The sequence below is a fragment of the Amblyomma americanum genome, chromosome 1 (assembly GCF_052857255.1).
Source record: "Amblyomma americanum isolate KBUSLIRL-KWMA chromosome 1, ASM5285725v1, whole genome shotgun sequence".
NCBI classification, from domain to species: Eukaryota; Metazoa; Arthropoda; class Arachnida; order Ixodida; family Ixodidae; genus Amblyomma; species Amblyomma americanum.
Window position 1 is genome coordinate 26,418,358 of NC_135497.1, and position 70,969 is coordinate 26,489,326.

General features: G+C 47.2%; 4 protein-coding genes and 1 long non-coding RNA gene across 5 annotated transcripts in view; 1 reads left to right on the forward strand and 4 right to left on the reverse strand.

Annotated features, from left to right (window-relative positions):
- Positions 1-6,277: 6,277 nt before the first annotated feature.
- Positions 6,278-31,930, reverse strand: LOC144123072 (uncharacterized; the record flags this gene model as incomplete). The annotated part of the gene is given in 20 exon segments (XM_077656005.1): positions 6,278-6,658; positions 9,163-9,239; positions 9,850-9,957; positions 11,068-11,136; positions 15,133-15,278; positions 22,575-22,642; positions 24,019-24,070; positions 24,146-24,204; positions 24,302-24,408; positions 24,491-24,568; positions 24,808-24,906; positions 24,981-25,209; positions 25,803-25,930; positions 26,005-26,088; positions 26,154-26,318; positions 26,663-26,865; positions 27,294-27,374; positions 27,437-27,610; positions 28,071-31,848; positions 31,850-31,930. Coding segments are annotated over 20 exon segments (5,886 nt in total), but the record flags the coding sequence as incomplete, so codon positions are not given.
- Positions 31,931-32,025: 95 nt separating this feature from the next.
- Positions 32,026-41,233, reverse strand: LOC144111915 (uncharacterized). The gene is made up of 4 exons (XR_013310156.1): positions 41,078-41,233; positions 38,745-38,837; positions 34,143-34,277; positions 32,026-32,066 (listed from the first exon to the last, which is right to left on the reverse strand). It is a non-coding gene; the product is annotated as an uncharacterized LOC144111915 (long non-coding RNA).
- A 13,102-nt stretch (positions 41,234-54,335) lies between these two features.
- On the forward strand, positions 54,336-59,289 carry LOC144123169 (uncharacterized). The gene is made up of 3 exons (XM_077656075.1): positions 54,336-54,356; positions 55,879-56,088; positions 56,387-59,289. Exons 1-3 carry the CDS (start codon positions 54,336-54,338, stop codon positions 56,654-56,656), a joined length of 501 nt encoding a protein of 166 aa, XP_077512201.1. The 3' UTR covers positions 56,657-59,289.
- LOC144111916 (uncharacterized) lies at positions 56,507-61,732 on the reverse strand. The gene is made up of 2 exons (XM_077644990.1): positions 61,071-61,732; positions 56,507-60,534 (listed from the first exon to the last, which is right to left on the reverse strand). The coding sequence occupies exons 1-2, from the start codon at positions 61,730-61,732 to the stop codon at positions 59,952-59,954; spliced, it is 1,245 nt and encodes a 414-aa protein (XP_077501116.1). The 3' UTR covers positions 56,507-59,951.
- Positions 61,733-62,306: 574 nt separating this feature from the next.
- The window catches only part of Rcd5 (microspherule protein Rcd5), a 101,330-nt gene continuing 92,667 nt past the window's right edge, over positions 62,307-70,969 (reverse strand). Inside the window, exon 6 of the mRNA XM_077645005.1 lies at positions 62,307-62,444. Coding sequence (XP_077501131.1) covers positions 62,364-62,444 — 81 coding nt within the window. The 3' untranslated portion in view covers positions 62,307-62,363. The remainder of the gene's footprint in view (positions 62,445-70,969) is intronic.

Sequence of the window (70,969 nt, forward strand, 5' to 3'; positions counted from 1 at the left end):
GGGAACATTGTTTTCGCATGTGCAACCATGGCGAAGAACAAACATCTGGCGGCGCAGTTATACTCTTCCAAGCACACGGGGCGGCGGCTTCCATCGGAGACATCGCTTCCGAGGATTTTCCACATATTTGCTTCTACAGGCTCAGCGGCGTCAACAATTAAGGAGGCCTAAAGCGTATGTTCTAGACGAAGAGCTTGAAATAGGCATGCTTGTGTTGGTAAGAGCGAAGCCAGAAGCCAGCATTCGACAGATACCTCAGTGTGCCGGTGCAAGGATGAAGTTTAGTGTGGCCAGTCCTTGCTAAGCATTGCATGTATTCTTTTCATGCGAGTCTGTGCCAGAATCTGAGTGCGACAAACTTTGAACGACGGCAGGATTTCAGTAACTGAGCTTTGACTTAGTTACACAGAGATACCGGCTTATTACACAAGGTGATCTGGACGGATGAAGCATACTTCTGTCGCAATTCGTCTGTGAACCTGCATAGCGCCGATCACTGGGCTGATGTGAACCCTCACCGGCTTCGAGTGCACAAACACTAACAAAGGTGGTCAGTCAAAGTATGGCGCGGCATTTGAAACGACCGAATAGTCGGCCCCTACTTTTATGAAGAGTCACTGACTGGGAGAAAGTACTGCGAAGGAATTCTGGCAGTAGAAGTGGAAGATTTCAGTGGAGACCTGTCTCTCAAAGTGCACAGGGAATCGCGGCACCAGCACGATGGAGAGTCAGGGCTTTCTTCTGGACGTCCTGTGAAGCATCTAGATGCAAGGTTTCCACTGCAATGAATAGGATGTAACTGCCCCGTCCCATGGCCCCCAAGGTCACCATATTTGACCCCCTAGCTTAGAGTTCTCCCTGTGGGGGTACATAAAAAAATTAGGTTTTCAGTGATGAGCCTGCCAGTGTAGATGACGTTAAGATGAAGATCACCGCAGTATGTGCTACAGTTGAGCCTGCAATGCTGAGGTGGGTACTAGACTCTGTGCGCGAGCTATACATGTATGTTGCTGCGGAGGAACAGCATTTCGAGCATTTTTTTATAAGTTCTGTGTGTTTCTAGTACCTCTTCCCAGTTTTCATGCGAGTCCACAAATTGTAATTTTGCCACTAAACCAACACTCTATAAAGTGTTTCTGTCCAATCTAGACACGTTGCTTAACTGCTGGGATGCAGACAGTAAGTGTGTGTGTGTGTGTGTGTGTGTGTGTGTGTGTGTGTGTGTGTGTGTGTGTGTGTGTGTGTGTGTGTGTGTGTGTGTGTGTGTGTGTGTGTGTGTGTGTGTGTGTGTGTGTGTGTGTGTGTGTGTGTGTGTGTGTGTGTGTGTGTGTGTGTGTGTGTGTGTGTGTGTGTGTGTGTGTGTGTGTGTGTGTGTGTGTGTGTGTGTGTGTGTGTGTGTGTGTGTGTGTGTGTGTGTGTGTGTGTGTGTGTGTGTGTGTGTGTGTGTGTGTGTGTGTGTGTGTGTGTGTGTGTGTGTGTGTGTGTGTGTGTGTGTGTGTGTGTGTGTGTGTGTGTGTGTGTGTGTGTGTGTGTGTGTGTGTGTGTGTGTGTGTGTGTGTGTGTGTGTGTGTGTGTGTGTGTGTGTGTGTGTGTGTGTGTGTGTGTGTGTGTGTGTGTGTGTGTGTGTGTGTGTGTGTGTGTGTGTGTGTGTGTGTGTGTGTGTGTGTGTGTGTGTGTGTGTGTGTGTGTGTGTGTGTGTGTGTGTGTGTGTGTGTGTGTGTGTGTGTGTGTGTGTGTGTGTGTGTGTGTGTGTGTGTGTGTGTGTGTGTGTGTGTGTGTGTGTGTGTGTGTGTGTGTGTGTGTGTGTGTGTGTGTGTGTGTGTGTGTGTGTGTGTGTGTGTGTGTGTGTGTGTGTGTGTGTGTGTGTGTGTGTGTGTGTGTGTGTGTGTGTGTGTGTGTGTGTGTGTGTGTGTGTGTGTGTGTGTGTGTGTGTGTGTGTGTGTGTGTGTGTGTGTGTGTGTGTGTGTGTGTGTGTGTGTGTGTGTGTGTGTGTGTGTGTGTGTGTGTGTGTGTGTGTGTGTGTGTGTGTGTGTGTGTGTGTGTGTGTGTGTGTGTGTGTGTGTGTGTGTGTGTGTGTGTGTGTGTGTGTGTGTGTGTGTGTGTGTGTGTGTGTGTGTGTGTGTGTGTGTGTGTGTGTGTGTGTGTGTGTGCGCGTGTGCGCGTGTGCGCGTGTGCAGAGCCCTATGTTTTACTTTCTTCTTGAAGATATCCAGTGCGCGAATTCTGCTGCCAATCAACCATGATAGGGACTTTCGCTTCATAAAACTTACGCAAAGTAGGTTTTTCAAGGAGGCAAGTTTACTAGCAACCGAATAAAAAAATTACTTCAGTACTGAATATATCAGGCATTGAACGTTACATGCGCTGTCAACAAGTTCGTCGTGAGCACCTAAAGGGTCATTTTGAGCTCCATCTGGTCCGTTAACATCGGGCGGCAGCTCAATTATCGAGGGATGTATTTATTTTGGCTCGAGCGGAATAAGTGCCTAGAACAGAAAATAAAACCCTGCGCATGTGTCTGTCTTCTCTTCCGCTCCGTCTGTCAGCGCTGTTTCGTCGCACCGTGATTCTTTCTTTTTGCAGTTCCAGCAGACGACAGAGCATCCTGCCTCCTACCTGGTGCTCGCCGTTGCCTTCAATATAACCCCACGGCTAAAATAAATCTAATGTAAATTACTTTTTAAATTTGGGGCCTTCTAAAAAAGCACCCGGTATACGAGCGGTAAGGTCTGCCCCTACATGCCGAGACCACGCGGCATTATGGATACGTGCTGTCTTAGACTATTACTGGGGCCAGTCGGATACTACTACGCGTGGCTACTGGCTGGTGCGAATCTCCACTAGGACAGAGCGCAAGCGAAGCAGGCGTCTGGTGCGGTCTACGTACCGGCTAGCACGTCTCTGATATGCTAAGAGTATTCTATATTGCACACGGTCTCATGTTAACGCCTGGACAGAGTTATGCGAACAAATTAGATAGTCCAGTATTTTCTCAATGTGGTTCTGCTGGTTATATTGACGGCTTCAAAATCCAATTACCGGAGTGGCTCGTGATTCAAGTCCAGAACTTGAACTTCACAACTGGCTGTCGATGAACACGATGAATTGAAATCTTACCCAAGTCATATTATAAACCCCGCCGTTAAATGCAGTCTCTTAAGGCAAACTGATCCTGGCCTACCAAAAACGACTCATAATTATAAAAAAAAAATAGACAGGCTGCAGGTGACGCCTCAGCGCGCAGCTACAAATGTAACTAAGGTTACCGCTAGCCAGCGTTGTGAAACCAATATAAACTGGCCGTTTCAACTGTTCTGACCTCTCTAAATGCCGCCGCTGCAATGCCAGTCTTCTGCCTAGCTAACACAACTTCAGAGCTACGCTTACTCTCTGGCGCGTAGCGTACATGATTGGTTCGGTCTACTGTGTTAAAAACACACTGCAAATTCGTTGGCACACCAGTTGTTCTTTTAATCTTTGCAATTTTTTTTCAAGCCTTTATTGAAAGCCATAATATGGTTTGTGCAGGTGCAATGTGCGGCATTATCGCAATAATGTATGTGGTATAAGGTAGTTAAGACAAAGTTAACTGTTAGAAACTAATTAAATTAATATTTGGTATTATAGCATAATAGCGTATGCTGGAACTGGTTCGAGATATCCCGAACATGAAATTGTGCATGCGAAGCGGGTCGACACCGCAACCAACGCGCGAAATGCGCCAGAAATATATAGCCGCATTTCAAGGGACACGTTTGAAGGCCAAACAACGAAGCAGCGTTCTTTGGGCGCCTGCTTCACCGGTGACAAATCATTACCGTAAGAAAGGACGCGACGGTCCCGGCGCGACGCCATAGAGATGCCATAGAAATTACGAGACTAACGCACGGTGCGGCCGCCTAGGCGAAGCAACAATCGAGACTGGTAGCAGTTGCCGCCTTCTCCGCTTTAATATCACCAGGTACGCAGCGCAAGCCCCATCTAGGGTGCACCTGAATGACTATATACGCCGTGTGAAGTGGCCAAGTCGAGAGCGCCTAACGACACGTTTCGGGTAACAGTATCTAGTTTAAAGAACGTGTGGGCGTGCTTTCTTCGTGACCGAGAGTTCCCCGGCTTAAAGTGAGCCTATACCACTTCCGGTGCACGTCGCGCGTGGTGGTATCTCCAAACGTAATGCCGATTTAGAAATTTGAAAAATTTGGTTCGCCAACGATATTGAAGGCCTGCAATTCTGCAATATCACATTGTACTCAAATGAGCAAAATAAGAAAGTGAATTAGTTATTAATGAAGTCCAAAAATTAGAAAGGAAATTAGTTAATAATAGCTATCCTCAAGCCTTTAACCACCTACTACAACGGACACAATGTCCGCCATGCCGTACAATCCGCATGCACGGACCGCATTTATTTTATTTTTCATGGCTTCTTTAAAAAAATTGGTACAGCTTTAAAAAAAACGGTATTTGCAATGTCTGCGTGCTTTTCATACCCAACAATTCTGGACAAAAGCATTTTTGTACGGGAAAGAGTTTATGAACGCAATCATTTTCATATAATGTAAGATTTCACTATAACAATTGATATATCCGCAGATCACCATCTTGTATCTTTTTTTTCTATACAAGTTTTTGCTATCTTCAAAAGTATTCCCCATTGATTTTCTATGACAGTCTTAACTGTTCGATGCGATCGCTGGAAACACTTTAAAAGAAAGATTTCGCTACATATCAGAACGAACAATGGACCACTACCTTCAATATTTCCATAACAGTGTCTTACAATTTTCCAATTTCCAAAATTTTTGCCCGGGAAAGCTGAACATGGCTGACCAGAAATACGGGAATTGGCACTCGTTCCAATGGTTTTAAATAGGTCGTGCGTCCTAGCAAAGCGTGTTTGCAGAAAAACGCAAAAAATAGGCTTTTGTTGCTATCTGGCGCAAACAAAATGATTGCTCTTCCCCATAAGAACAGTTCGTTTCTGAAAAAGCCCTGAAGTAAAGTTTGACGATAAGCTCACCGTCAAAAGAGAATCTCCCTTCGCAACCAGCTTTTTTTTTAGCAAACGCGCATGGTGGAAAGTTCCCGCATCGTGGATTTGCTGCTATCGACGACTGGGACAGCTACTTCGGGAAGGAATGACATACGGGGGGCTTTGTAGGAGATTTGAAGTCAGCTGGCCGTACCGTGCTTTCAACAGTGGGTCGATAAAAACAGCTCACTTAGTTTTTTCAGTCGCACTTTAATCCAGTCTTTCCCGCCATTCTAAAGCAAATGACAGCGGATTAGTAACACAGCTCGCGAAATGGCGCGAATTACGTGATTTATAAGTAGTCTCATCAGTCATCAAAATATATTAAGGATAACGTCTCACGACTCATTAAATAGTTGAAAATTAAATAAGCTTTCTACAGCAGTACAAATCACCTCTGATGGCCGATCAAGGAGACACCAATCACAGAGACGTTGCCTACAAGCTGTGTGTTGCGGAAAAATAAATTTTTCGCACTCTTTTCAAATCAACTTCTTGCCTAGCCTTAAATACAGGCCGCTGTTAACGCACAAGCACATGCACCCACAGTCGAGCTGCCATCGCCGCTGCAAAACTTGCAGGTTTACACGATTCAGCCTTGCATGAAAGCACAAAACACATCGCAAATTCCGTCCCGACGATTGGCTTGAGTGATGGCCTGATTGCCGTCATTTAGGCCGACGACTTCACCTGCTGGCGGCGCGCGGAATTAAAGGGGCTCTGAAACGCCTTCCGAGGAGAGCACATTAACTCACTTAATCACTGCATTGTGTTGCCATGAAAACCGGAGCCAAATAATACTCTTCTACACGCAGCAGAGGACCCACAATCGAGCGTAAAATTTGGCGAGCCCTTCCCGGCGACTTTTTCATGCTCACACCCTCCTTCGCCCCCCGCATTTGCGTAGACAAGGTGAGAGGTTGCCATTGGTTAGATTCTTTCAGACGTCAGGCAGATACCGTGGCCGCGGCCAATAAGCCGCTTATATCCGGCGGGTCGCGAAGCTCCGCTCCCAGATGCGGGTCGGCGAAGGAGCGCCTACCTTCCAGCGTGCAAAAAGTGACGAGAGGAGAGGGAAAGGTGCGAAGACGCTGAAATTCAAATTTTAACTACAGATAACTCAGATCCTACAAAGCGCATTTAAAAAATCCTTGCTGTACACTATTCGTAAAGCGGCGTGCTTCAATATCCCAGGCATGCCGCAACTTTATTAGAGCCCCCATCACAGCCGCTTTAAGTGAGGAGTTAAAAATCCATGGCCGTGTCTCTGTGTTGCGTAGCGTGTCCTGGCAAAGTGAAGTAAACAAAGCATTTCACTTCCTCCTCCTTTTATCTGCATGGTGATTGCGACATATTTGACTAGAGCAAAAAAAAAGAAAAACTGAGAAGTTCATGGAAGGAGAAAAAAACATGCTGAAAAAACGGAGCCGTGCTTTGACATGCAAGCTGCAATGGTGGCGTCCGTCGCTGACAGTTCAGGGTCTTGTGAAGAAAGGAGGGCGCGTCACGAAGTACCAGGGCATTCACCACACTTTGCACTTGTTCTTTGGGTTCATATCCGTGCCATTGCCACACATGAAGGCACGAGAAAAGGCCCCGTTGTTCTGCAGAGCATTGTTGAGCCTGCGAAAAAGAGACAAGCCAGCGCCAGCCAGGCGCATCTCGAAAACCTACGAATAAGAGACCTTCAAATGCTCGCGGCCAGCATGGAAATGTTAACTGCACTCTCTTTAAATGACAACTCGAGCTTTTACAAGAGCAGCAATGTTTACATGAAACTGCAAACTGATGGACACGCTAAGAATTCACTATAGTCATATTCGTGTGTCGACTGCTCGACTACCTTTTGGTAGGTGGAGCTCATTAAGAAACCAACCTCCGCGAACACTCTGAGTACTGGGCGGCTTTGCTCGTTACAAGCAAAGTAATCTTAGCTTCCACATCATCATACGTAGAGAAGCATGCAGAATAAATCGTCCGCACAAGGTGGGCTGCGTACTTAACGCGTTGCTAAGACATATTACCGACCAAAACTCTCAACTGCAGCACAGAATGCATCTGAAAACAGAGCCACAGGGTGGCACTTCAAATCGGAGCTGTCTGCTTGTATTTAAGATGGCACTGTATTATAGAAACCACACATAGAGCTTCGCAAAGAGGAGGGCTGCGCGCTGTACAAATTTCGCTTTGCCTTTACAAATGGAAATACAAATGCCTCATTTTGTCGCTCTCGTCTAGACGGGCACCTCGCTAAACTGGCGTCTTAATGAATCGTGGTCATCGCGGACATAAAGGGAGCCGCAGTCGATGTTTTGTACCGTTAATGACGTCGTCACCTGACTGCGTCTCAAAAGTCCAACGTCGTGGCGCACAGTTCAAATGCACGTGTTCTTATGCTCTGTCACTGCGTGTTTTTGTTTTGCTTCTATCGTTGCCTGCTGGTGTGGTTATTAACCGGTTTTTTCCTATGAATAAACTTAGTTGGAAGTTGGCGCCTGTCCTGTCTTGAGTGTGCTTGTCTTCGTCTTTTAGCGCCTGTACGCTTTTTTGAGTAAACCATGTAAGAAAAAACGATTTCGGCAGCGATGCATATATTTTCTAGAGTCCTGCCTCAGTTACGTCATGAGGCAGGACACTCAACTAAAACACCGAAAAGGATATTACGACCACAAGGGTTGCCTCGTATCTATGCATTTCTACGTAGAAACGCCATATTACTGCGTGAAATGTGTGCGGAAAGATACGATGACAGAGTTCAGTCATCAGCATTTCAAGGAGGTCAAATGGCGTCCTATGAACTCGGGTCTCAAGGCGCCGAATGCAAATAGTCTCCTTCGAGCATAAATGCCTTCAGCCATATAGCGTATTATGAAACACGAGACGTATTTCGTTTCCCGCTTCTCTTCGCAGGACGGAGGTTCGTCGTTTGTTCAAGCGTGGCGCGAGTTCGTTACACAAGACGATCGAGCGTATTATATTGAAGGGGCGCCTTTGCGGGGTAAACTATTTAAAGCGATTCACGGCCGCTGTACATTTATGTAGAATTCTTCGCGGGACATACTGTGGCGCTAGAGATGACGGTGAGCGTGTTTATTTGCGGTACTTGGACGGCGCGCTTCGAGCCCTTCCCAACAGGGCGGTGCGCGTGAACAGCAAGAATAGGAAATGCAGTATAACGGTGCGAGGTACAGAAGTTCCTCCTACGTTATGGCACTAGGTTATTCGGTTAGACACGATAGCGGCTTCTGAGCGCGCACTGAAGGGCGACGGCTCGGCCTAAAGGCAGTGGGCAAAGTAACGGGCTTGAGAAGTGCCTCCTTAAGAAAGAAAAAAAAACGGATCGTTTGGGTTCTTTTTGGTATGTCTAATGTGATCTCACTCGAGAAGGTACGGCGAAAGCGATAAGCTGGCTTCACGTCCGCAACGAATTGGGCACGCGTTGTCGTTCCTCTGGGATCCAACTTATGCCCACTCACTCTGCCTGTCCATCCGAGCGTTATGCTTAAGTGGCGCAGGCTGGAAGGCTTTATATTTAGTTCTCTATAAAAGTCCCACCGTACTCTTTGTCTATCCATCTGGTAACAAACACGAGCAGCTTTAAGACGGACGGTAGCAGTTCTTTTTCGTAGCACCATCGTCCTATTCTTAGGGGGCGTGGCCATTTTTTCTCGGCGGCAGGGAGCAGATATGTGCAGGGCTCTTCGATGAAGAGTTTTAGTGATGAAGAAACTATGCTTTTTACGCAGGGGCGATCGCATATAGGGACGGAGGGAAAGATTCAACGCTACCACCATGTCCCCGCCTAAATTCTGAACGCTCGTCCTTCTGGTTGGGCTTCCCCAAGAGTGTGCCAAGCTGGATAGTTCTAAGCGCAGAAGCAATGCGATGAAACGAACCCAGCTCTACAGCATCACGCATCTGCATAAGCCTGCAGCTATATGGCTCACCCCTGACAGGCTCACTGACGTTGCAGAGTAATTTCTAAACAACGCAGCCCACTGTTGCGGCTAAACCACGTGGCGTTGCGACAGTAGCGTTAATACCGAAAGTTCCGCCGCTGAGAAACGGTAGCAGGTACAGATATGCATCTCAGGTTACATTCACCTTTCTTCGCTACCAACACTTACCGATAACGTCGAGGGTGAGCCGCATTAATGACTTCGTCGGAGAGCGCAGCTTCCTGGGAGGAAAGCTCGCACTGACTCTGAAATGAGAGAAGGCCACTGACGTCGGAAGAATGCCCCCGGGACAAAACTTTCGCGAAAAAAGCGAAGCTCTTATTGTCCCCGGGTAGCAACAGTGAAATAGGAGTAGACGTAGAAACCATGACTTTACTTCAACATGGCAGCGCTCAGCTTCATAACACAGAACAATTCTCCGGAGGCCCGACACTGCAGTAATACAGCGGTTGGAACTGCGATAGCACACAGCGGAAAGACCGGTAGCTAGCCTGAGCGAAAAATAGCAACCCTGCAATCTTGTGAAAACGTTAGGCGTGAATGAAGGTGAAGCTACGGCACAAAAATGGGACCCAGCGCTTAAAGTGTCAAACTGTAAGTAGGCGCCATGAATCGCTAAAACGCATGGTTTGCTGCAACACGGTAGGAAAAAGATGGTAGGCTGCAACACGGTAGGCATCGCGCCATTAGACAACTGTTCTTTTTCCGTCTTATTTAAAGCGTCAGAAGGCGGTAGCGCATACAAATCGAAAACGCAAGGGCCACTCTCACCAGCGCTTGAGAATACTCACTGATTCTGTGTCAGACTTTTTTATCCAAAAATAATACGCGAGGACCGGTCTCGCAACAGCTTACCGTCCCATAGAGAAGGAAAAACAGTTGATCCATCGAAGTTTCCGCAAAACCAGGGAGCACGAACACTCCCGGCTTGTAACCGAAGTCCAGCATGGTTTCTTTGAAGGCCTGTGGAAATTTTAACCCCCCATGAGAGTGGTGCAGTTTTTTACTGCACGGAAGTGCTAACTCACTAGCCTGGCAAGGGGATATGTGGTAAACATATGGCTCATCAAGAGCAATACTGACGCCTGTCGGACGTGTAACACCATAGTCAGCGGCTCACCACGGGTCGTATTACGTAACAGTTTGGCCTAAAAGCCTCTGAGGGACGCCATAGTAGAGGGCTCTCGATAATTTCGGCCACCTGAGGTTCCTTAACGTGCGCTGACATCGCACAGTACACGGGACTCTAACATCTCACATCCATCTAAATGCGATCGCAGCGATCGAGATCGAACCCACGTCTTTCGGGTCAGCGGCCGAGCACCATAATCATTGAGCCACCGCAGCGGCTGTAAGTTAACAGGGGGCGCTGCTAATAATTTAAAAAACGCGATGATTGAGGTTCTCAATTTCTCTAAGTTACACTTGTTATTTTTAATTTCTTATTGCATTCTTCTGCCACTGTCGCCAAACCCCCACTCTGCTACTACGGATGGTATCAGGGCTGATGAGTAACATCACTCGCTCACGCTGCATTCTAGCGAATACACTGTTAAAGTGGAATCTCCCAAGCTTCCTAGCTGCTGACTAACGGTCGTGGCAGACGCTGTTAGCTCAAAAGAGAAAAAATTCGCAGGGACACCAGATTACAGTATGTGTTGCTAATGCGATAGCATCCCAAGGTGTTGTTGCCTTTTGATTCGTGGGGTTTTTAGGCTCCGGTAGCTCTACCCGCTCAATGCTCCACCCATGCTCTTCCCGTACACAAGCTTTCACCTAAGAATTATGCGACGCCGCTTCCCCCCCTCCCGTCCCCCCGGTGAGGCTTCGAATGGCATCGCATTAAAAAGGCTGGCTCAAGAATGTTCAACTAAACATGCAGTATGATACCGAGAGCCTGCATTTGGCGTGTGCCCTGACCGTTCGATAGCACTCGCGCCTGAAATTATGGCAAAGCCGAGACACCGTGCACCACGCTCAGTTGCACCCCAGCTCTGCAGCGAGGTGTGAAGCCCGGCCTTCCCAAATAGGCGCGGCGTCTAGTGTGTGCGATGTGATGCAGCCTGAACGCACCTCAAAAACAATGTTGACAATGGCGCTATCTCTGACGTCTTGACGCAGTGGCCGAGAGGGGTGCACCGCCTGCAAGAATAACGGGGTTACTTAGACTTGCGAAAGCTAGGGTTTGCACAGAAATAAGCTCTAGTAATTTTGTGAGCTTAGAAATGTAGAGTTCCAAACAACTATGGCCCAAAAAACGTTTGATTGGCCCGACGACTAATTTGTCGTGATGTGCTTGCTGACTGACTCGGTGCAATAGAAACTGTACGCTCGATTTGCTCCCAGCTGGAAAACGAGAAGTTTAGAACGACGTTACAAACTATCGTATTTAAACTAAAGCTGAAGCTTTGGGTCACTATAGAACAACTCTCTTTGGTAACAATTCACTAGACGACGGAAGGATACCAAAAGCGCCGTACAAGCATGCGGCGTACAAAACAGCTGTGCCTTCATATGCAGAACACATGCAATCGCGACTGAGAAAACTTGCCGAAAGGCAGCACTAGGCTAACAGTGAGTTAAATTTTAGACATTGTTTGCTGTGAGACAGCGGGTTCCTGCTACCTTAGGAGAAAGAAATATGTGGTTCGAGCTGAACAGTACGCAACAGTTTTTTTTTCATGCCTCGAGCCTTTCATTTCACCTGTTTCTCTAACACGTGTCTTGATACGTCGTTTCGGCTGCTATAACGAATGCTCCGCCATGATAATGAAAGGAAAGCGTTGTGTCCAAAAATTAGGAACTTTGGAATCGCTTTGTCAATAAGCAACTTTGAAATCGCGGCGAATATGCTGAGTTTGTTACTAAGCAACATGATATAGTCGCTCTCTTTTCAGCAATTCGGCGCCTCGCCTGAAAGTTACAGCGCTTAATTTTCGTTCAAGCAAACTCGCCCCTAAGCTCACGTTGTGTTCGTAATTAAAGACAGCGCTTCCGAACACGTCGCAAAGGGTGCAGCTTTCGTGTTCCTCGGCAAGCTTGAAGTGTGCACATAAAAGCCGAGAAATAAGTGCATGCAAACAGTGCATGCATTAAATCATTTTACTGAGCAAAAAGACCAATGTAAAAATTAGCGTATCGTTTGAATGCGAGAAGTAACTTTCGCCTCAGGCAGTTCGAATCAAGCGATCTAAATGATCGGCAATGTTTTCTTTTCAAAACTGCGCTCTACCTACCGAAAGGCTGAGTGTAAAACCGTGCTCTAATGCACTTTTTGATTTCGGCATACTTTTAAAGGCGAACTTTGGTACACGTCTTTAGCGCATTGACTTTTAAATGGAATCCCCGGCGAATTGATATTTTAGTTCGTAGTCAACTGCTTTACAGCGGCAAGCGTGTTGAAACAAGGTACAGTGATGAATAGATTTGCGCGCGTCCAGGCCGTTCACGTGTCTCGTCTTTTCTCCTCTTTCCTTGCTGTCTGCTGAAAAGCCATTTAAACGCGTTATGCAGGCATTAAAAACTTGGTCCTGTGTTGTCGATAAATACCTTCAAATGTTTCCCTCCGAGAGCACGCCCGATGTACCCCATGAAAGCCCCGCGCAGAAGACCCAGTCGTGCAAGGCACACGCATGTCCAGTGCAGGGGCATTAAGCGACAGCCGCGCATGTGTCAAAAAAAAATCGTCGCTCATGAGACGCTTTACAGCGCCGTATCATGGGGGCTGCCATCTTTGGTCACGTGAGCACGCCGCCATTGCACGCCTCCTGACTGCTCCGAGCGCGCCTCGTCGCGACGGCTGCCGCGTCTGATGGTTCGGCTCCAACAGGCTGTGTTTCGGCTGATACGGTTGTAAAATAGTGGGAAGGAGACAGTATGGTTTGTCCAAAGATTCGAAGGACACGTGAGAACTCTAATTTGATCTCTTGTGGCCTTGAAAACGGTGTCCGGTTTCATAGCCAGCCAATGGATGGATTTCCTGATACTTGTCTTTGCGTCCGCAGAAGGCTTTGCTGAATGTTTTTTTTTTATTGTTATTATCTTAAACGGCAAGGTTTAATGCTTCTGCGGCACCGCAGGTCGTTGTAGTATTCTGTACATGCACGCAGACACCGCTCTAAAACGCTCGCATGCACATCGTACGCATTTGTTTGCAACCTGTTAACGGTGCTTAGGAAACCGAAAATATTTTCTATTTTTTGTTAAGCACACAAAGGTGACAAAAATAAATAGACACACAAATGTTAACTATCATGTATAGCAGTACCATTCATCAAGCAGCCTTCACAATCTGGCACGCAATCGTTTCGAAGGATTCCGCGATATAATTGTTATAACGCGCACAGCAACGCATTCACACTACACGAAGTTCATAATTATGTCAGTCTCACATATGAAATTGCGGTACGCTCCACTCTCGATATGCGGACATGAAAATGCTCGACGTCTCGTTGGTGGTAAGTAATCAGCTTCTCTCTGAGCGCTGGCCTGCGGGGTAACTTTTAGTGGCTGTCTCGCATGGACCGCGAGGAAGTGGCAATCATCCAGCCCAGCAGCCGTAACGCAAATGCTGTATTCCGAATCTGGTCCACGAAAAGCGCTCTACTTGGAGCGAAGTTCAAGAGTAGCACCAAGACGGCACACAATACACGGACGGTAAGCGTTGTCCGTTCGTACGGCTGTGCAGCGCACGATCTACAGTAGCGGCATGTAGGAGCATAAGTCGTCCTTCTTTTCCGTACCTGATCTGGCCTCCGGCGCTGCTGTTACTACAATTGCCGAACACCTTAACTTACGAGCAATGGGGCCTCACTACACACGTAGGCGCAACTGCACAGCAACTGAAAGCACGAAGTGACGGTTTCGGTGGCGGAACACTTTGATCATGAAGCAATGTTGCGCACTTACCCTCGCAGATTTTCCAAGATCGTAACCTTTCTTTCTATATTGGCCATCTAGCACTGGCGGACGTGTTTGTCGCGTTCGCCCGTTCGGAAATGATGCATGGCAAACGGGCGCGAACAGGGGCAGTACTTCCTTGTGCAGTTCGGTTCCGTGAGGCTCGCATACGATCGCATCCTGCACCTTTAACTCTCTGTCGCAATTCTTGCAATCCACAATAAAGCACGTATTTCCTCTGCCTTTCCCCATCTTCGCAGAAAAAACACTTCGGCAGCCACCCGCGATATTTCCATTACTGCATCGAGGCGTACATTCCGGCGACTTACGAGGTCCGTAATGGCGCCGTGTTCCGAGCGCGTCTGTGGCGCCATCTGGTCTCAAACGGAATAACTGCGCGCTGTAAACGGTCTAGTAATATGCATCTTCATGGCAATAAATTATTAGAGCGTAGCTGCTCTGACAAATCACTGCGTAATGGTTAACGCGTTCTACTTTCGCATGCGGGAGAAAGGCATTACAGGTGTTGCCATGTCTTTGGAAGTTCAACACTTTCACATTAAAAAGAAGGAACAAGTATAGTTGCGTTCCGACATACACTGCACCACAGACAGGAATCTCGAACGTGGGCCTTGCTTCAGAGCCAAATGCCATATCGCCGCACTGCGTGGTAGAAGCGTGGAAAAACATCCTAACACCCATTGGCCCCGTTTAGGCGTAGGTTAACTGTCTCGCAGAAAACTTCGCTTCGGAACCAGCTGCCGAGGCCCAGTTTTCGCCATCGGCGCGGGTAATCCGCGGTGCGCACTCGAGCTGGCATATATGTGTCCCCGAGAATCTCGCGCTAAAAAATAAAGGGAGCTCAGTGCTTTGGCACCGGTTGGCGAAACTATGAAAGCAGGACTGGCCGCGTTAATCCGCGAGAGGCGAGAGACAGAAAATGGGCCAGACGGGATACAGTCGCGCAGCCTCGAAATAACCTCTCCTCATAAACGCCATCTAGTTCCAAGCAGTTTATCGCCGCTTGATTAGCGACGTACGGCCACTACAAGTGGCCTATCCAGTTACGCTGGCGTAAGCGCTGGTTGCAGTGATAAAATGGAGACGCCGGACCGCGCGCACAAGTGCATGCAGGACACGGGAGCTGCAAGGCTTTAAGCGCAACCGTGGGCAGGCACCTAACTGTGCGCACGTACAGAGCTGAGGAATAAAGGCCTGCTATGTACAAATCGCACGTACGCTCATCAGACCGGGCACCAGGTGTGGCATGGCAGCCCTCCGGAACTGCTCCTTTAGGCACCCACGCAGCGACAGGTAGCCGTCGGTGGTGGCGTAGTCCCAGTTGGAACTCTTGACCACCTCGTTATGCAGACCGAAGAAGGAGCCTGTAAAGGGGAGGAGAAGAAGAAGGAGGGTGCCGGTGTTGTTTCTTTCGAGCCCACCGCGAAAGCAGCGGTGCTTCGCAGGGAGCAAGCAACTCATCAAGGAACTCCTCGAAGCGGCGTCTGCTGGCGCCTAGCAGAGAAACGCCGGCAAGATTCCGCTTTGAAGTGGGCGCATGAAAAGGAAACGACGGCGGCGAGTGGTTCGAAGAGCGCCAAACTAGCTCAGCGACGCGCACTCCCCTCTTCTCTTTCCTTGTTAAAACTTTTCACTTCAGGAACAAAGTTAGATTGCTGGATGATGATGACAGAGGATAAACAGTATGAATGCTTGAGCTGACTCGCACGTTCACATCGCCGCTGCAGCTCAGAAAAACTAAGTACGGTAAGCACACACACGCACACACATAAACAAACGTTTTGAAGCACGTGTTGCTTGCTTTTTAACGGAGAACTTCATCCGTCCTATTCATCGTTGCTCTTTTACTCAAAACTGAGCAAACAAGCCGCTCGTTTGCAAGAATTCAGACACGAATCATTGAACGACCTTTAAGAGTGTAAATAAGAAAGAGCTTACTGTGAAGGGGGTGTAGGTGCGCAACGACATATTTTGTTGTAATTTTTTGTGTGTGTGTGCTCCCGCCCGCAGAAAAACGGTTGAGTCAATAAAAGGGAAAACACTCCGCACCGCGCTTACCCATTCGCAGCATCTGTGCCTCGATTTAACACCGGATGACAGCTACCAAATAATGTCAGGCTTGAACTTAATCGCCGTGTAGAATGCTCAGAGCAAGGAAGCAGAAAAATGAATTGAGCGAGCAATAACAACTTAAGAAGTATTTCAGAGTGCGTGGTTTCAGCCTCTGACAACTATTCCCATCGAACTCAAGCAGCACCTTCGTGACATTGATGCTTTCTATTATTTACATTATCAACTATTGCTCTAAATTCTCAGCGCTTTTCTGATATTTACGTTGTAACAGATGCCTGCATTTGTTGTCCTCAGTTTATCTCAATACCGGGTGTTTCCCCTAAGATGTACTGGAATTAGAAGAGCACTTTTTCCAGTACAGCATTGTGAGTGGCGTACGCACCAAAATACAGCTAAGACGTCCTAGCTAGTAGGCTGGTTAACTAATACTGAGTAATTAACTTTGTAACTACCAATATTTGGTTCATATTTATTGATAGGCGTGTAGCCCACCGTAGTATCTATATCAGTTTTTTTTAATTTCGAAAACCTAGTTATCCTCGATGCTGTGACCTAACAAATTTTCGCTACATAGCGACAAAATATATGCTCTTTCGAGGTGCTTGCAGGCAAACCAACCCATTCAGTGCACGTAACTCATCGAAACAGCCAAACTTTCTTGAGCCACAACGCCGAGGGTAACTGCGTTTTAGAAATTCTGAAAGCGTGTGTGGATATTTTTTCGTGTGGGTTACCCGCCTGTCAGTAAATAAAAAACTAATAGTAATAGTTAAAAAGTTAGCAACTCAATATTAGCTAACCAGCCTACCAGTTAGCATGTCTGAGCTGCATTCTGATGCACTACACCGTTCACAATGCGATACTAAAATATGCGCTCTTCGAACTCAAATGCCTTTTTTTAATTGCAGAACATCTTCAGTGAAACACCCGGTATACCCTTCTAGAGCTACTCCCTGCGGACGAATGTAGATACAGTAGTGAACAAAAAGATATTCTTAATTTTGTCGAATTTAACTTTTTTTCCCGTGCTAATGCTTTCGCGTGAATTTTGTGGGAAAACAATATTGTTACGGGGTTAGTTTAGCAGCAGGAACGATGGGCCCTACATAGAAGAAACGCCATAAACCAGCACTAGCACTAGCCGCTGCAGAGTCCTTGTCGTCGTCTACTGTCCAGCGACAGACCAACTTCCTCTTCGCTTCGCGCCTGTGTACCGTAACACTACCTCCCCTCTCCGCCACGCTGGAGAAGGCACAGTCCCGAGGCGCCCTAGGGGGTTGGGTGCGAGTCGTAGGGTTTAAGACGGGCGACGTGCACAAACTGTGTGGAGGGGGCCACGGAAGGAGAGTGTGGGTGCAGCGGCGTGAGTTCGAGGTAACATCTCTCAGTTGCCTCAAAACGCGGTAAGGACCGACGTAACGAGGGGGGACCTTCTCACACAGTCCCGCGCGGCGTGCAGGGAGCCAGAGGAAAACAAGGGAGCCGGGAGGGTAGTGGACGTCACGATGATGAAGGTCGTAGCGATGTTCTTGAGCAGTCTGAAAAGCGTGGAGACGATCCCTAGCGATTTGGCGGGCGGCGTCAGCACGGGCAATGGCGCCACAAGCATAACTGCTAGTAGAAGGGTCATAATTAGCTCTCAAAGGGTAGCAACGGATCGCGGCCAAAGAGCAGGTATAGAAGGGGGAGTATCCGGTGGTATTGTGGCTTGAGGAATTGTAGGCGAACGTCACGAAGGGTAAACTGATGTCCCAGTTACGATGGTGGTCGGAGACATACATGGACAGCATGGCCGTCTGGGTGCGGTTACGGCACTCAGTAAGGCCGTTTGCTTGGGGATGGTAGGCCGTCGTGAACTTGTGACGGGTGAAGCAGGAGCGGAGAAGGTCGTGGACCACTTTAGAAAGAAATCAGGGGCCTCGATCTGTAAGCAGATGACGAGGAGCGCCATGAAGCAGGACGACGTCATGAAGAAGAAAGTCGGCGACATAGGAGGCACAGCTGTTCGGGATAGCGCGCGCGATAGCGTACCGGGTAGTGTAATCGGTAGCAACGGCAATCCACTTCTTCCCGGAAGTTGATGAGGGAAAAGGCTCGAGCAGATCGAGACCAACACGGAAAAATGGGTCAGTCAGAATGTCGATGGACTGAAGCGGGCCACTAGGTGGAAGCGGGGCGTTTTCCGGCGCTGACATTGATCGCAGGCAGCAACGTAACCGCGAACACGGAGGTAAAGGCCAGGCCAGAAGAACCGCCGGCGCACGCTGTCGTACGTGCGGTACACGCCGAGGTGCCCTGCAGTAGGAGCGTCATGAAACTAAGCAAAGAATGAGGAGCGGAGATGCGTCGGGACGACGAGCAAGAGGTCGGCGCCATCAGGGTGCATATTGCGACGGTACAGAATATCTTGATGCAGCACGAACAGGCGCAGAGCAGGATCGGAAGTGCCGCTTCGGAGGCGGTCGATTATAGGGCGCATAGATGGATCACGGCGCTGCTCTTCGCCGATGTGTAGAAAGTCCGAGATAGAAAAAAAATGTCGGTATCATGGTTGTGGGAATAAGGAGGATCGACAGGATGGCGGGACAAACAGTCAGCATCTTGGTGCAACTGGCCGGACTTGTAGACAACAGTAAATGCGTATTCCTGCAAGTGCAAAGCCCAGCGACCCAGTCGTCCTGTGGGGTCTTTAAGAGAGGAGAGCCAACACAAGGCATGGTGGCCCGTAACTACGCAGAAATGCCGCCCAAACAAATAGGGGCGGAATTTTGTTAATGCTCAAACAAGTGCAAGGCACTCCCGCTCAGTGATGGAATAGTTACCTTCAGAGGGAGATAGCAGGCGGCTGGCGTAAGCAATGACACGATTGTGGTCGTGCTGCCGCTGCGTAAGGATGGCCCCACTACCACGGCCACTACCGTCGGTGCGAAGTTCCGTGGGCGCAGAGGGGTTGAAATTGGCCAGCACAGATGGAGCAGTGAGGGCGGCAACAAGTGCGGTGAAGGCGCGAGCTTCGTCAAGGCGCCAGGAGAAAAGCGCATCTTTCTTCAGGAGGGTGGTAAGGAGACGGGCCGTGTCGGCGAAGTTCCGCATAAACCGGCGGAAATACGAACAGAGCCTGAGGAAACTGCGCACATCGCTTGAGGAACGGGAGGTGGGGAACTCGCGGACGGCACGAACTTTGTCAGGGTCGGGCTTGACACCAGAAGAATCGACCAAGTTGTCGAGGACCTTAATTTGGCGCTTGCCGAAGCCACATTTCTTAGAGTTGAGTTGGAGACCGGCGCAGCGGAAGACGGCAAGGATAGCAGAAAGACAGTGTAGCTGGCTTTCGAAAGTTGGGGAGAAAACGACAACGTCATCTAGGTAGCACAAGCACGTCATCCATTTGAAGCCACGCCTGTGTACCGTAACAATATCAGGCATTTTTACACAATGACAGCCCATATTTATCACCTTACTAAGTCACAATATGTTGCCACAGCAGATCTACTGAAGAACTGCTTTCTGTGGTGTGTAACATGCCGGTAATTCTATGGGTTTTTATTTAAAAATGAGGTACTGATTTCTAGAATGCATCTTGCAGATTTGGTGCAACAAAAACAAAGAACAGTGAACAACAAACGACACAGGCACTGTAAATTGAATAGAGGCCCGGTGAGCTAGAAATGTAATTCAACAATGCGGCGTATTTGGCTTGTTGGTTAACGTATACATCTTGCAGATTTAGCGCAAAAAAACGAAGGACAGCGAATGCGAAGAAGTACTGCGCCCATGTCGTCTATTATTCACTGACCTTCGCTTTTGTTGTGCCAAATCTGCAAGATGTACATTAACCAACAGGCCAAATACGCCGCACTGTTGAACTATATTTCAAGAATGTCTTTTCACAAAAACCTACAACTGTCAGTACTCCACACGCAAGCCTTCTATATCGATCAGTGCTTAACACCGTCGAGACATGGAAGCCAGAAAACTGTCACCGAACGTCTAGTCTGTTTCCCCACTCCTGCAGCAGCTGATTGAACTTTTTCTAGGCTCTGGTGGTTTTTCTGTCCCTCACAGGACGCACAAAACTTAGACCAAAAACTTTTAGCTGAAATATTATAAGCAGGCCAGCTTGGCCATGCCTTAAGGACCACCCTCCTCTTCCTCGGCCGATTTTTAACAAGCGTAGTTCAGTGCTTCGCGTCATAGTTCTGTCGAAATCTTTACTCAAACCCAAAATTATTGCGTCTAAAGAAGCATTGCCTTTTAAATAATTTCCTTATAAAACTCTGAGGTCATGGTACATTGAATTCAGTGAAAGAGACGAGCAGAGAGTCAGCCCCGTGACATTACGTTTGCGCCACTACGGTTTAAGGTAATTTGATAATGATATTCCTACCGTGTACGTTTGGGGCGACGTATATAACAAACTTCACAACTCCCACACCTCAATAACTTAGATTTGTCTAACGAATCAGTTTTCCATTGGTCACCTGTCCACGCCAGGTGCTAGTTGCCTGCCTCATCCTGGCAGCCCAAATTTCATCAATGATATGCGGGTGTGTTTAGCTCAGCACATTGAACTTTACATCTCAGTCAATGCAGCCACTATAGAACTTGATACCAGGGTCGAATCTTAGAAACGTCGATAACAGATAGTCGAGAGTTTTTTTCGGCTCGCTCGAGCAATTTATTGACAGCAATTTGCTTGGTCGATCTGGGGTTTCCCGGTGAAGAAGAAAAACCAAACTTCCGCCGGATTTATACATTTTCCAAAATTGCGAAGCAGCGGACTGCGCTACTCTGAACTGAATGAAAAGCTGGTGATGTTTCATCCCAGAGTTGTGGCCAGGTATAACTGCCAGTTGAAGTCTTGGCAGCGCTACGTGTACCTCGCATTCCACCCATTGTTTATAAAACTATGCAGTAACATACGTAACAGCAGAATATGTCCCTTCAGAATGACAGTAAGTAAATAATGATTTAGAACAGAAGAAAATGGAACACAATGCGAAGCGACTATGAAAGGACGAAAATGAAAAGCGAACTAAAGGCAAACAAACAGTTGCGCCCCGAACAACTCCTGCGAAAGAAAATGGCATAATTGCATGAAAATGTACTCAAAAAAACAAATAGGTATGTTCTTTCTGGGTTATTCTGAATTCACACACACAAAAAAAAATATTTTTTGCAATGCTGTATATTTTTGTTCACTACTGTATGCGGGTATGTAAATAGATAACAGACACCTCTAGCATACTGTGTATCATGTTACCATGACCGGAGTACCGGGAGCCTACACGCCGTCAGTGCGCATGCACAGATCATCTTCAGAGCGCCAGATGGCGCCACGTACCAGGCAGCTGCGCGCACACCTGCCGAACGCTCACTGGCGGTGGGCGGGCTCCGCTGCTCCGGTTACAGCATTGATGAAGGAAATGGTAACGAGGTGCTGGGTACACGGTATGCCAAAGGTTTCTAAACTATTTTCAGCGCTGCGGCACAGTTACGCAGGGAATTAATGCGGCTTCCGTCTGAAAAGAAACCTCGAATGGAAAGAGGAATTTAGTGCGATATATTTGGGAAAAAGTCGCCAAGATGGCAGCCAAGAGAGCAATTACTCATTAGGAAAATGACGGATCATTTAGCGTGGTTAGACCAAATGCGAATTATGTGCGCTGGCACTTCGGTTTTCGTTACGGTTTCAGTTTCTGGTCGCGGCTCGGTTTTCTAGGTCAAACAGGCGTCTGGCAAATATCGGTGAAATCGTAGAGTGGGGCTTTCGTGCCAGTGAACTAAAACTGACTGGGACACTTAGGCTCCCCCTAAGGGTACGACGCGATACAGTTAATGGGTTAATGCCCATATATGCGGAATTGGTCATTCTCTTCTTTACCTTCATAGATCGCTGGGAGTCCTCATACCACTCCTGGCGCAGTGGTGCAGCGGTTAAGCGACGCGCCACTGCCCTGCGATGGCAGGTGCAGCCACCGGTGGGGCTTGTGCGACCCAGGTTGCTCTTCCCGAGTAACCTCTTGAGACCAATCATTAATTTAACTGCCACCTGCCACCGTGGGCAGTCGCTCACAATCCAGTGGCCAGGTTGTGATGATGTGACCTAGGTGGCCCACCTGCCACCCATGCAGGTGGCACACAGCCACCCAGTTCTTCAAGGTCGCAGAGGGACCGCAAAGACAACAGCTAAGCGGCAGAGTAGAACCTCTAATGCTAACGCACTAATAAGCCGGAGCGCAGCCATAGGGCTCCAGGGGAAAGCTTTCTGAGAATCTTCCAAGCTGAAGAGAAATTCGGCCTCGGCAGAAGCTTGAACCTCGGCCAGGTTTAATTTTTGCATGCGACGAGAACATGACGCTTTTATTTGTTTTTTAACCAGTTAAATATCACATTATAGCAAAGAATAGCGCCGTTTTGAGTGCGAAGTAGTATCGGTGAGATGGCCGTTCAGCTCTTCGTAGTGGTCGCACCACGAGATCGTTCTACTCCAGTATGTGATATTGTGCCCGGGATGCACACTCTAGCCCAGAGGACAGCGCCACTTCACTTGACTCTCCGAAAGAACGAAGGAATATGGGCCTTACCTTCTCTTTCCAGCATCCCGTACAAGGCCTCCATAATGCGCCGTCCGCTCCGGGGGAAATAGAGAGGCCTGCACGGGAATTGGCCCGCCCGAAGAGAAAGCGATGAGGATGCCCCAGAGATTGCAAAAATGGTAATTCAAGAGCGCGCCGTCCTTCAGCCAGACAGTCTGCGAGCTAATAGCGAAAATGTCGCTTCTGCGCATATTGCGGTCTGATCTCCTTCATGTTTTCTATTCTCAGGTTCTCGGTGTTCAACACGTAAAAAAAAAATGTGGATTTATGCTGCGGAGAGGAAACGCATCAACAAGAGGCGCACAACTGCTTGTGAGGTAATTTTATCTATTTATTTAGAAAAGGTAACCTTACAAATGACCCAGTTTTGAGGGCGAATATAAAGTGTGAATGTGCGGGGGGGGGGGGGGGGGGGGGGGGTTAGCAGGAATGCGAACACGCAGTAACCAGCTTTCAACCTCAAAAAAACAAGCCTAGATTTTTGCAACGTAAAGCACAACATAAGACAGCACATCGCAAGAAAATAAAAAAAAACATTAAGCAGCGCTAAGTAAAAATGCTCTTGTGAACTTGTGAAACAATAAGTGAAGCCAAAATTTTTGACAATGAAATTTAACTTAGTCTGGCAACTAACACAAAAGATAAGACAGCCAAATTTACCCCGGTCTCTTTTTTTATTTCACTGGCGTTTGCTTGCCTCTGGGAAGTCCGAGCAGCCGTATTCAAAAACAGGGCGCAGTAGTCGCGACCACCAGTTCTTAGACAGCCGTCATCCTGCTCCTAACGCAACGACATCGGGCTTCCGCTTTCAGCCACACTACACACAGTGCCGGTCATGTTGGCCGCGAAATCCAGTCAACTTCAAATTACGCCCAGGGCGGCGATTGTAGCAAGGCTGCATTCACGTACACTCATTGCGCCCAATCAATCTACCAACTTCTCCGCACCAAAGACCGTTTAGCGGGAATGCACCCTTTACAGGCGAGGCAAAGAGTGAGGGTGTATCGCGAGAATTTTTGTGGCGCAATTTACAGCGCTACCTCAACAACGAAGAACGTCTCGTGTACTTGCTGCATACAGCAGGATACAAGAACAGCCGCTTCCGTCTTCAAAAGTCCTCGTGATGGTACTAAAAAATGCCTTCATATTTGCTGTGCTGTTTTCCTTGCGTTCTGAAAGGCACCAGGTAACAAGCGGTCCACGTGATCTCAAAGTAAGATTCAAAGTCCAGCATCCTTGTCTTTAGGCTGTCCGCATCTTGTCCGTTTCTTTTACTCTGCATTGGTTCTTAAAGTATGCCAAACCAACTAGCCCTACAAGTGGTTCTCAGGCGCATGGGCGTTTGTCCGCTTGCGTTGGCTGTTTGCTACACTTCGGAAGTGGGCTACAACGCTTCACACTGACCGAACGACAACAAAAGAGAGCGGCTTACGAATGGAAGGTGTTGTACTTCACGTCTTCCATGAACAACGACGGCGGGATGTCTGAAAAAAGAAACTAAACGTTAATAAAAGAATGAGTACTGCGTGCTTGTATTTAACTTTCAGAGCACAGCTTACACAGCGTATTTTCGAAGTGGTTGTAGGTAGCTACCGTGTCGAAGACAGAGCCATGCCACCTGCAAATTTAATTTTCGTGTATAATGAGCAGGCAAAAAAAAATCTCGCCGCGAAAATGAAAAGAGATTATCTGAGCAGGTACTTTTTCCAACTAACCGAAACTGTGGGCCCATGTTACCGTAATAGCTCCAGTAGTTCTTGAGGACGATCGTTAGCGTTTGAATGTAGTCAGTGAGGACATTCGACGGATCGACGTCGGGTACCTGCCACAATTTAAGACGAATAAATCGAAACCAGTCAGTGCAACGTGTATGGTCACGAAGCATCGCGGGGATGATTCTTTACCCCGTGGTAGTGCCTCTCGCGGACTTCCGGGTCGCCGATCAGGTGGCTGCTGGACGACTGGACTCTGAGGCCCCGCAGCTATAAAAAGGGGGAAAAAAGATATTCGCTGCAGTCGAAGTCCAGTCAGCCTAAATCTATATACACCGAATATTTTTGTGAATAGTCGTGAAACACGAGGATTAATTTGCATTCTTCAACTCAAGTTCTTCAACTCAACAAGAGTCAGCCATAATTAGATGCAATTCAAAGAAATGCCCTCCTGCAATCCCATCGCAAGGACACATATTTCACGACCAATACAGCATGTGCTCGCATACCTTGAGAATGACTATTTCTCTCGGTCGCTGCCCCAGTCGGCTCGAGTTCCGCGCGGTCCGGAAGAAGTGCTTCTTCAAGAGCTCCATGGTCCGGTTGATCTGGAATAACGCCGTCGAAGAGGTCACAGAACACTTCAGCGAAGCGTAATGGGGAACCAACCGCAACGGCTCACCGTGTGGAAGGTGTCCTTCTTCTCGAACGAGTCCACCTGCAGCTTCAGCAGCGGCAGCTTGTAGACATTCTCCATTAGGCGGAGGCAGAAGCGCCAGCGCTTGGCTGGCGTGCGCGTCGGTATCTCGCGCGCAAAGAGCAGGTGCGCCAAGTCTCGGCCGTCGTTATGGGGCAGCAGTGGTGCCAACGACAGCACCACCCGGAAGCCGATGTAGTTGAGCAGGACGTTCCTGCGAAGGGCCCACAACTCATGGGTGCCACACTGAAGTTTGGTCCCCAGGCAATTCTAAGGGGCCTTTATTATCTTTCTACGTAGTTCCAGCGTGCTTCCTCACAAATGTTCGTCTCATAACAGCAAAATTCGCGGCCTCAGAGCCGCACACCTTTAAGAGCTCCCCGAGGGCTAACTCTGGTTCAGTGTTAGCCAGTAGAAGAATGTGGAACAAAAGGACAAAAACCTGACAGAGCTACGACTGTTCCAAGAAGATGAAACTGAGAAATCGTTCAGTAGTCTGAAATATTTCAACAGTCATATTCCTTGAACCTAAAGAAAAATATAAGGAAAAAAGCCCATTACTCTTGGACGTACGTCGCGTTGCCGGTGTAGCAACTGAGAAGAAGCGGACTCCACACCAGTACCGCGAAAGAAGGTTATTGGTTTCATTCATTCAGGTAATAGGTGAAAATGTAGAAACCTGTATTCAAAGAGCAGCTCTGCCCTACTCTACTCTTGCGTTCCACATAAGCACCAATGACGCATGAAAAAACGTATATAAAGTCTAAAGTAACAAAGAACATAAGTGCCGTAACAAGCGGCTCTTACTTCTCGAATGCCATTGTGATGTTCTGCACGTCTTCCAAGAACGACTGGGTGGGAATGACAAACTCAACTTCCGAGTCCAAGACCGCTATCCCGTCCAGCAACGTGCTGAGAAACGATCCAACGTCGAACTGCGAGATGCCTTATGTTAGTTTCAGCTCAAGAAACAAAAAAATAGTCTTCTCGTGAGCGCAACAGAACAGACCTCTCTCCGCTTGTCGAGGTGTTGCAGGCCCTTGCGGTGATGCTCCTTTGTGTAGTCGGTAAAGCGGCGGTTCTTCTCCACAAACTGCAGGTTCGCAACGCCAGTGCCTTAAACGTCAGCAGCGGGAAGTCGCGAGAAAGGTAACATACCTTGTACACCTCTTGATCTACGTCGAGGACAGGCTCGGAGAGCGCCTGTATGTTTTTGTCGCTGTTCACGAGCGACATAGACTTGGTTACATGCTTTTGGTACTTGGAGGCAACGTCACCGGCGAGGTAGGCGTCTTCTGCTACCACCGGTCTTGGTTCCTTAAGCTAGGAGCAAATAAATAAACACAAAGCAAACTTTCGCAAAGAGCTAATGTGCAGGCAGAATTTTTGAAAATGCGAACGACGGAGCGCATGGCTTTCGACACAGCGCAGCCTAACGACAAGCTGTAAATGCGAAGAACCATACCTGACCATGGTATGCCTTAACTGTCGCTTGACAATTTCGTGGTATCAATCAGCGCTTCCAGAGCGCTCAGGCTCGTTGAAGCCGGGGCGTCTGTGCCGAAAGCCATGAGCTCCATCTTTTAATTTCTATGTGATTCCCACAATGCTGGTCAAGAATCTGCGCCTCAGTAGTGCACGTTGAACCGTGCTCGGACGAAACGTACCACAAATATCCAACCGGACCCGGTGGTTGAGTCGGTCTCCAGGGACGGAGCAAAGAAAGGGTGCACCGCCAGCTTTCGGGCAGCAAACGCCATAACTTCGGGTATTTCCAAGTCCATCGGTTCCTCGTCGTAAGGCCAGTCGGTTAGCCGAACGTCATCTAGCGCTGTTTGCAACGCTAAGGCTGGGTTCTTCATAAGAAAACCTTCAAGAATACAGATAGGACAGCGAGAGAAAAGGAATGAAGCAGGCTGGCAGTAAACGGTTCGATTTCAAGCGCAAGCCCGTAGCGACGTCTTCCTTTTGCGATTAGCTTTGATAAGTTTAGTTTTTATTTATTTATTAATTTATTTATTTATTTATTTCTCGTACTCTCAGGCGCCATGGCACTGCAGAGGGAAGAGGCAAAATCAAAAAAAAGCAAATAAAAGCCGCAAAATTACATATTTAGAGGCAAGGCAGTTAGAAAATGAAAAGCACATGAAAAGTAGTCTTCTCGAACACACAGGAAAAGGCATCGCGAAAGCCGAGTTCACGAAAAGGCATCGTGCTTCCTGCTGGAGCGCCGTTAGACCCACAGAAAGGCATACATTTTACAATGCAGTTGTATGGATAGCCTTTTTCTGCGCTTACTTTTATCGCTGCAGCCTTGAAAAAGTTTCACAAGGTTGTGAAGCAGTGGGTCCGTGTACGTAGCGTGGTCGAGGGCATTTTCTGTGGAAAGGGTAGGTGGCAGGTAAGGGGAGCTGGTCCCTGAGGAAAATGCGCCGTCTTACCGTAGATGTACTCCATCGTCTTCTGCTCTGTCACCTGTACAATCAGATCATCCACCGAAATCTTTCTTCTGTTTGAGGGATAGGGATGAGTACGAACCCATCCACTGCAAGAGAACTCGTAGAAATTTGTACAGGGCTTTTGGGAGAGATCCGTGAACGCGTGGAGTCGACCACCTGAAAATCAGACAGAGGATTCTCTCATAAGTACTCGTTTATACTGATTCGCCGCATTTCATTTATTTAACCCGCGATACATCTGTGTCCAGTGATCCTCTCATCTTTTCTATTGCACCCCTCCTTTCTTGGTTGTTACTTTAGACAGCGGTAGAAACAGTCTAATGCTCATTTGGCGGTTGATTTTATTTACGTCGAAGGATTCGGTAACGTTCTGAAAGTTCACGTACGTTTATATATTTTGTTTCACTATAAAAGTGGGCTGCAGCTCCTGTAAATCTGGCCACTTGTGAGCAGGTGTGACCGCGTAAGCAGGCTCCAAACAATGGCCATCTCTAAGCTTTATATTTTGCTCATTCTCTACGCTTTCCATGACTGTCAAAACAGAACCATGCTGAGGAAAGCAGCCGCTCTGCACATTTACCGCTTTTATCACAAGCGCTTTTGAGTCGGTACTTACCTTCCTCCATACAGTCTGCAGTCCCGCAACGCACAACTGGAACAGAATCGTCGAATGGAACCAGGGTGGGAGGAGTGGTCGAAGGCTCAGTGGGTACGGGGCTCTGAGAGATTTCGCTGCTGTCGTTGCTTGCAAACTTGCCTACTGTAGTGGCGCTGTCATTTGTTTGTTCGCCTGATGACTCGCGTGATGTTGGTTGGGCGTCCTTTATAGCGGGCTCAGAGCTGGCCGATGCATCCTCACTGAACACTTCAGTAATGTTCACCCCCACGACGCTCAGACCATTGTTAAAAGTTTTGATAGTTGGCGCGAACGCCGCCGAAGTGTTCGGGGCTTCTTGTGTTTCGTTTACGGGCTCAGGACTTTCGTCCCTTTCCCTCTTCGCGGGTGAAGCAGACCAGGAGCCTTCTGTCAGATTAGGCAATAGAGCAGACGTGTTCGAAGGATTCAATGTCGAAGTGGAAGGCAACGTGCGTACTGAGCGCTTTCGTTCGGCAGTCCATTCGATGGGCACCGTATATGGCAGCCTGGTTAAAGCGATGTGCTTTGGCATTGCCTTAGGAGGCAGTCTACGGCTATCGCGAGGCCGTGCTTTCCGTTTATGGCTAGGGTGCTCCTTCTGCAGTCCGGACGCGCTATTTGGTATCTCCCAGAGGTTCATTCCGGCGTGTTGATAAGTGCCATCCAAAGCATCAGTATCATTCGTCTGATCGGAAAACAGTCCTAAGTCGTTTGTAGCGTCGTCTGTTCCCGCCTGGCTGCGGGCGCTTCTGCTGGGTGTCATTGTTCCTTGACTTGCCCTTACGGAAACATTTTGTTTTTTGTGAGGATCATGCCGATGGGTGACAGCAACGGCCTTTATGTTTTGCTTGTACGAGCCTGTGGCACCGCCAGTCTCGTTTTCTGTCGTGTTACGTGCAGCTTCTTCACCGGCCACGTCTGATGCGTTAAACGCCCTTTCAGTCGATGGTGTCGAGTTCAAGTAGGCCTTGCTTGCGTCAGCGCTCGCAAACTCGGAGGACAGTTTTGCTGCAGACGTAGGCCTCGTGTGGCGTTTCTTTTTCAAACGCTTCCTCGATGGGTACCTGTTCTGAGCATGCTCAGTAGTCTCCACGGTACTTTGAGATGTAGTCGTCGCATCTACAGTGGTTGCTGTCGCGGTGGATCGGCGACGATATCGACCTCGCCTCGACATACGGATCTTGCGCCTAGTGCGAAGAGTGCTTATTTGGGCCACCGTAGTTTCGTCCGTCTCTCCAGGGGAGTGAGTTGACCTTCGCGACGAAATGTCTGCTTTAGAACTCACGGCGGCTTCTTGGGTTTCATTACCATCCTGGCCACTACTGCCCATACTGTAACCTTTACTCAGGCCAACTTCACGCGTGTCACCCGTTGGCCTTATTTCAGCCGATGATTTGGCGTCTAATAAATCGTGCGGTGTGTGAGTGCTTCCAGATGGGAATATCTCAGCAATTTCGGAACTGATACCAGAAGATGTACCATTCGATTCCTCTGGTTTACCACTGCCACCAGGTACACTGCCTTGAGCAGCATGTTTGAGGCTATGCTCTTCTGTCGCTTTTTGTTCGGACCGGGCTTTACCTTCATTTACACCTTCCGTCGCGGCAAACGGCCAAACTGTGAAGTAGTCGTGCGTCACGTTATTCTGGTCACTGGGCGTTTCTGTCCCCTCTTCAAGCTTCGTACCGTTTATGGCTTTAGCTACGCTGGACGAGTCGTTTGCGGCACTTGTAGGGCGAGACGAAGTCTCTCCTGCTCCTTTTGGGAAGACAGTTAGTGCCGAAACATTCACCTTATCGGCGCCTTCAGGCACTTTTCCGACGACCAATAGACCGCCGTCATTCTTTACGTTTGACTCCGTTCCATGAGTTGACGAAAGGGGGCTTTCGGCATTCGTGATTGAAGTTGAGGAGACCGAGAGCAAGCTATATTTGTTCGGAGCTACGTTTGAGTCGTTCTTCAAGGCACCGACGGTTGCGTTACTTAACATGCCTGGAGGGAACTGGCTGTAATTCTGATATGGCACATAATCCTCCGTACGTTCAGTGGCCTTGCCGAATAGTGAAGCTCCATTCCCTGCCGATGCAGAAGTTTCGTTGTTGATTCGTGCAGTAGTGGATTCCGCACCACCAAGGCGTTCGGTAGATGGTTTGAGTGCACTTTCACCTCCAGAAGAAAAGTTACCTATATCAAGAATAGCGCGATCTCGATTTTTTTCACCAGTCGATGGCGCAGGCGGTACTTTAGGTTCACGTCCTTTCGTAACTGTACTGGATTGTGACTCGAGGTTTGCCGAACTGATGTTGCTAGAAGTTGCCCTGCCGGACCTTGGAGTTGCTTCACTTTCAGCAATGTTCTTGTATACTTTTCTCACGGTTCCACTTGTTGAGAAAGCTGGCAAATTTATGTCAGCATTGGATATTACACTTCGTGGGGAGAATCCGCCAGCAGGCATACTTAGGCTTCCTGCCCCAAATTCCCTTGACAATGAAGACGTCGTAAACGGTGCTCCGCTTTCGTAAGAAATGCTCGGTTTGTTCGAAAAATGTGCCAGAACGTTACTTTCATTTAACCTTACAAAGGTTCTCTCTGCAGCAGCCGAAACGCCTGACGTCGGTACTTCACTCACATTGAACGTGTGTGCCGCGGGCTCACTGGAAAGCGTCCCCTTTAAACGTGGCTCGAGGTTCTCGCTGTTATTCTTGACAGCCGCTATTTCCTCTCCCGTAAGCTCTGTAAATATTGATGGAGTACCATTCGCCGGCATACTCTCATTAAGTCTTCCAACCTCACCGGCTGCAGCGGACACTGCGTGCTCCGTGGAATGGCTCAATCCCTCCAGCGATGAGACAGCGCCTGCGCCCGGGCTGGATCTGAATGTACGCTCGATGTCTCCAGCCGCTTTGTCCTGGAGCCTGTTAGCGCTGACAGTTGGCTGTGAGCCGACCCCATGCGTGGTTTCGCTGGTGGAACTAGACGATGGCGAGCCGAACAAGCTCGAGTCCTCCTTTTCCTTGTTGTGCGCAGCTCCGCTCTGATTGTCGCCGCTCAGATTGAAGAGGTCGTGGATGTCGCTCACCATCTCCAAACTTTGCTCGGTGGTGTCAGGGATGACGTCTGACTTTCCTCGGACGAGACCAGCTGGATGTGCGACGGCACCTGTGAAAATTCCGACCTTCGAGGTCTGCGACTTGTTATCGGGAACTTCCGGTGCCCCTTCCCACTTGATGAACGGCACAGCAGCCCCTTCGGACGAGGAGCTGAGGTCTACGCCGCCTGCACTCGTGTTGACACTGTCGGCAGTGCTAGTCACCCTGTCGCCTGCATCTACGCCGGCACTACTGTTATCGGCGCTCCGGTATGAAGTGTTTCTTTCAGGCCTGATAGCGTTGATGTTGATGTTGCTAATTCCAACGACTCCACTACTAGGCACCGCTGCCAGAGTCGTGGAAACTACAGGTGGTCCCCGCCTGCCCATGAACCTGCGAACTAAATTTGGAGTGACCGACAAGGTGCCGTTAGCGCCGAGCCAGAACCCTGGGCGCTTCGTGTCCAGAGCAGCGTCCTTCCGTCCCAGAGCCGACCTCCAGTGAACGGTGAACGGCTCCAGCCGAAATGGCTCGTTGACTTCAGGCTCAGCCGGTGGAACGGTTTCCGCAAGCGGCCTTTTGGAGCGGAGGGAGTCCAAGTTGACGTCAGCGATTTCCATCATGGAGAACTCGGTGGTCGGCTCTCCGGCGAAAGCTCGCTTTCCGGGGCATCACGAACTGCTTGGTTCGGGGCACCGCGGGTTGTGCTGCGCGCCCAGTCACCGCGTGGAAGCCCCCATGGTGACCAACAAAACACTGAAAGCAGCGACAGAGAGACGTCAGCCTCGAGAACTCCTAATTCAAAGCAAGAAGAAGGAAGTTATCTCTTTTAAAGCTGCACTAACCTCGGTGTTGCAGTGGGTTCTTCATTGGGGAACGATGACACCTGCGCAGAGAAAACTCGTTTGGGACATCCAGGTAGATCAAAGAAGAAAAATCTAAATATGGAGACCGACAGGGAAACTCGAATGAGTAAGGGCGCTCCCGCGCGATGCCAACGTTACGACAAGAGAGCCTGTCTCGGGCAGAGCAAGGCGCGTATTCTTATAGCGACACGCTAGCACCGCACTGAGGCGCCCCCATCCTTATTAGTTTCCTGTTCTTATTTTGGGGGTACGATTCAAGACAATGATCATTTAGGCGAGAGTATGAAGAGCCTTTCATCTTAAATTATGCGGATTCGTTCAGGTATTTATCATGTCATTAAACTTGTCGCTGCAGTTTGTTCCTCATCACGATCTCACTCGACTGAGCCAACTATATCAACCATATAAGGACTGCAAAGAGAGAACACGAATGCAGGAGCCGCGGTATTCGCGGTCATTTTCCTTCTCGTAAAAACCACAAAAGGAATGTAGAGGCTTAGACAGGGACATCTATCAAACTGTGGTTACACAGGCATGCTCTGTAAAAACGGTTAGTGCAACGTTCCGATCGACGTACGCTTAAGCTCGCTGTCGTTCTTGTGCGCCCGTTTGAATTCACACCTGCGCAGTCCAGCACTCTTAAAGCGGTGCGCATCATTAGTTTTCGACAGTGTTCGCACTTGCCTTTCACACCTGAAGCCTCATATCGCTCCTCAATCGCGTGACGTGGCAAGGACTTCCTGAACAAACCTGCAGTCTGCGCAATCTACTCTGATCAGTGTAAACACAAAAGCTGAGGATAATTGCGAGCAACGAGGAGCTGGTTAAGTGAAAGCATTTAATGACGTCGATCATTGTGAAAACATGGACGGGTTCCCGCCTCTTTAATCATGAGCGGCACGACTAAGTAGCTAGGGTGTTCGTAGGAATGAAAATTTTCATTTCCGCTCGAGGATCTTGGTAGCATATCTGCATAAACGGCCTTTTCGTGATATATCTATCAAAGCGTGCAGCAGAAGGAGGAAAAATTCATGCAAGCCCTAATCCTAAAGGAAAAACGGCCTAAAACTTGTGTCGTCGTAACGCTCCATATCTGATGGAGCTGTTTCGAATTTCGCCCTTGATTTCCTGCAAGCGCCCGTGTACTTGCGCACAGTTTTATTACCCTGGGGCAGTCATAAACAACGAAAATTAGCAAAATGTAATTACGCCGTAATCATCTTTTTCCTAATAAATCTCTAGTTTTTTGTTTTCATTTCGGAAATGAAAGGACCATTAGTGATTAAATCTTGGAAGTTCGAAACTTCAATCCGGCGTTTTCAGTTTCTGGGCATTATAAAGTCCATGTATAGGGAACTGATTTGGTTAATACATACAGCTAGGTCGCAAATTAATTTGACAAAAAAAACGCACCGCTTAGTTACAATTAATTTTTACTGCTTTGAAGTGATGGACATCTGATTTAAGGGGCAAGCCATAGCATTCGCCGGCGCAGCAATCAGAGGTCCGTTAGCGAAGAGAAAAGTTCCAGCATATTTCCCTTTAGAACACGCCCGCACATTCATGTTTCAAATTCCAAAAACGCTCACATAACAGGTTTTAACAAGAGTGCTGTCACATAACATGAAATGCTGCCATCAATGAGGTGCAGACTGAAGAAAGCATCAAAAAACATAACTGCTGGATTTGGCTTGTGACAGGCGATCTGTGCTTTGAGTGTGCATGAAGAAACCGGTGGAGTCAGCACTATCCTTGTTTAAAATCATGAAATAGTCTTCGATGATGGCACAGGTTTTCAGCAAACGGATGCGTCAGCTAAACAGGAAACCGCTTCGAATAGGACTTAAACCTTGTAACGAGAGCGAAGAACTAGGAGAGGAAAAACGAGGGGATCTTGAATGAGTTTCACACAAGAGACAACGCCAGTAATTCCAGGTCCTGTTTGAACACTTGTTAGGCCTTTCCGTGCGCACTCGGCTATAGAGTTGAGTCGTGTACGTGCAGTGTTCTTGTTGTCATCCTTCGCTTCCCGTTTCTTTTTCAGTGAAGGTCGATAGCGTGTCACTGCAGGAGCACATCATCTCGGACTGCCTCACCTGACGGCTCATGCACGGGCTCCGGTTTCTCCACTTTTTTCCAGACGATGGCCACGAGGGCTAGGACAAGCAGGGTGGCAGCTAGGCCAGCAATGAGGAAGGCTTTGGGATAGTCCGCGTCGCCGATGACCAGACCTGCACTCAACCATCAATCATACCTTTAGTTTTCTTTCGAACCAGCAGCCTCCCTACATCTTCGCCGTTCTTCCAAATACAAAACGGAGACTTTTGACTCGCATCTGACGTGTGCAAATACGCCTTTCCTTACACATACCCAGCTATTCTGGACAAAAACATTTTTGAGCGGAAAACCGTCATGAACGCTATTTTTTCATATAATGTAATACTTCGCTGTAACAATCACATATCTGCACATTTTTTTTTCTATCACGTTTTTGCTATCTTCAAAAGCATTCCCCATGGGTTTTCAATGGCAGTCTTAACTGTTCGATGCGATCGCTGGAAACACTTTAAAAGAAAGATTTTGCTGCATATCATATTAATGGGCCATTACCTTCAATTTCCGTAACAGTGCCTTAAAATTTTCCAATTTTCAAAATTTTTGCCCGAGAAAGCTGAAGTTGTTCTTGCCCGGAAATTTGTGCTGCAGTCGAACGTGCTGCTAAGTGGATTTCAACGATCGCGAGCGCTTCGACTGCTTTTGCGCTGCAGCTGAAAAGTCGCCACTACTTACATATTCGCATTAATGAACTGAATATCGATATTCTTTCCCTTCCCTTACGGCGCGGTTCAGGTGTCCAAAAATATATGAGACAGATACTGCGCCATTTCCTTTCCTCAAAAAACCAATTATTATTATTATTGTACGGCAGTCCGGTTTGCGCTCGAAGGAAGTCAGAAAGGAAATGGGGGCCCGTTTCCCTGCCCAGAGTAAGTATAAAGCATGAAGTGTGTGTGTGCGGGGGGGGGGGGGGGGGGGCGTTCACTTTGTCGACAGGTTCCACTTATTACGGATTGAAACGAGATCACTGAGCCGTGAGGTGACTCTCAGAACACGCATTCTGCGGAGCTTCTTCAGATAACCATTTGGTTCTTCGAAATGCCAGACCAGACGCAGGAAAAATTCAGCCCTTATAGCGGCGGCAAAAAAAAATGCTGCAAACAATGCGACTGCTCGCATTCCTGTTCAGTGCCCGTATTTTTCATGTGTTCACATATTGAAAATGTCCAAATTGGCGTGACTTAAAAGAGACATAATCCGTTGCTCAAAAAAAAAAAATACGGCCAACGTCGCCGTCGCCGCTGTCTCGGGTCGCGTTAGTTGCGTAAAACTCTCGTCACCTATAAATAAAACGCAGCCCACCATTTCTGCTTTTAAACGCTCTTTATATGCAGTAAGTATTTATAGCACGTCTTGCTAAATTTATTTTTGCACTTGTTCCTCTCATTTACTTCCGCACTATTTTTGGTGCAATAGTAGGTGCGGTTTCAGCCGAAATAGGGCTAAGTTGTCGACACGCAGCTAACACCACCGCACTTGGGCTCCAACCAATCGGCGCGAAAAGAACTATGCATGTCCGCTTACTTCCAGAATACGGGCCTCAGTCGCATCAAGTGCCACCCTTGACAGCACTTTTCGTAAAGCAGCAAGGCAGATATAAAAGGAGCACTTTTTATGACTATTAAAATAATAAATGGAATCGGCTGAATTTACTTACGAAAGGGAACTTAATTAAAAGAAGGTGGAGACGAAAATCTGTCTCGGCTTCCAGTCTATCAACAAATACCTCCCCGGGAGGCAGGGTTTCTCAACGCCACTATGAATGTGTGAAGTTCTGTTTACTTAGTTTTTCCTACCCAAATAAGGAACAGCGTGCGTTGCGATCAAACATCGATGTACGGTTACATCAGGATAAAAACAACCCAAAAGGACGTAGGCGCACTAATTAACTTCTGATGCCCGTTTCTCAAGAAGTTTGCAAAAGTCTTGAAATACTTTTCCGCGTCCCTGCAGTCGCTACAAAGCTGCAGCGTGGGAAGCTTCCGGAAATTGTTTTACTCAATAATAGCTCCAGCACCGTGCAGCAGCACTCACAAAAAGAAACTCTTTTTAGATGAATACTGCTCTCTCCAACTATCTCTACAGGCAACACGTAGGCTCTGTCTCTCCCAAGCCTGTAGTCACAGTCAGACACTATCCACTACAGTAAAATGTCTTGCTGCTGTCGAGCAAAGCGAATCGCTACTTTCAGGTGATAAAATTTTGTAAAGCTTTAACTAAAAAAAATTGCACACGCCTTTTGATAATCACGGAAAAGGGATTTATTTCAAGTATAAAGAGAGAGTCCATTGGCGCAAGCGAGCAAGGAAGCTCGCTTTAGTATTAATCAGTGCGGTCGCTTTGATATCTTCACTCAAACCTTATTATTTCCCTGTGCTTTCGCGCTATTCTCATTCACGATTCATTTAATAATAGCCCAAATTCCTGCCAGTCACTGGTATACAAGCGGGTGCTTCACCTAGCCTGTTTTGCACATTCACGCATTACGATAATGACAGATGGCCGAGTACATCACAGAGTTAAGGCGCTGACAGAGGCCAAAACAAGAGTTGGGTCCAACAGGGCCTATTTTAATAGGCTTGAGCCGTATTTTTACATCACCGTTAATCAATTCTCGTTCTTAGTGACCCCCATATTCCTGATTTCTTCAGCAGCGCGCCCGAGTGAGAGACTGACGCAGTGCTCTGTGTTTTTCGTGTCCTGTTCATTCACTTGCCTGCCGCGCCTGCACTTATTGTAAAAAAAAACAACCAACACCGGCCGCCATCTTGGTCAAAGCAGTTCCTTTAGCGGGCCTTCTATCTATTCGATATTGAGAAGCATGCACGTGTATAATGCGTCGCTTTCTGCCTTTCATCAAGACGCCGGCGTGTAAGGCGTACACTATTTCACGATCGCTATAGCCATCTCCGGTGCCACCTAGTTATCTATTTGCTAGCGAGATAAGCTCGCAAGACAATTGCTTGTTGGAAAATGTTTACATAGTCGTGGCAAATTTTAGTTGTCACTGCAGTTATGAATGGCTTAGTTCACGTTAGGTGCAGACTTGTGAAAACAATCAGTTGCGTGCAGTCAATTGGGAACGTAACATGCTGATAGGCAGACCGGTCAAACGTCCACTAGTGTGTCTTGATACTTCTGTGAACCTCTTGAAGACCCTGCCTCCAGCTAACCTCTACATGTACCTTTGTTAAACGTGCATTTAGTGACAGTGCATTAAGTGGCAAACGTGTGAGCAAAGACTTAATTTATCTTACCAACTAACCTGAATGTCCCCTGGTAAAGATATACGAACATATGCCTTTCTGTGAGAATAAAACCAGCAGTAAAATTTACTGAGTCGTTAAGGGTAAGGAAAGAAAACTGCAAATAAGCATGCTTTCCGGAGGACTTGCGAGGCGTGCTATATTCTCAGTCTTAATCACTTATCACCGGCCAGTAGCTCAAGCAAACCATTTAGCCTAAAAGCAAGAAACTAGAAACAAAGCAACACTTAAGTTTCTCGGTCACTACTTCAGTCAATCTAGTCGCTATCCACGATGACTTGATTTTTTTTTGTAGATAACCCACACTGGCAAAAAAGAGGCCATGGATTCCTCGTATCCAGGGCTAGTAATGCCTTCCTCAGTGCTTCAAGAAATTTCTTTGCTTTCAGCACCCGTTATCAGCAAATACAGGTAACCATGACAGGGCATTTTGTATATAATGCCTAAAGCGTCCAGTAAGCGTAGGGAATAGGTGATAGTTACGACAGGTTATTGATTACAACTTCAATATTTCCACTGCTTTATTGTTGCGCTTTGTGGCTGCGCTAAACAATTGTCACGTGAATAATGTTTCTTCAAAAATAAAAACTGTCCATCAGAGAGCACTGCACACTAATCTGGAACTTTCAGTGAGAAGTGCGAAAAATTCCATCCACCTCGAGCCACACGCGCTGCAGGGCCGCGGAAAATAACTCTTTCTCGGGTCGCTTACAGGATTGTCTTCCTAGATTTCCCGCTCCCTGGAAAGCTGCGAGTGTTCTTGAAACGGCGTGCCTCGTTCCTCCGGTCCCTTCTCATCAAAACGTTTCGAATGTCGGAGGTAAAAATGTTTCGGATGTTAGCGTTATGAATGTATCCTGTTTGTGCACGTTGCGCTTGACCATGATTCCGCAAACATTGAAGCGCATTTCGCATCTTTTCCTGTAATACGTGTCAATTTAACGAAGCTCGCCAGGCGAAACAAAACATTTTTTTACCTCTCTAGAACGCCGGCTCTGGGAATCGCGGCGACCGCAGTACAAGAGCCGCCGAAAGTAAACAGACCTCACTATCGCAGAAATGCGTTGCCGCGGCTGAGAATAGAATATTAACGCGCCAAAAGCAAAAACGGGTGACAATGTGATTGTTGTCGAGAACAATGCCAGCAGCAGCGTCCCAACGTTCGTCGCCTCTAGATGTGCCAGCTATTTTTCCCTTCCTTTCCTCCTTTTTTCTTTACATTCTTTTTCCTTCTTTGCTTCCTGCTAAAGGAGAGCGTTTTCGGAGCTCAACAGACATCCTATTGAAAAATCCCCCCCAGCCCTGTATGCTCACAGGCTCTCTTCCCCCCCGTCGTCGTCGTCGTCGTCGTAGAGAGAAGAAATGAAGTCATCCTCGGAAGACTCACTGAGGAGTGATTTCGCGTGACTGAAAAAGAAATAAGAAGACAATGTCAGCCATTAGCAAACAGCGAAGGCATCAGAACTAAGCGGCATAATCCGTGCTCATCAACAGGAACGCCAAGAGCGTCCGCGCTTTGCTTTCGCTTCGAGGCGACTAGTTTCCCAGCGTGGGCATTCCGAGCCCATGGGACATTCCGATTTCGCCAGGTACTACAACTGGGGACAAAAGTCTCCAGGACGCGCGATCAACAACCAAAGCGCCGGGTTCCGTCCTCTGCCGCTGGCTCCAAACTACACTTAATTGTGAAAGCTGAAAGTCGGCTTGGCATTCTCAATCGTCTTCCAGTTGAATCACACGTACGTTGGCACAGATCACGCGTACGCAGCTGGATCGCCAATCGCGCGTCCTGGAGGCTTTAGTGCTTTAGTCACGATGGAAGGTTGTGTGCAGTCCTGTTCCTTGCACAGTGCTGGTTAAACGTGAAAGGACGCTCAGTACGCGTCAATCTGCAGCCATTAAAAAAAAAGAACTGAATTTTCTGAAACGGCCAGTGTGCTTCTGCAGTTTCTTCAATGCCATTCATGCACCTCGCGACTTTCGCATGTGTAGACGTGCGCAGTCGAGAGGCACAGACGCCCACAGGGGTCCCTGTGATTGTGATAACACCATCATTAGCCAGGTTACGCGTCCACCGCAGAACTGAGTCCTCTCTCAGTGATCTCCGAGTAGGCCTGTCCAGCCAGCCTCCCCCTCTCGAGGTTTCTAACCTCACCTCCCCTCTTGACTTTTCCCCTTTCCCAACAGACCACCGGTTATCCGTTCTCCTCATTGCATACTGTAATTAATGTTCCCTGCCTTATTCTGCTCTCTCTCTGCCTGTCAACATTACAGCCACTGTTATTTTCCTTGCCATGGCTCGTTTCCTTGCCATGGCGTTGTCCTCAGTGCAATTTCAAGCCTCTTCGTTAGCCTCCGAGTTTTGCCCCCCCCCCCCCCCCAAGTCCGGCAAGCTACAACTGTTACATACTTTCCTTCCGAGGGATATAGACAAGCTGCAGTTCATAACTTGAGAGCGCCTGCTAAATGAAACCCGACCCCTCAGTCCCGGTTCAGGTCAGCGCGCTACACAGAGCGAACCAGGTTTCCCGTATTAGAAACGCGCCCCGTACGCCATCTCCGTTCTGGCGCGTATACGGCCGCAATCACTATATGTGCGTGCGAGGTTGCACTGAACTTGCCCAGCTGGGAGGTCTTCGCTGCGGCTCTGAGCGTTCCAGCGTGATGAACTAAAGGGTTGTCTCAATTCGCAACTTCGAGTCGCACTAGACATGGAATTCGTGAAAACTTTTCTAAGGCACGTTAGCACGTACAAAGACGGCGCCTCACTGGACTCAGAAGACCCTCACGCTTGGGCAGGCCGACATCAGGAGCGGCCAGGAGCTCCGTATAGCCCACGCAGAAAATAAAAGTCATGGGCTAGATTCTCGGCCGCGGAGGCCGCATTTCGATGAATAAATACAGAAACGCTCCCCTGTACATGAGATTTCGGTGCACGCTAATATCCCCAGATGGTAGAAATTTATTTTGAGCTCTCCAATACGGCAGGTCGCGTAGCCCACAATGTCAGTCAAACATCTCAAAATTCATAAAGGATTCATTATAAATGCACTCATTGAATGAGCTACGTTCAATGTGAGGGCCAGTGCTCACCTTCTTTGCATAACTCACTGGGTCAAGGAGTGCGTGCGGCGCAAGAAAAGTATGAACAGATATGTCGTCACCACACAGCATCCGCTGTCGTCGAATATGCGGCTTACGAGGAGGAGGGAAAAAAGAGCAGGCTATACGAGTCAAAAAATAAAATCGAAAAGAAAGGCGGCTTCCATTCCCGCCTATTGCGCATCCTGAGAAGTACGACTTTCGTGCCGGTTAGAGATCCACGCCGGCCTAGGGTGAGGAGGGGAAAGAAACGCATCCTGAACGCAGACGCTTCGCCATATGGTGACAAGAAACGCTGCCTTTTGTAGCCTGCAGTTTTTGCATGGCCTTTAAGCCTACTGTAATTTCACGCGCCGGTCCTTGTCAGGGCGGCGGAACCAACGTGTCAACGTAGGGCGCAGCCAAAAGAGCTTCATGAAAGCCGTACGCGGCTGGCCAGGTATAGTACGACCACACGGCTCCGCCTGTCGCGGCTCTCTGCCCGGCCCATGGCCTCCCAGTGCTGGAGGCTGAGGAAGAAGCCCGAGAGAGGGAGGGGCACTTACAGCTTCCGCGTACTCATTCGGAATGGTGTGGTGCCGGTCCGGGGTCCAAGAAAGCAGTCCTCAACACCGACGAACAGCCGGCAAAAACACGAGCCTGAGAAGGTCGCGAAGCATTACGGCTCAGCTTGGGCGGCCCGCCTAGAGGAATCACGCGCTGCAGCGGGCGACAACGACGAAAATGCACGCGGCACGTTGCGGCCGCTCACTGCATCCTCTTTGTTCATTCAGCTTTATTTCAATCCAAAGACGGTCGCTTCTGAACGAGGTTGCCAGTGCTTAAGCGAACCACTTCTTTAGCGGACCTTTGATTTTCACCTTACCAACATCTGCTCATATCCCTTTAGCTAGATTTCGGAGGCACGCGCTGATGCTATAATTTTCTAAGCCTGCATCGTCTTCGTCATCTGACTATCAGCATCTTTTGATCCGCTAAGGGAGCCGCTTAGTCGATCAGGGCAGCTTGTAGTCTCATTCACGTGGGCACGTTGTCCTGTAGTAGCGTAGCCGCGTACTACAGTGCTCTCTACAACGATACCCTCAGTACTAGGCTTGTGCGAATAGCGGCGAATGCGAAGAGCACGGTATTGTTCTTCGAATAATTTCGAACCCAATATTTGTAACTATTGTGGCACACAGGAGCGGTTGAACGGCAGAACTGGCATTTTCAAAATCATGTATTTTTCCGACAAGTTCATTACATGAAAAAAAAAGAGTGCACTGAAGCTTTGTCGATATACAGTATTTACTCGCATAATCAACGCACTTCTTTTCCAAAAGATCTTCCAAAATATTTTCCAAAAGAGGGGGGGGATAAATACGCGGGGTAAAGATTCTGAAAAAAAAATTGAAGCCGTAAAAACGGGACCAAAAGTAGTAGTTGTAGGTACGAATTGCGCACAAAAGACGTGTCCTTTGTGCGCAATTCGTACCTACAACAGTATGCATCAACTCGCCCAACAAGAAGTTCTTCTTAAAAAGTAGTAGGCTGGTGGAATAAATACTCCATTCGGTAAATTAAACAAAATTCAGTGACTTAATTGTCTCTCTTTTTCTATGGCCATTTTAGCGATGGTAGCTTTAGTATCTCTTTTTAGTGACTCCACCGAGTTCCCGAGGTTTTCAATTACTCTTTGTTTTTTTCTTAAGTCTCTAAATTTGTCCCAGTCCGTTATTTTACTTTGTTCAAGACGCTTTATATTGATTGATTGAATGAATGAATGAACTTTATTTCCGTCATCATGGGGCCTCACGGTCTGGGCGCAGCAATTAGGAGGGGGTGCCTCCCGGCCGGCTCTCAGCCACGGAGACCGCGGAGAGGATCTTGTAGTAAGCTGCCTCTGCCTGACGGATGATGAGCCTTTGCTGATCCGGATAGTGACTCCTGATCAGCTTTTCCCAGGTGTCAAGGTCTGGGATGCTTTGTGATTTAGCCCCAGGATAATCCTGACAATCCCAAATTAAGTGATTGTGCGAAGTCATTCTTTGATTGTAAAACATTTTATTCGCCGGGAAGAGCTTGGCAAGAAGTCGCGTTAAGTGGTCGAGAGTACATAGCCCTCGACGACTTTGTCAGCCCACTCCACCGCCAAAACTTGCGTTCTGGGGTCAGAGCTAGCCAGCACGGTCTCCCACCGCTCGAGAGAAGGGGCTGTAACTAGATCACCCGGAGGTGGCTCTATTTTGCAGTCCCACAGGATGTGATCGTAGGTAGCACGTTGGCCACAGTGTTGGCAGTTTGGGTTGTAAAGATCTGGATAAATGTGCGCGAGGAGTGATGGGGTGCGTATCGATCTCGTCTGTAGACGACGCCACGTAACCTCTTGTTCTTTAGTAAGGCTTTTGTCTGGAGGGGGGAAAATTCTCCTCTCTAGTTTAAAATGATTGGTGAGATCATGATATGTGATCATTGAGTCCTTCGTGAAATTCAGGGAGCCAGACTCATCCACTGCCCGGTCGACGAAACCTCGGGCTTTATTGTGGGCTGCCTCGTTCCCCGGATTCCCCGAATGGGCTGGGACCCATATCAATTCGGAATAATTTGGTGAGAATTTGGTTGCGTTAAGGATTCTAAGGGAGGTGTTTGTAATTCGCCCTTTAGCGAAATTATTGATACCCATTTTGGAATCGCTGAGGATGATGCTCCCTTGGGTATGTGCTAGGGCGAGGGCTATAGCCGCCTCTTCTGCCGTTTCAGAGGATTTCGTTTTGATTGTCGCCGAGACGATGTGGTCACCATTCTCGTTCACAACCACAACTGCAAAGGCATTGGTATTTTTGTATTCTGCCGCATCTACATAAAGTGTTGTAGCACACTGTCTGTATTTCTTATACAAGGCTTTGGCTCGTGCTTGTCTTCTACCCTCATGGTGTAAGGGGTGCATGTTTTTGGGGAGTGGTTTGATTAGTAGGGCCGTCCTATAGGCGCGGGGTAAGTCTACTTTAGCATCGTTATTCGTAGGTTGAAAGTTAATTCCGAGCCTGGTAAGAATACTCCTGCCAGTTCTGGAATTGGCTAATCGCGCTGTTTGAGCCATTAAATGGGCTTCTCTCAGTTCATTGTAGGTGTTATGTATTCCTAACCTCATAAGCCTTTCGGTTGAGGCATTTAGTGGGAGTCCTAACGCAGCCTTATAGGCCTGCCGTATCATGCTATCCAATTTGTCCTTTTCTGCTTTCGAAAATTTCAGATAAGGGGTGGCATAGAGTATCCTGCTCAGCGCAAAGGCCTGCACTAGGCGGCATAAATCTCTTTCCCTCACCCCTTGTCTGCGGTTAGCTATGCGGCGGAGTAATCGCGCCGTCGCTTCTACCGTGCGTTTTAGCTTAGTGAGTGTGTCAGTATTTTTCCATTTGTTTGTAAATACAACCCCAGTATTCTCATGGTCTGTACCTCTTTGACAGATCGTCCATTAACATAGACGTTTATTTGCGGGGGGGATGTCGTGGTACGCCTACCGCTTTGTTTACGACGGATCACGAAGAGTTCAGATTTTTGCTCAGAACAAGTGAGGCCAGAATCCCATGCGCATGCCTCGATGATGTCCACTGCTGCTTGGAGTGTGTCTTCTATGTAGCCTTCGCATCCTTTGGTTACCCAAAGTGTGATGTCATCTGCATAGAACGTGTGATGTAGGTCTGGTATTTGTGCCAGTTTGGGGGGAATTTTGATGAGGGAGAGGTTAAAAAGGAAAGGGGACAGGACGGAGCCCTGTGGCGTTCCTTTACTTCCTAGTTTGATTGGGGCAGACTCTATTGTTCCGACCGTTATCACTGCTGTTCTGTTAGTGAGGAAGGATCGGATGTAGGTGTACGTCCTTTCTCCGGGGTTGATTTCTGACAAGTTTGTCAAGATGGCTTTGTGGGTGACGTTGTCGAAAGCTTTAACAAGGTCTAAACCCAATATTGCTTTCGTTCCTGTTCCCTCGTCAGCTTCAATTATGTCCTTGTTAAGCTGCAAGAGAATGTCCTGGGTAGATAGTTGGGCCCTGAATCCTAACATTGTTTCAGGTAGGAGGTTCATGTCCTCCGCATAGTTTTGGAGCCTATTGAGGATGACATGCTCCATGAGTTTGCCTAGGCATGAAGTTAATGAAATTGGCCGTAGATTCTCAGTGCTGAGTTTCTTACCCGCTTTAGGAATAAAAGTGATTTTCGCGTGTTTCCACTCTGGTGGTATGTTGCCTGCATGCCAGTATTTGTTCATAAGGTCTGTAACCGCCGCGATCGACGTTGCGTCTAAGTTCCTGAGAGTCTTATTTGTAACTTTGTCTGGTCCTGCCGCAGATGTTGTCCGCAGTTTTCCAATTGCGTACCAGACCTCTGCGTCTGTGATGTCTGCGTCTAAATTTGGATTAGGAGTCCCCCGGTAGTCTGGTTGTGTGGTACTATCATCCGTGTTTAGATAACGTTCTGCTAGCTCTTTGATTAGGTCTTCAGTTGTACCCTCATATTTATGTATGAGTCTGTACAGTTGACTTTGTTGCACGGGACGTGTTTGTTCTGGATCGAGCAGGTGTCTTAGAAGATGCCATGTCTTCTTATTTCCGAGCTGTCCATTGACGCTTTCACATATTTGGTTCCATTGTTGTGTTTGGAGAGTAAGTGTATGTTCCTCGATTCGCCTCTCGATTTCAGCAATCTTTTTGCGTAGTCGCTTGTTGTGTTTTTGCTGCTTCCAGCGTTTTTGGAGGCCTTTTTGTGCCTGCCACAGGTGTAACAGTTTTGAGTCTGCAATCTGCTCCTCCTTCTCAACTGGCACCACAACGCTAGTGGAGCTGACATCCTCATTCAGGGCGATAACCCAGTCGCTAAGGTTAGAGATCTCCTTTGGAGCTGTTTTGTCGCGAAGTTGCCTGAACTTGTCCCAATCCGTGGTTCGTATTTCTTTTGCTTTGTTTTTAAGTTTTGTCGTGGGGAACGTGATGCTAAGGATGAAGTGATCACTGCCAAGGTTTTGCCCGGTGTTGACCCACTTTGCGTCCTTGACGTTTTTAGAGAGGGATAAGTCTGGAGATGTGTCTACACATACACTGTTACCCATGCGTGTGTGGTCGCTCGGGTTGTTTAGCGTTGTGAGCCCTAGTGACTGTATGATTTGCCAGAGCAGGTTCCCTTTCGGAGTTGCTTTGGTATATCCCCATGCTGGGTGTTGAGCGTTGAAGTCTCCCACAATTAATAGTTGAGCCCTAGCAGCCAGCTTTACTGTGTTTATCAACAAGTGTGGGAGTCCATTGCCTTTGTTTCTGGGAGGGTTGTATACATTAAGGATGAAGAGATTTGAGCCTCCTTTTTGCCTTGGTACTATTTCAAGTAGGGTGTAATCTTCTTCCGAATCATTTATAAAATGTTGAATTGCGGTGATATTTCTATGCACCAGAGTGGCTGTGAAGGAGCCGGCTGCGTTACTAGTATCATAATGAGGTGGCAGATATGCTTTATAGCCTGGCAGTGTAGCCCTGCCGCTAGCTTCTTGCAATGCAATCACGTCTGGGGTTGGAACAGACGGTGCTTGTTGGATGTGGAGCTGCAAGTGGGCCCGCTTGCGGCGGAAGCCTCTGCAGTTCCATTGCCAAATTTCAAATTTTTGGCGTGGTGCCATGTTGGGTTATAGATGGTTGTGGCGTCGTGGACAGATCCACGGTGGGGGGCAGGCGGGCCTCGATAGTTGTAAGCCTATCCATTATTTGCTGCATGCAGGTGGCTATTTGGGATACCTGTCCCTCTAGTGTTGCAAAGCGAATATCTATCTCTGCAAATTTGGTAGTAACGAGGCCTTGGAAGGTAGCTTGTTCTGTTGATATAGCGCTAGTTCTCTCTGACAGAGTATTGATGTCTGCCCTGAGTTTGGTAGGCGCTTTCGACGGCTGCGGGGTGTCGGATTCCGAAGCCTCGGCCTTTCTTTTGGATTCCTCGCCTTCTTTTGTAGGATGCGGTCTTTTAGTTGCTATTCTGGCGTCTGTGTCCGTCGCGTTATGGGCTGAAGACTGGGACGCGTTGGAGGGAGTGTGGCAAATAGCGTCTGTTTCCATCGCATTATTGGTCGAATCCTGGGACGCGGTGGGTGGCATTCTAGCCGCAGTGGCATTCTGTACCTGATGCGCTTGTAACAGGCGTTTAATGTCAGCCAACTCTTTTTTAAGGCTGGCAATTTCTCTGTCTCGGGATTGTAGTTGGATCTGAAACTCCTTCTCTCGAGCGTCAATAGATTGGGAGGCCTCTGCTGGCCAGCTCACCTTTTTATTGGAGCGGCTATCGCTGCGTCCGCGGCTTGAGCTCCTCTTGTCTTTCCCTGCAGGGTTCCCCAGGGGCGGGAAGGAGCTGGAGTTGTTCCGGCTGTGGCTTCCTCCTTTTCCGGTAGCACCGTGTTCCTTCTTCCTGGGCCTAGACTGGTGTCCGTGTAGTGATGAGTCGTTGTCCCCTTGCTTGGGTGTCTGGTTGCCATGGGGCGTTCCTTGTTTGTTCTTGTTGATCAGCCGGAATTTGCAGTTCCGGCTGCCTGTGTTGTGGCCCCCGTTGCAGACGATGCATACGGGTTGGCAGGTTGGCTGTTCTCCCTCAGGTGGAGGCGAGTGATTTTCTCCGCAGCGGCGGCAAAGGTTCGTTGTAGGTTTGTAGCAGACATCGGCCCGGTGTCCTACTCTCCTGCAGTTGTAGCATACCTCATGTTGCTCCCTGAAGGGGTGGACCCGAAAGACGCCGCACTGATAGATTACTTGGCTGGGTAGCTTCTTTCCAAAAAAGGTGATTTGTATTGTTCTGGATTTCCCGATCCTTCGGGCATCCACAACTTCTATTCCTTCGTTTCGGTTTCCGAAGCCTTGGCGAACCGCTTCGGGCGAGTCTCCCGCGTAGGCGTTGTAAATGACCCCTTTTACCGAGTCTTCGGGCGCCGCCACGTACGACGTTACGTTGTAGGTTTGATCTTGGAGGTTCAGTTTTTCAATATTGGCGTATGCAGTCGCCCGTTGACGATCGGGCGTGCATAGCGTAAAGGTGTTGTTGGCCGTATTGACTCTGATAATGTCTTCATTCTTCACCGTATCATACGGCAGCCTGGCCACCTCGCAGGCGCAGAAGAGTAGTAGTCCGGGCGCAAAGTCCCTCAGATTCCAACCTTGTGGTCGGCAGACGATTTTGTAGTCGTCGGTCGGTAAGCGCGGGAGAAGGGCTTTCTTGCTGAGTGCAAATAGCTTCTTCCCGTTCTTTCGCGATGGAAAATTGGAATTAGACTTGCCTTGGCCGTGCCCCTGCGCAGGCTCGTCGTCGGTTGATGCGGGCCCTTTATTCTTCAGGCCTCGTTGTCGGTCGCGGTAACGAAGAATGGTTTCCCATTTTCCGGCCTCGAGCTCCGACGGTGATATTTTCTCGCCTTCCACGGCGTACTCCATCTGTGCGGGTCCCTGGGCGCTCAGTTCCCGGCGGAGAGGTGACGAGCTAGGTCGAGCTCGATGGCTAGGCCGGCAGTCAGCCGGCAATATGCCTAGGTGTCCGTAGATTGGCAAAATCCGGCTGCAGCAGGCACTGGACAATGGCCCGGATGTCGTCCAAAATATTCGAGCCCGAAGGCTGACTCTTTCTGCCGAAAAGTGGCTTCGAGGCGGGAGCCCATGCGAGACACGTCAGCACAGCTCCGTGGATTGGATTGGATTCCCAAGTCATTCTGCTGCGTACTTATTTAGGGTTTCAAAAAAGGGCGCCTGCTAGCATTCACTATCATCAGCTGCAGAATGCGCGTGAAACATTAAAGGTGCACTAAGCAGGATTCTGGGCTCGCCGTTTTACCGCTCCAAACATTCTTAGAAACTTCGAATTATTGTCCTGTGTGGCCGATTTCTCTATTAAATCGGACTAAACGTCCCGGCTGACTAAACGTCCCGGCTCCCGCCTTCTTTTTTTTCTAATGACCAATTTTTAATGATTTCTTATGACCAACGGCTATCAATTTTTATGATTGACCCGGCCCAGTGCTCAATCGGTCGTGCCCACGCAGGTCCTTTTGCTGTTCATGACGAAACTTCGCTCTTAAAAAACAGGGAGAGAAATACATTAACAAGTAGTAAACAGCGATCAGTGCAGCAGCTGAAAAAATTGCAGAAACCAAGCGCAAGATCGGGTTCATACCAGCGACGAGTGCCTGCTCAAGCTGGGCACAACCGAAAAAAAACGTGTCATAAAAAGAGCACTGCAAGCCATCCTTTTCAGTGGCTCGCGAGGCAACACTTTAGGAGAGAAATTTCTAAACAGAACGGATTTAGCGCAATTGTGTCACCTGTTTCTCTCATAAGCACACCAGGATGCTTAGCACCCTAACGCATATATGCGCATGGTTACGGACTTGTCTTTACATGGCGAGGAGACTTCATACAGCAGTGAGAAATATGGAATCATATCGTTTTCAAATAAGGAGAGAGTTCCTTCGAGCACAGCTGGTAGCTTTATAAAATCCGAACACTCTTAAGATCCCAGGAGAGGGATCCGCAACCCCAGGGCCACATCCGCATGGATTACACAAAGGTTGTCCGAAAACGCAAAATGTGTTGTTAGTCAGCTTTTCGTAGGTCAGGAACGCAAACGAAGATACCATATTCTACTAAAATGGAAAGCATTTACACACTGCGGCACACGTACCGTGCCGCATTTGACTGTGCGCATGAGAAACTATGTAGGGTTTCTAGCTGGACGGTAATGGCCTTTCGCTAGGGGACGTTTTGGAGCCTTTTCTCGTCGACTGTTCAATTTGCTCGTCTGTATCTCCCCCGGTCAGCTAGGCTTCTGCTGACGGCGGCGGTTGCCTATACCCGCCTCTGGAACTTGTTAGGTCGGGAGTGGGGGGGGGGGGGGAGCTGGAAAGCCGTGCACACCCCTGAAATTTGCGTTGTTTTACACCACTGCAAACTCCTAACCAGCCCCTTACGGTAAGCATGCATCCGTCTTGGGGCCTCTAATTTTGAGAAGCGCTGCTTCACCGCTCCTCTACCCCAACAGCCACGTCATGCACCTGTCGCATGACTCGACGCGCTAACCGCACAGTAGTGGAAACTTTCCACAACCTACGAGTGCTACGCAGCTGCCACCCCACCAACCCCTCGATTCTCGATGCATGACGTCAAATCTCGCTTTCATTGGTTGACTGTGATGTTACGACACGAACTCTGCCGATCAATTCTGAATTTGACAACGCGCACGGCTTTTCCTTCGAACGTCATCTCTATCGCTGTCGCGTTAAAACCTAATTTCATGCTGGACTCCACACAAAACAGCACGTTTTCATGGTAATTAATAAAGATAATGCCAGAAATAAAAATATCGTTCCAAGACCCACATCCCCCCTTAAGGGCTTCCGTCATGTATTTCATAACGAGCCTCTTTTCCCTCCCCTTATCTGCTCAATAGCTAACGACGGCCTCTATTCGGGCAGACTAGCTTGATGCCAAAAGCATATAACAGGGTTCTCGCACAGCTTCCGCCCTCACCGTTCGATCACGTTCCTACGTGTCACTCGCGGTACTACAGGGCGTACCACGTCCATGCTATGGTCATGCGCCTACTACGACGCGTCAGTCACACCCCAGAAATTTGCCAGGACATTCATCGTCTAGCGACACGCATCCCGCAGCCAGTACATATTGAGTGGGTCCCACGTGGCCTCCTGAACTCACAAAGCCGTGCACCCCAACCTCGTCTTTGCCTCGAGTCCTCACTCTGGATGACATCACCCTCCTTTTAACAAAGGAACACCTCCGGCGCCGCACAGGTGCTTGAATCCCTGTGTGTGCGGTAACCCTCCCCCGCGGTCTTAACCGTGCGGAGGAGGTTGCGCTTCAGAGGATCTGGGTCGGGGTTGCCCGAACTCCAGCCTTGACACGAAAGTGGCCGCAATTTCAAGGTTTATATCCCCAGCCCGGGTGTCCAGTCTGCAAGAACAGAGATAGGCTGATATTCACCACCTGCTGTGGGTTTGCCCGGCGCTGAAGCCGACGAGAATTCGGCACCTGGCGGCAGTGGGTCTCTCACCGAACAATCCGGATTCATATATCGCTTGGACACAGGGACCACATCATCGTTCACTCCTTGACTTCATTAGATCAGCGAACTTTTTCATTTATTTAAGCATCCTCGTCACACATCATTACACACCCTTTTATGCTCAGAGGCAAAAAACCTCATTTTGAAAAAAAAAATCCTCTATGCTTCTTGGTTTTGATGACTGTTGACTTCCGTCATATGTCCCCCCCATTTGTTATTCCCTCTATAATTCTTTGTAATTGGGTGATTGTGTCAGATTCTGCAGTGTTGCCGAGCTACCACAGTCTTCTTGCATTTGCAAGCCAAGGATTCTAGTCTTGGGTACTCATTGTGTCATTTCCTATGCTCATAGTAATATTAGGAAGCTCTTTTGGTTTTCCCCAGGGCTTTTTCTTCGAAATGATTTGTAATTTTTCTGGCGAGCATTGAAGACCACATTCTTTTGTGTATTTCTGGACTACATCAGTAGTGTAGCTGTCTGTGCATGCAGCCATCTGATCCTTGCTTAATATATGATTACATCATCTGTACAAAAGGTATGACTCCACCTATAGGGTCATTCCATGTGAAACGTCCCAGGCCCCGAAAGCGACCATCACCAATTTTGTTGAAAAAAATTCAGGTAATTGTCGATTAAGTGAACACCGTTTTTCTTAAGTATTTTCGCGGAAAATAAATTTTTTTTTCAAGTAAGCACCTTTCGAAGTTTTCGCGAACACGCGAAAGTTGCTTGCAGGTAAATATTTTTAAATCAGGTGCGAAAGCAGATTAAATAACAAATTCTATTTAATAATATCGCGTATGCATCATTCTTTGATGCAACGTCATTAGTGCCCCCATATGTCTTCGCTGCTTTTTCTCGGTACAGTAAAGAAGCGAAAAATTGTGCGTTTTCAGAATTTATTATAAATGTCATTGATGTTTCAGTCGCAATAAATTTTTCACCGTTCACTTGGTGGTAGAGCTGCTGCCAAAAATATTTTGAACCTTCTTTAAAGAGTATTTTTTAAGAAAATCAGTCACAAATTTGGCAAAAAGTTATGCTTTTCTTAGATTGAAACCTAAATTAAGCATAAAGGCCCTTGAGATAAACATACTTGAGATAACTCAGTAGACATATATACCTATTAGTTTGCAATCAACAAACTTTTGTTTGAGTAAATTTTCTATGACTCGAGAAAAAAAATTTGAAGTTCACAACCAGTGTCAATGGTCGGCACTGCCGAAATGCGCTTTCACTGCATCACACGTGCCCTGCACCGACCTCTTTTTTTTTGGTACGTATGTGTACTTGTCTTTGCCAAGCGAACATGCTCTCAGCCAGTTAATGCCAGTAAAAATCCATCTTGAATGAGGTACTTTCCTCAGGTTGGCACTCATTTTTGGCCTAAAAAAACATGGATGCGACACCTATTGTGTGGCAGTTAATCGTAAACAGGTCTATTTTCGAAACCTGAAGGTGAACCTAAATCGACATGAGGCTGCAACTGTGATGGATTTCGCAGAAAATTAGTAATTCAGGACGCACAACAATCGTACCATTTGGTAAACACGCAGGTCACCATACACCCAATAGTTGTCTATTATTCCAAGAAGCAAAGCAACCGTGCAGAGGTTTCTGTGCGGTCTTTCGCACTTTCGCCATCATTTTTGACTGTTTGGTTGGAACATGATGCTTTGCAGTAGGCACTTTTCAGAGTGCAATTCTCAAAGCGGTGAAACAAGATCTGCACCAAGTAAAAAAAATTCGCTATTTTTCTGATGGAGCTGCATCACAGTATAAAAACAAAAAACTTTCTGAATCACTGCTACCACAAACAATATCACAGTATTTTGGAAGAATAGAATACCTTCGCTACTTCACACGGAAAAAGTGCATGCGATGGTGTCGGCGGCACACTGAAACGTATCTCAGCAAGACAAGCTTGCAGAGGCCATATCAGGATCAAATTATATCACCAGAGGGCCTGTTTACCTGGACAAAAAATAATGTGAAACGAGTTACAGTAATCTGGGTGCCCAACTCAGAAATACTAGAAAAAATAATAGAACGGACTTCCAGATTCGCCATGGCAATCGCAGTGAAAGGAACGCGACAGTTCCATTACTTCAGGCCAGCGACGTCTTCATGTTGGCATTACATCAATCTCAAAAGTCTAAGAAATTCAAGTCAAGAAAGATACGTAAACATACAGGTAAGCAGTCTTGTCTCCGCAGATTTTTTCTTGCATGGAGGTTCAAATGCTACGCACTGAAACAATTACGGAGAGCTTCACTGCACTCTTCGACGTACGACTAGTGTTCATGCGCAATGATTCTTGTCATCTGATCGTTACGTAATGCTAATGGATGAGTGATATGAATTCAGAAAAACGCAAGGCTGAGAATATCAACTTTAATGTTTATTTGACCACATATGTAGCAAAAACATTTTCAAATGCTCAAAACCGTAATTGGTAGAGCGCCTTACTAATGACCTGCGCGGCAGCGATGCCGCCTTGGTCACTACACTGAAACAAGCGTCGCAAATAAAACAGCATTAAGAAGCTGTTTCAGAAGCAGTCTTGCAGGCTGCCAAACGGGCACACTGAAGACTAAGCACGCTGCACAAGCAGGCGTACTCTTCTAGGGATCATAGAAGATGACACGTGTTACGTACCGCCGGAACTCGATGCGCATGTTGAGTGTACTGCCAAAGTTTACGCACGCCTCAGCCAATGGAGGCGCTCTCTGGCTACCACATGACACAGGCAGCCAATCGTTGTTTTTTTTTCGATCAGCATGTTTATTTTTGCTTTTGCGCAGAGCACCGAAAATTAATAGAGACCGCTATGCTCACAGGAACAATGATACGATGACACCAAGACTCCGGCGCTCCATCGTTGAAAATTCGCCGAATCTGTGATACCTCGGAACAAATCACAAGCATCACTAAGTTCTTGAACGCCACACACACAAAAAATGAAATGTTCGAAATTTCTGCTGCATATTTCACTATACATTTTCGCCACAAGACCGGTGAGGACTGCTGCGCCCTCCCTTCATGCGCTTTGCGCATAATTGTGTACACTGCGAATTCAGGGCTTTACGTACGCAACGTTCAACTAGGACAGATTTCTTTGCTTCAGACGAAATTATCATCCTTTATATTCTAGACATGCACTAATGTGAACTATTGAACGCAGTAAACAAACAAGTTTGATAACATGTCCTCTGCCATTTTCACGCAGACAATATTTTTCACTTGCATCAATTATTTTTTCTACATTTGCAGTGTCATGTGCATATTTGAAACAATCAATACGGATCCCCTGATCCTTCATGTACTCACCAGGCAAATCTTGGTGTTTCGATGTTACAATTTCGACCCATTGACACCCTTTTTAAGAAACTTTGTACATGCCCATAAACAACTACAATCGGCGATTTCCACTGCAAACCACACTAATGCTATCTGGGCAATTTTTGAAGGTCTGTGCACCTGCAGGCCCTTTCCTGCATGCATACAAGGCAGGAACGGATGGAAGTCAAGACGTGTGAGGTTTCTAAATTCTCAGCACCTTTAAGATTTTTAGGTTCCCTAAGGCTAAAAAAAAACTGAGAACCCCAGGTTTAGTACTTAGCACTTCCATGTACAGCAGCACTGGTGGCGTCATCATAGCGAACTTCAGCACAATGCTGAGGGCCGTTAAGACTACCTGCACTTCTGGTTACAAGGCTTTCTCATAGGACCATGTACCTCAAAGCTACTAGGGCACGCTCAATGCAGAGCACGCATTGCCATCGGTGCAGCAGCTATGCTGGGCCAGTCACATGGCACAACACTGTCTTCCAATGCGTCTGGAAACATATACTACTCTATCTGCTTCAGAAAAAATGCTGGCCAATAATGGCATATCATTTCTGTGATGTTTATGACACAACCAATTGGGATGTAAATAACACAAAAAAGTGATGAGGGTTTGAAAAAACGAACAAAGACTTGGCAAGGGTGGGCCCTTTAATATACAAGTATAATACCCCTGTCACACGGGCACTCTAAAGGCACTTTGAACTAATGCTCCTTTACGCTCCCAAAGGAGCACTACTTCAAGGGAGTTCGTCCGTGCTACACGGTCGCGGAACGACCTTCGCAAGAAGTTTTTAGCTCCCTCATCGGCGAAAAGCGTTATTTAAATTGCAAACCTCACTGCACATGTAAATACATAAATGTCACATTTTTTAGTTAATTAGTTTTATAACCGTATTATGTTAAAGCAACGCAATTTTAACTGCAATAATGACATGATTTTCCAAATACAGAGCATAACATCACAGTGCTGGCCACACTGAGCCCAACTCGCTCGTATATCTGGAACGAGAGTATGGCGTGGTGAGACTGCCACAAAACAAATGATCTTATATTTTAAAACACCACTAATCTTATGAAGTGAATTTATAAAACGAAACTTGAACGTTTCTTTCAATTTATTTATGCTGTAACTCGCTGGGAGAGAGAGTACTCCCTTGAAGCCTCAAAGGACGAACTCGAGCTGCCTTGTTTCGAAGCTCCTTTGAGCTAGGTGTACTTTGGCGCGTCCGTGTGGCAGCGCGCGTTCGTCCTTAGAGTAATGAAGCATTAGTTCAAAGTACCTTTACAGTGTCCGTGTGACCGGGGTATTATACCCCTGTCGACAGGGGTATAGGGGTATTATACCCCTGTCGACAGGGGTATAATACCCCTGTCACACGGACACTGTAAAGGTACTTTGAACTAATGCTTCATTACTCTAAGGACGAACGCGCGCTGCCACACGGACGCGCCAAAGTACACCTAGCTCAAAGGAGCTTCGAAACAAGGCAGCTCGAGTTCGTCCTTTGAGGCTTCAAGGGAGTACTCTCTCTCCCAGCGAGTTAACAGCATAAATAAATTAAGAAACGTTCAATTTTCATTTTATAAATTCACTTCATAAGATTAGTGGTGTTTTAAAATATAAGATCATTTGTTTTGTGGCAGTATCACCACGCCATACTCTCGTTCCAGATATACGAGCTTCACGGTAAATATGCCGCCATTCGGCCATGTTGTTTGTTGTTTGTAGCGAGTAGCGACGGAGAGCAGCTCGTCACATCTGCGGTGCTGTTGCCAGTAGACTCAGGTCGCCACTGCTCGCTCACGATTATCGCACGTCGAGACTGCACTGCTCTTTTTTTTATACAGTTTCGTGCTTGTTTTTGTGTGTGTGTGTGTGGTGCGTCGACAAAATGAGTGGCGGTGAACCTGCGGTGTCTGGCAGTGCCAAACCGATGAAACCGCGCACCACGTGGACCGAACGGGAGACTTGGGCTCTGCATCGCGATATGGGAAGAACATTGATAGCTTCAGGGCAGAGAAGAGAAACGCCAAAGTATATGAGACCATCGCGCAAGGCCTCGCCCGAAGCGGGATTAATAAATCACGCAAACAAGTGCAGTCGAAGATTGACAACCTCACCCAAGCATACAGGTAAGGCATTTGTTGGTCTAGACTTTGGTGTTCCGGGCTGGTTGCTAGTGCGTTTACAGGAATCAATGCGGAGGTGCTGCACGGTTTCGTGAAAGTTTGCGGAGTGAGTTCACAAAGGATTGAGGCGCATTGTAGTCGCCGAGAAGGTGGGATGAAAGGTTTTATTGGAAGCGACATCACAGTAAATTATAAATGACTGTGCAACTGCATTTAATGTCCTGACCCCCAACCCTCTATCTATATTACGATGCTCTTCCGAGATTGCCTTTTCACCGTAAACAATTACTTTTTGTACCTAGATCTTGTTGCATGCAGCGAGCTCTTACCATTCACCATTTCCTGCTTATTCTGGCGCTTATGTGCAAATAACAAATGAGTTAAACTGTTTCAGGAACTGTGCCAAACAAAGGACAACGGGCTCAGCGCCAGTTGCGTGGATTTATTTCTCAGAAATTCACAGGTTTCTGGGCAGCCTGCCAGCCAATGACCATTCATTGGTTGATGAGAGTATGACAGTAGAACAGGTGGGCAGCAGTTTTTTTCGGCACTGCATTAATGCTTGCAATTAATAACCCAAGTGAACGAAAATGCAGTCCATGCCACTACACTCACTTTTACATCAAACCTTGTGCACATTATTGGTTGTATAGCAGCACAGAAATGACACCACATATTAATACGCACAGAGCACTTCCATGGTCTCCTACATGCATTTCCAGACTCATACATTCACTGCTTTCTCCAAAAATGAAATTCTTCATTAATGCAAGGAATTCCGCTTGTGAATGTGAACTTGTTCACTGCTGAAAATGTTATACGATTACTGTTCCATACAAAAGGCTGTTTGTATGCTACGGTACAGTGCAATAATTTTTAATTGCAATTCAGTGCAACTCCTGAGAAGAAAGTCATTTTTTGAAGAAGTCTGCACAAAAGTGGTTACGTCGAGAACGTTTTGCTGCTTTCATTGCCACCAATACTTGGAATATGACAAGCGCATGTTAATTCTCTCACATTCGTTTTTTCAGCTCATCGCCAGCATGGAAGCCCGCACAAGCCCCTCTAGGAGCACAACTGAGGATTGGGATGCCCCAGTTTCACCGCATACAGCTGACTCTTGCGCAGCTGTATGCGAGGAAAATACTGAAAATCAGGAGCCAGCAAGCAACCAGAGGCAGCGCACACACAAGAGGAAAGCTGATAGCTCAAGCTTCCAGCAGCAGCTGCTTGAAGAGCAACGCCAGCTTCGAATTGCGCTGGCAGCTGCCTCAGAGAAGGAAGCTCAATTAATGGAGCGTCACGTTAATGCGCAAGAAAAGCTTGTAGATTTAATGGGAAAGTTTTTTAATAAAGCTTAGAAGGAGTAGGCGCACCTATTGTTTGCACGCTTTATTTTTGTTCTTTCAAATGATGCTTTAAGCATTACATATAGATCACCCCGTGGTATTTGCCTACAACTGCTAAATCATTTATAATTCTTTTTCTTCTTGACACTGTTTCGGTTTCATCAACCTAACAATGGCTGCGATGTGCAGTTTGTGTTTAGGCCACGTGATGCATGAAAAAACTGCAATATAACTGCTGCTACGTAGTTTGTCATTATTCCCGTTCTTGAAGAATGCTGGTCAAATGTTCCAATGAATTGTAACTATGTATTAGCGATTATATCGTATATTGTTTTTGTGCCCCGTGACTTACCATACACACATCACAGCCATCGCTCGGTTGATGAAATCGAAAGAGCATCAAGTTCAAACTGAATTTAAAGTTATTTAGCAGCTGAAGGCAATAAGCCACACCATGACAGATATATTGAAATGTATAACCCATCATTTGAAAGAGAACATGCAAATAAAGTTAGGTGCATATAGTCTTTGTTTCCATTAACAGTATTCAAGTCGTGTAGTACATATTCTAGGACTCGAATGACACTGTAGACAAAGTACAAATTGGACCTCAATGTGCAGTACACATGGATTTGCAGCCTGAATCGGCAGCTATTCACAAAGCACCACAATGTGCCACGACAAAGGAAAAATTACAAAATCATGGCCCACAGCACCAGCAATATGCTTTAGAACAAACTTGTGTTGCCCAGCCTCTGCTCTTCACAGCCTATGTTAAGCAGACACTGAGTACAAATGAGTTAAGGGCACAGGGTAAGGTAAAATTAGAAAAAAAATCGTTTTTTTTTTTCTTTTGGAATTTTAGAAGCTCAATTCTTTCTACACATGTTCCATGCTCGCACTTTCCTCAGAAAGCCATATTTACGGCTGAAAAACGCTTTTTCCGAAACCAAGTAGTGAGCGGCCACGCCCCCTTTAAGGATTACCGTCAATTTTTTCAACCAAAAAGTCGACCACCTGATTTCAAAACTTGTCTAAAATCAGCTACATATAAAAAATTGTCTGGCAACTATTGTACAGCTCCTCTTTTTTAGCCAAGACAATCCTGAGACGCTTTGCACGTTTTTTCCACGTTTCTGCAACCTTCATGCAGCTGCGTCCGAGTGCTATCCCTTTCGATCAGTATTGTAAATTGTGCCGGTGTTGGTTGCTGCTGATAACTTGAGATGTAGGAAACCTGGATGGAATGCGAAAGGCCGTTTGGGCAACCTTCTTCCACTTATCGGCCACAGATGATGACCCATGCCATGCACTTTGCCCAAAGGGACCTGATACGTGGTGTGCCTTCAACAGAAGTCAGTCAGAGGGCAAGCCATTTTTCCACAAGGAGAGTTTGCCTGCGTCTGTCTTGGAGGCTATCAAACCCATTTATAGGGAGCTATCGAAAGCTGAGCTCCTAGAGAAGTGCCTGCATGGGCGAACTCAAAATGCAAAGGAGTCGTTCAACCATGTTGTTTGGGAACGCGCGCCAAAGAATGTGTTTGTTAGGCTTCGGACCCTACGGATGGCAACACTGGATGCTGTTCTTTCATTTAATGATGGTAGCATTGCACGGGCCAACGTTTTGAAGGCGTGTGGATTGAACCCAGGGAGCAACACCATCAAGTGGCTGAGGGAAGCTGACCATAAGCGCATGTACTTTGCGGACCGAGCAACACGACAACTTACAAAAGAGGCCCGACAGTCAAAACGACAAGCCGAAAAGCGAAAAAATGACGGCGACTGTGACTACGAAGCAGGGGGCTATTAAACCAATTACTATGGAGGCGTTTCTGCTAATAAAAAATGGTTTTTCACATCTTTTTTTTCTTTACGCTCTATTATCTCAAAACAGTGTTTTTTCTTACAAAGGTACCATTATTTCCAATGCCTTTCAAGACAAACGGCTGATTTTTTTTTTCAATTATCTACATAAGTGTTGCCAACTACTGAACTAGAATTAAGCAATTTCACTGAGCAGTTATTCTGTTATGAATTTTGAAATGCGCAAAGAAAGGCCAGATTTGTGTACTACCGGAAAAAATTTTATTAAAAATCGAATTTTCAACACATTTCAAATAGTCTAGTTCAGTAAAAAGAGCACAAAATTTGGCAAACAATGATATATGTATTATTAGGCTACTGTTATTAGTTAGTGAGAAACATGTACCTCAACATGGCCTAAAATGCATGGGAAGTATAGGGCTTACCCTGTGCCCTTAAAAAAGCTGTGGGGCAAATGAACATGGAACAGTAATACTAAACGTGCATGTTGTTTAGCCCAACTCTCCATCAGTAGGTCTATTATTAGGCACTAGGCAGAGAGATTAATTGAAAATCCCTTATTATGAGATGAAGGCATAAGGCCACTGTGGGGGCAAATGGGCATAGGATAAAAATCTGTTGAAGACTACATTATTCAAACAACACAAAGAATGACACATTCTTTCCGCAGACATGTGTACCAAGACAAATATTTCTAGTGTTGTTCAAACTGCTGGTAGTACTCGACAAGTGCTTCCCTAACATCTGCACCATTTGCAGTTACAACATCAGAGGAATGTGCAGGCTGCACATGCACAGCGTCGTCAATTTCTACCTCGTGCAACCACTGCTGTGCCACAGAGTCATTAAAATGCTCACAAATATTGTGGAGCACGCAACACGCCCTTATTATTTGTGCCACATTCTTGACGTTCGCATCCATTCTTTTTGAAATGAGCCTGAACCTTGCTTTAAGCCTCCCAAATGCGTTTTCCACAACCCTTCTGCACTTGGACAGGTGGTAGTTGTAGCTCCTGTGCCCATCGCAAGTATCCAGGCTTCTAAATGGCTTCACTAAGTTTGGTGTCAGTGGAAATGCTTGATCACACAGGATCAAGGGTGGCACAATCACTCTGTTGATGGTGGCAGTTGGCGCACTGAATATCGGTGACTCAACCATCCTGGCCAACGTGGAGTTCTGGTATACATATGAGTCATGGCACCGCCCCGGTGAACCAGCGCTCACGAACCGGAAATGGTACTTGTGGTCAACAAGGGCCAGTAGAATGACACTGTACCTGCAAATCACAATATTTCATGACCATACAACAAACTGCATTCAGAAAGAGTCATCAAATATGTACTCTCATGAGGACCGCAATGAAGGAGGAATATTATAAAAAGAAGTAACACGATGCGCACATGGAGTGCTTCAAATTGCTTGCTAATGTCACAAGATGCATTCCTGCCTTTGTTTCATATGCTTCCACATCAGTAGCTCATACGTTTGTTCTATCCTATCTTGACCATAAAACAATTACCTCAACACATACGCTTAGAAAACTCGCATTTACAATGGCTATATATTGTTTTACAGACGAAGAGCACAATATATGTAACTATGAAAAGATGGACATTTTATTTACAACTGCTATGAGTTTTTTTTTTTACAAGTGGCAATGAACATAGTATGTGAGAAATAAAAACTCGGCGTCTCCAATGTATGACTGCTACAAGTTAATTGTGCTGGTGTCAAGCCGCACAGTACATGCAAATATAGTGGACGTCTCCTGCATGGTCCTTTCAATATTATCAGAACTCGTTGACTACTTACCATCCTTTGTAATTATAATAGTCACTGGCATGCTCCTTCGGTGGCGACACTGCGATGTGACATCCGTCCAGCGCTCCAACGGCTTGCGGGAACCCACACATAGCTTCAAATTCTCTTATGTGAGCACGCATGTCGACGGCAGTGGGCATTTTCACCCACTCGTGTTCCAGCGTAGCCACGACAGTCTCACAGAATTCTCTGTAGAGCTCGTTGACTGTTGACCGCCCAATGCCAAAGACGTCAGCGACGGCTCTGTCCTCTGCGCACGAGCAGAGCTTGTACAAAGCGACTGCGACGCGTTTCTCTACGGGGATGGGCTCACGCATGTTTGTGATTTGTCGCTCCATTGCTGGTCGGCAAACATCGACAAGATAGCGAAAACTTGTCTCCGACACGCGAAAAGATTGCCGGAAGTGTCGGCTACCTAAACCAGGCAGCGTGTCTTCAAACCACCGTTCGTTGCGGGGGTATGCCCACACTTGCCGCCGCACTGTGCGCCGAGACGAGGCCAGTGCTATAAGCAAGGCGTTATTCGCCAAGAGACGCCGCCTTATTTCACGCACCTTTCGCCTTGATAGCGCAAGGTCCACGGACGACGACAAAACCACACTCATTGCAAGCGCAATTTCAAATTTTCTCTCGTCGCGTGGATCGTCACTCATTTTGATGGAGACCGCCGAACACAAGGCACACCAGAAAAACGGGACCACAAAAACAACGATCGCAGGGGTAGAAGAACCAAAGGGAACAACCGAAGAACGAAGCTGAGCCTGAGCCAGACTGAGCGAGTAGGGCTCAGTGTGGCCAGCACTGTGATGTTATGCTCTGTACTTGGAAAATCATGTCATTATTGCAGTTAAAATTGCGTTGCTTTACCATAATACGGTTATAAACCTAATTTACTAAAAAAAAATGTGACATTTCTGTATTTACATGTGCAGTGAGGTTTGCAATTTTAATAATGCTTTTCGCCGATGAGGGCGCTAAAAACTTCTTGCGAAGGTCGTTCCGCAACCGTGTAGCACGGACGAACTCCCTTGAAGTAGTGCTCCTTTGGGATCGTAAAGGAGCATTAGTTCAAAGTGCCTTTAGAGTGCCCGTGTGACAGGGGTATAAGATTCTTTGCTACAGGCAACAAGGCATATTTACAACTCTTTAACACATGCATAAGCTTGACAAACCTGCTGGAAAAAAAGAATTAAATTTTACATTTATAAAAAAGTGAATGAAATTTTTCTTGTAGTTTCACAAGAACACAGTGTCAAGAGAGGGTCTTCTGTTTTCTTGGCGTCACTATGATGACTGAGGTGCCTCCGAACGAATGACACTGATCAGGTCCTGGTTCACAAGGAACACAAACCTCAGGCCTGCGATCTGAAAAGGATATTAAGAGCTAAGTTACATACAGCACAGAAAGGCACTCAGCTCTCAGGTGAGGCCTTAATTCTGGACATTAAATAACTGAAGCTTGCCTTTGGGATTTTCACCCCCCAAAAAAAGTTTGCCTGAAATACATTGGGAAAACGGAGGGTACCCATGCACAGGAAAGAAAGCAAGCCTCATTTTGAGGACAGATAGCAGCAAAAAAAATCAAAAAGATGTTGAAAAGGCAGCCTGATGCATTGGCATATGGTCAAGCATCACAAAATCCATTCTAAAAACGCTAGGCACCTCTTTGGCTGTGTGGAGTGAACCAGTTTTTAGCAAATCCACACCTCTGCACCTGCAGGCAGCTGCAGTGCTAGCAAGTAACCATTTTCAGTGCATTGTTTCCTATAGCTAGTCCAACATACAGATCTCGCACTGCTAAGCACTCCACTGCTTCACGACCCACGTGGGAATAGCCTTCACAATGCACGCGCGGGTCATCATCCTCATTAACTTTCAAGAGCGTTAGCTCTAACTACTTACACTTACGTTTGTCAAGGTCACGTCTGTCTGCAATGAAGGCCCAATTGACCAAACAGTAACCACGCGCCCATACTATATCACATAGAAACGACGGACGCATAGCGCCTCAAGTGATACCTCGGACCACTATTTGCATAAAATTTGAGGGCCGCCTGTTTAATGCAGAATGTTCGAAGTGGTGTCAAATGACTTGGCATGTTCCTGAGGATAAAATTACTAATTAAGATCAAGCCCAAAATATGTGTGGAATTTGCAACGACGACCTTTCCGCCCACAAACAATGCATTCCGAGGACCTTCAGACGGCCATTAAGGGGGTTCCAGATGGTGTCAAACGATTCATCGTGTTGTGATGCACATGCTTATAAAATTTATTAACTGATATAACGCAGGAATATGCCGAATATAACGAAGGTGGTTGTAAATCACAGCAGTAGTTCAAAACTCATAAGATAGATGACGCTGCTTGTGTCTTAGTTTTCAGATACCTGTATATAAGGAATGTTGACACGAAATGGAGAAAGCAAACTAGAAAATTGACAAGAAAATATCTGAACAGCATGAAGGGAAAACGCCAAGGCGCCCGTGTGCTGTGCGATGTCAGCGCATGTTAAAGATCCCCAGGTGGTCGAAATTATTCCGGAGCCCTCCACTACAGCACCTCTTCCTTCCTTTCTTCTTTCACTCCCTCCTTTATCCCTTCCCTTACGGCATAGTTCATATATGAGACAGATACTGCGCCATTTCCTTTCCCCAAAAACCAATTATTATTATTATTATTAGTAGGGGGCCAAATCAGCAATTATCGGTTCAGAAAATGGTTAAAGAAACAGAGAGAGCTCTGTGGAAAACAGGGATGCTGACGAAGTCAGCACAGGGAACATACAGGATTTTTAAGCAGGAAATTGCCAAAGAAAATATCTATGATAATTGTAGGGGAAGCTCCTTGTTGTTTGAGGCCAGGACGGGAGTTCTGACTAAAACATATAGAGTTAGGTACCACGAGATAGACATGTGCGTTGCGTGCGGAGAGGAGGAGGGAACGGCTGAACACTTGATACTTTTCTGTAAAGAGCTTCACCCTACAGTGGAAAGCAGCGGGGCTGATTTATCCAAGGCATTGGGGTTTAAGGACAGTGAAGGAAAAGTAGATTTTAAGTGGGTAGAAGTAATCAAGCAAAGGTTATCTGACTGGTGGCTAAAATCAAGACAAGAGTAAAATTTCATAGGTCATGGCTAGGTGGCTTGAGCCACCGCCCGATTTAAAGGGTTCAGCCGTATCCATCCATCCATCCAAGAAAGGCTTCTGGAAAGGAAATATCCGTGGATGTTTGGATTTGGTCTTCTCCACGTTTGCTGAGCATACCAATGTAAGAACTTTAAGCTCCCGTAACTAACACTCTTAAGGCGAACACTGAGGCAGTGTTCGCGGAGAAATTTATTCCTCTGCCGCAAGCTCCCGCTATCCTTATTGGCATCAGTATCGCCAGCCACAGCTTTTCGTGGCTGTCAAAGGCACAGGAGTTGTGGTAGCGTAAGCTCACTGTAGTTGTGGCTTTCGTGTGCTGCCGTCGAGTGTTGCAATTTTAGCACGATGGTCAAGCACCTTAATAGCTACACGGCTGGGAATTTGCTCTCGAACACGGCAAGCGTGCGGCGGGCAGGAAGTTCAACGTGGCCAAGTGGGTCTGACGATGGCGCAACCAAAAGGATGCATTTAGAAACACAAGTAGAAAAAGCACGCTTTCGAAGGCAAGCCATTCAAGTTTCCGGAACTGGAAGCGCTGCTTTTCTATGTGATGGAAGTGCGGAACAACGGCTACACGTTGACAATGGACATGCTGCGTGACTTGAGGGATGAGCATGCACCAGAGCATAGCACGAGCTCGCAGTCTGAAGACGAGAGTTAGGATTGAACGTAGAATAAATGGCGCTCATTTCCTAATTGGTCTGTTTTTACTTAAATTTTTTTTGCCACATCACATGTATGTGCCGCACCCCAAAAATTGGCCCTTGAATCCGCAAAAAAAAAAGTGCGGCCCTTACACGTGTTTATACGGTATTTTTCACCTCAGCTGCAAACTTTGTCACATGGAAACTAGCATAGCTTTCACATTTGTAGCAGTTAGATCCAATGGGGTCACATGGGAGCAGTGATGACCTTGCCGGCCAAGTAAACAGCTCCAAACACTCAATAAGCCATTCATTCCAATTTAACATGTCATGCATAAAAAATTAGCTTAGCAGATGAAAGAGCCAAGTACAAAGCACAAGGCAGCTACAAACTAGTGGCACTCTATTACACAACAGTCACATGCTGGTGACAATCCCCAGTCACAGTGCAGTCATGAGCAATATGAAAGAGAACAAACTTTTTGCCAAAAATTGCAATTTTTCTGGTTATTTTGTCACTAAATTTGATAATGACTTTTCGATATTGTACCCCAAGAAGAAAACTAGTTACAAAAAAAAACTGCGCTGGTGCACATAACCATGTAGTAATCAATAAATGAATGCTCCAAATTTGCTCCCTTTCATATTGTTCCAGACTAGACTTTACTGGGTCTTCATGCCTCCTACGCAATGATCTATCTTGATCTTACCATTACGCTCACTTATAATGTGCTTCAGCAAGCTAATATCCTACCAGAAAGAGTAAGGAGTGAGCATGCTAAGCGCTAAGCTAAAACTTAGTGCGACAGTCGCTCCACTGAGACAAGCATATTGGCGCAAAGAGAAGCATATTAGCTGGTGAGGCAAGCCTTTTGACAAAATCACACAGGGTTGAAAAATGAAAAGCACTTGACAGAGCTGCAGCATGGTAGACCCAAATGACTATAGTTACTCCACCCGCACAGCACAAAGCCATAAATAAGAACTGCACTACCATCTTGTGTTTCTGGTAGTAATAAGCACTAATGACCACATCAAGAGATACAGCTGTGCCCAATATGACCTGTAACATGGTAACGCTGTCTTCAGGCATTGCACGTCACAGGATTATAATATACATTGGTACATTGTGCAGGGTTTTAACGTTCAGAAACTGCTAGTGGGCTATGGAGATGCTCTAGTGGGGTCTCCAGAATAATTTCAACCACCTGGGATTCTTTAATGTGCACCGACGTCACACAACACGTTAAAGAACTTCAGGTGGATGAAATTAATTCAAAGAACTTCACTACCATGCCTCTTGTACACTGCCATTTGCAGGGAACACTGTGTATATCCTTTGTCTTCAGTAAGACAAACGCACACAAGAGGTGCCAAGAGTGGCACGTTTACTACGTGCAGAACATTATACAGTAATCACTCATTATAACGAAATCACTTTACTCGAAATTTCTTCCGGTCCCGACCCAAACGAATATATTTTAAGCCACATTACTCGAAGCACACGAAGAGCGTGACCCGCTTAGAGTGAAGTGGCGAGCGGAGGCATCGCCGCCGCGGTGGCAACCCTTTGACGCATGCAGTGACAAATTAATACGCCGACGAATTAGTCTCAAGCAGGCACAGAACAGGACACAAAAGTACCAAACCTACGACCAATGACCGGCCTAGTAACGGGTACCAAGCGAGTGCCAAGTGCCCCAAGCTGTTTACAGCGGATGCGAACGGAAGCGCGCCTGAATCGGGCGCAGTCGCATCAGTGGTGTCCCCCGTGATAGAATCCAAAGGAAAATAAAATTTTTGTGACGCTTTGCAATGCCAGAAGACTGCGGTCTCTTGGATGCCAAAAAGTGGCCAAAAGACCGCGGGCAGACTTGCGCCGTAGCATTGCAAGGGGTGTGCTCGGTGAGCAAAATTTTACCGCTCTCTCAGAAAGCTCTCTCAGCGCTTCTGTTCCTTTGGCCTGTTCAGCTCCTGTTGGGCGTATGGGTGCAGATATCTAACAGCAGTTCATGAGATGTGACCATCCTTAGTAAGAGACATGCCATCACGCATCTCATGGCCCAGAAGGCACTTCACTCCACAGCAAATTTTCTTAAAATAAAATGACAATCAGGATAAGCACTTAAAGCTTCCAAGCTTTTGTCTCATTATGACTTCACTGTCACAAAGTTATTTTCCCTAAATAAATGTTTCTTGTTTTCCTTCACAATTCATTATTGCAGATGACTTGCTTTATAGACAGTTTTGAACGGGAACCTAAGTGCCAGGTTGCTGTCAAGACTTGCTAGTGAAACTTCAGGAAAGCCCCATGACTGGCCTGGTTGCAGGTAGCAGAGAAAAAGACAAGGGATGCAGGTGCTATGACATGCTACTGCCTCTCCTAGTAAGGGAGGGAGAGGAGGGGCTCCTCCTTTCGTCATGAGGGAATGCATCGAGAATTATCTCCTTCGGCACTGTCTGCACGTGAGGCAAGAGGAATGAAGGCAGCTACGAGCCACAGTTCGTGACATTTCCCGCTTAGGATGGCAACACCCACGGACCCCTTGGGGAGCTAGTAAGTCTAGTCTAGTGCAAACAGGTGAAATGAGATTTGGAAAATCCCCATGGAACGAAAAAAAAACATCACTTTGGCTTATTATCTTCTTAAAACTTGAGGGTAACAGCACCATATTGTGCAAAACTTAGAGACAACAATAAACAGCAGAGAATATGTAAATCGAGTTAACACCAAACACCGACTTCTGTGCAAAAGCTATGAAAGCTATCTTTTCCTGAATGCTCACTTAAAGTTGTGGATACACTTATGGTATGCATTCAATGTAGGGAAACAGCGCAACAGCAGCGGGACACAGACAAGACAAGTGCTGTTCCAATACAATCAATGCATACCAATTCGCCCAAATTTCTGCTTCACTCAATTATGGTATGCACTCTAAATTAACTGCACCACATATGCGGTTGAGTCTGCTTATAACAGACTTGGCTGCCATGTGACATTTATTCGCTGTACCCCACAGTTTGCAGAAAGTGCAGCAACCGTAATACAGTCGCCGACCGATTTTTCGGACTCGAAGAGACCTGAAAAATGGTCTGAATAATCGAACAGTCTGAAAAATCCGTGAAGTACAAAAAATCACTTTATTGAGATGAAATCGGCTTAAAAATGTCACTGATTTTACCTTGCGGAAAATTTCTCGTGCTGGCGACGATTTGCGCCAAGGTTGTGGTTTCACTGTACACGCTAGACAGCAAGGACACCGCATTTAGTTGGAATACTTCCCACGCTTCTTTGACGGACCCGGCGGGGCCATGTTGTCCACAGCCCGAGTGTGCACAACACCGCTCGTTAAACACACGCAAAGATAAGGCACTTTTCGGTCAAAGCGGCGGAACCGCCGGACGCAATCACCAAACGGCAAACAGATGTAACTTCGTGAAAACTGAGCGCCACTCGGTCAACGCGGTCAGAGAAACCCAAGTGACGAAACGGCGAATGGCGAACGTATGAGACCCGCCGCGGTGACTCAGTGGTTAGGGCGCTCGGCTACTGATCCGGAGCACCCGGGTTGGAACCCTACAGCGGTGGCCGCATTCGATGGAGGAGAAACGCGAAGGCGCCCGTGTGCTGTGCGATGTCAGTGCACGTCAAAGATCCCCAGGTGGTCGAAATTATTCCGGAGCCCTCCATTACGGCACCTCTTTCTTCGTTTCTTCTCTCAGTCCCCCCTTTATCCCTTCCCGCTGAGATGTGAGATAGCTCCGGCACAATTTCCTTCACCCAACAACCAATTTTAAACGTATGAGACAAGCAATAACTGCCCGCGACAACGTCGGCGACAAAAGCAAGTTGGCGGCGATGACAATCCGGCTGCCACCTCGAAGTGTCAGAGATCGCAGGGACCTCTACTGGCAATGATGAGGTACCGAATGTGTGTCAAGCCAAGCCAACTGCAGCACAAATCCACCTCAATCCAAGATGGCGCCTTTTGCACCGGTGAAAAAGCCGATAAGATGGCCGATTTTGGCCCGCAGGTGACTGAAACTAGTCCGAAAAATCGAACTTTCGGACTTTTGAAGTCCGAAATATCCGTCGCGAATATATATGCGCTTCTATGGGGCAACTGACGGTGCCTCATCGAGGTCCGAAATATCCTACAAGTCCGAATTATTGGAGTCCGAATTACCCGTCGGCTACTGTACATCTTGCTCCCAAGTGGGTAGCCTGTGTGGGATGAAATGCACGAGTCGCCACCGGGCTGCTGACGTACTCAGGCTGGTTGACATCCAAAATTATTCAAGAAGTGTGTACATTAAAATTGCCCGGCCAGCTGGTGCCATGAGATCAGTGTGTGTTCTCTCAGCTTTCAAGCATTGTGAGACAGATACCAGGGCTTTCACGCAAGATCAAGCAGAGTGGTCAAATGTTGCTTCTGATTACTGCACTAACGTCAGTTGTCCATGAAGTTTTTGCATGAAAAGTTGCTTGCTTTCATTAGGAAATTGTCTTTGCTGGGGTACCCAGCACAGCAGCAATGGTACCAGCCAAAGCAACACCGCTTACAACTGCTCTTTAAAAGAGTAGAAACCTAATTTTAGTAGTATTTTTTTCTTTCAAATGATGTGTTTTAGACATTACAATATATAAATCACCACGTGGTATTCGCGTACGACCGCTGCGCAATATATAATTGAATTTATCCTCTCATGTTCCTTTGGGTTCAGCGGCCAAATGACAACTGTGAAGTCGCAGACAATTTGAGGTCAGGTGACACGTAAAGAGACTGCAGTATGGTTGCTGCTTTGCTCATTTAAATTCGCAACAATTCTTATGCAAGCCTGCCCAAGAGTTGGAATCGCAATAAATGAACAAGCAGCGATTATACTGCAGTTTTTGTATGACTCATGTGACTTCAACTGGTCTATGGCACTAAAAAATATTCAATTATAAATTATTTAGCAGGTAGAGGTGAATTCCACGTCATGACTCACATACACTATTGTCTTGCACAAAGTTCTAAAGAAAAAACATACATCCAAAAATTTGGTGTGTCTACTCATTTAATGTGGTGCAGTTGTCATGGGCAGGCGACACTGCATGCCATCCAGAGTTAAGGCTTAAGCCAAAGCATGGGCCCAAAAATTTTACTTTGACGAAACTCTGACTTCGGTGTGATGCAAGCAAAATTGTATATACAATGTGAATCTCGGCATGGTCCCTATAGCAAAAGGGGCAAGCAGCCATGGAGCACCGTGGGCACCTGACCTTGTGCTCTTTGTCAAGACACATGAAAGTTATGATAATGTAGACCTTGAAAACTGGGTGCTGCAATATTTAAAACACAGTTGCATATTGCCTGATACAACTGAATTACAAGTGGCAGGTGACTGACACGGGCAATAGCTAATGTGACTTGTGCTACCGACAAACACCCTTCCACTACGATTAACATATGATCAGGCTGGAGATACAGTAGCCGACGGGTAAAGAAGCGCATACATATTCACGACGCATATTTCGGGCTTCAAAAGTCCGAAAGTTCAATTTTTCGGACTAATATGAGTCGCCTGCGGGACAATATCGGCCATCTTACCGGCGCAAAAAGCGCCATCTTGGATTGAGGTAGATTTACGCTGCAGTTGGATTGGCTTGACATACTTTCAGTCCTGATTTTTGCCAATAGAGGTCCCTGCGATCTCTGACACTTCGAGGTGGCAGTCGGATTGTCATCGCCATCAGCTTGCTTTTCGCATTGACCGAGTGGCGCTCCGTCTTCAGGAAGTTATATCCGTTCACCATTTTGTGATTGTGTCCGGCGGTTCCACCACTTTGAACAAAAAAGAGCCTGGTCTTTGCATGTGTTCGACGAGCGGTGTGGTGCACACTCGGGTTGTGGACAACATGGCCCCGCCAGTGCCGCTGGGTCCGCCGGGTCCATCAAAGAAGCGTGGGAAGTATTCAACTAAACGTCGTGACCTTGCTGTCTAGCGTGTACAGTAAAAGCAACACTTTGGCGCAAATACAGGCGCAAATCGTCGCCAGCAAGAGAAATTTTCCGCAAGGTGAAATCAGTGACATTTTTAAGGTGATTTCAT

Coding starts and splice junctions, on each gene's coding strand:
- LOC144123169 (XM_077656075.1), top strand. CDS start 54,336: ATGTACCTCAAAGCTACTAGG. Junction 54,357..55,878: donor TGTACCTCAAAGCTACTAGG/GCACGCTCAATG, acceptor GGTGTCTGGCAG/TGCCAAACCGATGAAACCGC. Junction 56,089..56,386: donor ACCTCACCCAAGCATACAGG/TAAGGCATTTGT, acceptor TTTTGTACCTAG/ATCTTGTTGCATGCAGCGAG.
- LOC144111916 (XM_077644990.1), bottom strand. CDS start 61,732: ATGAGTGACGATCCACGCGACGAGAGAAAATTTGAAATTGCGCTTGCA. Junction 60,535..61,070: donor TATTATAATTACAAAGGATG/GTAAGTAGTCAA, acceptor TGTGATTTGCAG/GTACAGTGTCATTCTACTGG.